Genomic DNA, 72089 nt, shown 5'->3' on the forward strand with positions numbered 1-72089 from the left:
GAATAAAATGTTGTGTTACCACGGTGCATTTCACTGCCAAGTCTTGAACCCAGGACCCTGTCCACTACAGTCAGAGCAATATGCCACTATGACAAATCAGCAGTTTCCTGAAAGATAGGAAGACTGAAACTTAAATGGCTATCATTTAGTGAATTCAGTTCTCTCCATAGCTCTCAACCTCTTAGCACAAGAAACCTGGACAAAGCCAATAATGGGGGAATATAACCCCAAAAATAGGGACAAATTTAAAATACTGATCTTATAAACTTAGAACATTGCTAGAATAAAAGGTATTTGTGTTACCATTTATTTTCTGAAGAATATGAAGTCTGAAATTCAAATGCCTGTCATTATTTAGTGAATTCAATCCTTCACTGATTTGCCACAAAAATCCAGAAAGCCACAGATTTTATGAGGAACAGAACAAAAATATGAGGCATAAATCTGGAATGTTTCCACAAGTGGTGGTGGGTAGGGACTTTAGGCTCTTGTTGCCTGTACCCAATGTACACGGTTTGAGCCTGAGTATCACAAACACACGTCAGCAACATCAAATTCATCATAGAAACTAAACCCATATGTCAGCGCAGCATAAGAAATACCTCTGCAGTCCTGTTAACAGCCTTGCAGCTTGTTTCCATTCACAGAACCACCATTCCTGTTTGTAGCTATCCATTAAACACTAAGGAACTACTATTATTCCATTCCCCCATGGCTTGGCTGGAGCAGCCGGAAATGCATGTATGTGATCCCTTGAGCTCAATTCCAACAGGCTGGCAGGCCATTTCATGAAGCTTATGTCATCATGCATGTGATGATGTCAGCTCAAAAAACTGAAAAACAAAATTAAAATAGAAAAGTCTGGAATTTCGGAAATTAAGGGGTGCCACTCGGGAATCGTGGTGCCCTATTATTTGGGGCCCAAAACTCAGTAAGAATTGAATAATTTGGTATGGTTGGGAGGTATGCATCCTCCCTACCCCCTCTACATCCTTTACCACTGTCAGTATCGCCACCCAGTTCAATACTTTCTTTATAAACTCTATGCTCTCACCAACTCACATAACTATACTCCTCCATTCATACCTACTTCATTTAGCAATTCCAATGACTCATTTTCCTTCCAACCTGCTGAGACATTCACCATAAAAACTTCTCTCCAAACTAAAACCTGCAACCTATGCAGCTGATAACCTACCTACTGAATTCTTAAAAATAGATGCCCCATGTATTACCTATCCTGTAGCAATCTTAATTAACCATTCCATCTCAGAACAGCATATCCCCACAAGCTGGAAAATATCCCATATTTTTCCCTTTCACAAAGATGGTAATTCCAATGTTTTTTAAAACTACAGGCCCATTGCTATCCTAACCCCCTTTTCACAATTTTCAAACAAATGCATCCACATGCAGCTCTTAAACTACCTGTTATCCAATAATCTTTTAGCCAGCACACAACACGGGTTCCTCCCTCATCATAGCACCACAACTGCCCTCCTAAGCCTTACAAACACCATTAACCACCACAGAAATAATGGACAATTTATTTCCCCTATCTCTTTAGATCTCTCTAAAGCCTTTGACACAGTTTCTCACCAAAAGCTCCTTAATGAGTTGGCATCTCAAACTCACTCCTTTGTACTGGACTGGCTTCACAACTACCTATCCAGCCATCAGCAAGCTGTTAAATGCAACAGAAACTCTCCACTTATACCTGTCATGCTAGGTGTTCCTCAAGGGTCTATACTTCTCCACCTTCTGTTCAGTTTGTCTTGAAGTTTATTAGTTTCATTTTGCTACTCTCTGTAGACCCTAACTATCCTAACTAAATTCCCCTCCCCTTCTCTTCACTCCCTCCTGTTACTTCCTTCATTTTCAGCTTATTTCCTCTTTGCTCCACAGCCCCTTCAATCCCCCATTTTTTTTCTTACTTGCTCAACATCTGACTACCTTCCACCCCCAACTAGCTTGTTTTCCCTTCCTTGAATCCTGTAGCTATAGGATCAGACTATGAACACATTACTCCTCTCAGGATCAACTTTCTTCATCTATTTAGTCCCTATCTACTATATGCCACAAAAAAATCAATCCTCTGTACACAAAGTGTACCTTGTCTTCTTATCAGTTCCTCTGGAAACTGCTCACTTACTAACATCTTTCTAGTTTTGTGTATTTGTAAAATATTCTAAATATAGTACTATGTTTTTTGTAAAAGCTTCTAAATACTTTTCTCTCTAAACATTTCTGTTTTGTAAATGTTGTACTTATTGTACAAACTTAAAATATTTTCACTGTATAATCTTTGTGCAACTAAATACACATGTTCCAGAGCTTTTCTCCCCAGGCCTCTGCTGAAAATGAGCTACCACCCAGTCAGACTATCCTAGTAAACAAAAGTAAATAAAATAAATATAAGGCGAGGGATCAGATGAGAAGGTAAGAAATGTGGAAATGCATAAATATAGTTGCAAGTATAGAAAACTCTTGGAACAACCTCATGTTAATCAGGATTGAATGCAGGAATGGTTGAAAAGAGGTGAATTTAAGTCAAACATCAAAAGGTTGATACTGGCTGCCCAAGACAGTGGACTGCGTACATGTTGGTTTACAAAGTTCATTGAACATGTGGGATGAAACAGACAGATGTAGGTTTTGTAAAACAGAATTGGAAACAGTTGCACATCTTGTTGCTGGTTGTGATTTACTAATGGCAGAAGGACTGTATACTGAAAGGCATAATAATGTGGCAAGACTGCTGCATTGGGGCTTGTGCAAACATTATAATATTGAAGTAGCTGAAAAGCACTGGAAAGGAGTCACAAAGCATCACAAAAATGATGAGGTTTATATCACCCAGGATCATCTATTACCAACAGTTCATAAAACAGAGGCAAAAAAACAGATATAGTAGTCTATGAAAAGAAGACAAAAGTAGCATTGATTATTGAAATTGCTACACCTAGTGACTACAGTATCGTACGTACAGAGAGAGAGAGAGAGTGAAAAAGTCATAAAATACCAGGATTTACAGGCAGAAACAAAGACAATGTGGAAGAAAGATAGCCAGACAGTTCCAGTGGGAGTAGTAGCAATGGGTCTTATAAAAAATAATTTGCAATCATACTTAGATATGTTACTGATACATGTAAGTCCATACAACTTGTAGAAGGAGTCATTACTGGGCACATTGCAGGTGGTACGAAGAGCAATTCTGGCTAACATCAAAGATGGAAACAATACTAATTTCATGAACTTTAATCATGATTTGACTTAGGAATGGGGTCCGTTCCTGTCATGGTATTAGAAACCCAAAAGACTTGGAGAAATTAAAAAGAGGAAAATAAGAAAAATGCTTCACATTTATCAAATGATATATAAAAATCAATGTATACCAATATTACGTATTCCTCATTCTGAAGGAAATATGGGTCTCCTTGAAGACGATTACAAGTATTAATCTGTAATCATAGGACTCCACGCATATCTGCTGACCTCACACAACCCAAAAATAATGAATGCTTTAAAACTCCTAGAACAACCTGTCAATCAAGATCTGATGCAGGAATGGTTAAGGAGAGGTGAATTTAATCCGAAAGATGAAAGGTTAATATTGGTGGCCCAGGATAGTGGACTACATACACACTGGTTTACAAAGTCCATTGAACATGTGGGAGAAATAGACAAGTGCCAGTTCTGTAAAACATAATGGGGAAACAGTTGCACATCTTGTTGCTGGATGTGATTCACAAATGGCAGTGGGCCTGTATACTGAAAGACATAATGATGTGGCAAGACTGTTGAATTGGGGATTGTGCAAACATTACAATACTGAAGTAGCTAAGAAGCACTGGAAACATGAGCCACAAAAAATGATGAAGTTTAGGAGTGTCCACTGATCTGAGAAATTATAGACCCATCAGCCTAACGAGCCTGATCTGCAAGGCCATGGAAAGGATTATCATGGACCTCATTAACTAGGACCTTGGCAACTTCCAAACACTTGATCCCACACAGTTTGGCTTCATCAAGGGGAGGTCATGTCTGTTAAATTTGTGCCATTTTTTTGAGACAGTCACCAAAGCCATGGACAAGGGAAAGAGTGCACACCACCTACCTTGACCTGGCCAAAGCCTTCAACATTATTCCTCACTCGGGCATAACAAATAAACTCTCTCAACTAGGCATCAATCCATATGTTATCAGATGGGTAGCTAACTGGCTCACTGATAGAACCCACCTAGTCAAAACAGGGGAAGCCACCTCAAGCAGTAAACACTTATCAAGTGGCATACCCCAGGATTCAGTCTCAAGGTCTCTGTTGTTTGGGATATACTTTTCTGAGCTGCAGGCCAAAACCAGTAGGCTATGGCTGACCAAGTTTGCAGATGACTGCAAGCTGGGCACTGTCATCAAGTTCCCTAGTGATGTGGACATCCACCAAGAGGGTCTCAGCCAAACAAATGACTGGTGCCAGAAACATGGCCTCAACCTGAATACAAATAAAATGCAGCATCATCCTCTTTGGTGAGATTGATGTCCCCACAAATTATCACATTAATAACAATGTCCTAAGCATGCAGTCAGACATGAGGGATTTGTGCACCCAGATTGATAGCAACCTGACTTTTGTCCACCATGTTGTTTCCATTGTATGGAAAGCTTTCTACATGGCCCACCTCATAAGTAAGGGTATCTCATCCAGGGACAAGGAGGTCATAACATCCCTGTATTCTTCTTATAAGGCCAATTATTGAGTACAATGCCCCACTCGGCAATTACCTCACAAAGCACATGCAGCAGCTGGAGAGACCACAGAGGTTCCTCACCAGGAGAATCCAAGGCCTCAAAAACATACCATACACAGATAGGCTAAAAGCACTATCTCTCTACTCAGTTTCATACAGACTCCTCAGAGGTGATGTCTATCTTGCATGCAAGGTGGTCTCAGACCCTACATTGATGGGACTGCTGCATATCCGCAAGTCAAGTTCCACTCGAGTAACCCACATGCGCAGCCTCAACCTGGTCTGTGATGTCAATAGGACTTGTTGGTGGGACAAATTTGTGTCCCAGAGACTACCCCATCTGTGGAATAGACTCCCTCTCCACATCAACTAGAGTACCTCTTTACCCCTTTTTAAGCACAACCCGGATAACTGGATAGGAAATAAAAAATACATTCCTGGGATTCTACCTGTGTCCCGGCTGGACAAGGGCATCACATGCTGATTTGTCTGTGCATAGGCTTAACTCTTGCCTAGGCTTATAAGTGCCTCAGGGCCAATAGCCTAGTAAATTCCTATGATCCTTTATCACATGGGATCACCTATTACCAGCAGTTCAAAAATAGTTTGTGAGAAAAGCACATATAGTAGGTCCATGAAAAGAAGACAAAAGTGGCATTGATCACTGACATTGCTACACCCAGTGATTACAGTGTCTTACGTACAGAGACACACAAAGTTAAAAATACCAGGATTTGCAGGAAGAAATGAGGGCAATGTAGAAGAAGGATACCCTGACAATTCCAGCAGGAGCAACGGGCCTCATAAAAAATAATTTACAGTTGTATTCATATACACTACTAATACATGTAACTCTCTATAAATTGCAGAAGGAGTCAGTTCTGGGAACAGTGTAGGTGTTGCAAAGAGCCCTTTTGGCTAACATCAAAGACTGAAACTATCCTAATTTCATACACTTTATACTTGCTGTGACTTATGAATGGGGTCCATTCCTGTCATGGTACTCGATACCCAAAAGCATTGGAGAAATTAAATTGGCAGATTAGTTGTGGGAACAAATTCTAGTCAGGTGTATGGCATGTGCATTCACAGTAAATTTATGCAATGTCACCCTGTTTAATGTTGAGATCATGGACATTTTCCTTATGTGGTTTTGTCAATCTAAGTAAATATCCTGTACACAGCTATTGCATTATTCTTTTAACTAGATTTTAACAAGGTTGCCCTTCAGAGCTTAATAATAGTGTCTGTTTTAGGCAGTATTGGAGTACAAGCACCCACATTACAAGCTCATGGACACAAAATTGAAAGTGATAGTAGCTGGGAGCAGATTAAGCTGACTGAATGCAACTGCAGCAAGGCAAAATTAAATTACTGTCTGTGGCAAGATTGCAGACATTGCGTGTATTGCATAGGGGTACTACTCAGGGATTAACATTAAAATAATAAACATACCTATGTATAAATATAATGTTATTATTTACTTTTATTTATTTATTTATATTCATGAACGGTGCAGTGGTGCAGCTGTAGCATTGTTACTTCACAGCAAGAGGTTCTCCGGTTTGATTCTCGGCTGGGGTGCCTTCTGTGTAGAGTCTGCATGTCCTCCCTGCATTCGTGTGGGTTTCCTCTGGGTACTCCGGTTTCCTCCCACATTACAAAGACATGCGTCTGGAACATTTCTCCCCGGGCCTCCACTGAAAATTAGCTTTGCTCCAAGTTGGACTTTCCCGGTTAACAAATGTTAAATAAATAAATCCTGTCATTATAAGACAATATGTTATTGGGTAGGATGGCATAATGTGATATCAATAAATACACATAAAGGACAATAAAAAAGTGAATGAACTCAGATGATGAAAAAAGTGATGAGATTTGGTCCTTACCAATATGGGATAGATTTGCTCCCCACCAACTGTAACTTCCTCTTCTGTCAAATTAGACCACAAATCATAACTCTCAACCTCTTAGCATAAGAAATCTGGACAAAGCCTGAAATAATGGGGGGACAAGGGCACAAAAATAGGGATATATTTTAAATATTGCTCTTATAAATTTAGAAAGTCATGACCAGTAAAAAGAAGTTATGTACTCACCATAATGTTCCATCTGAGTTGTCCATCTTGTTTTATCCTTGACCTTTGGCTTCGGTCCCGAGGATCGGAACTATCTCAGCCATCTCCACAGCTTGCACCATCCAAAAAATTTTTAGCCCTAGCTCTACTGACAATGCTTCACTCCCTTTTACCTCAGATAGAGTTTGACAGATAGAAAGAAAAGCAGATAGAGAAACAGAAAATCTAGTGAAACCATATCTGCTGCAATGTCCAGTCACGTTAGTTAATGTGTGTTACTTCCATACGTTCCACCAAAGGCTATCACAAGGTAGGGGGAAGGAGGAGGGTAGTCAAGGATAAATGAAGATGGACAACTCAGATGGAATGCTATGGTGAGTACATAGCTTCTTTATCTGTAGTTGTCAATCTTCATTTATCCTTGACCTTTGGGACAGAGTTGCCAGCTACCTTAGATCCTGGGCAGACTCAAGGAAGTATATTTCTGAGCACCATGAAAAGGAAGCTCTTCCCCTGGAGGCCAGATCCAATTTGTAATGAATGATAAATGTGTAAGGAGAAGCCCAAGTTGCTGCTGCACGGATGTCATTGATAGAGGCTCAGGATTGAAAAACTGATGAAGTGGCCATAGACCTTGTAGAATGTGCTTTTACTCTCTTAGGCAGATCAATCTTGTTTTTGTGATAAATAAATGAGATGCAGTCCCTAAGTCACCTGGTCAAGGTTACTTTGGTGACTGGATTGCCCAGTCTGGTACCTGAGAAGGAGACAAACAACTGATCTGATTTTCGAAAGTCCTTCATGCTGTGCAGATAAAAATGTAATTGCCTAGCATGTCTAGTAAGTGCAAAGAGTATTCTTCTTTATTGGAGAAATTGAGGAAAAACACTGGAAGTTGGATAGTCTGATTAATATTAGTGTCTGACGCTACCTTAGGGAGAAAGGAGGGGTTTGATACTACCTTAGGGAGAAAGGAGGGTTTTTTCCTTAAGGCAACTCTATCTTTATGAAAAATCAAATATGTCTGCTTGCAACATAAAGCTTGGATTTCAGAAATTTTCCTGGTGGAGGTCATGGCTATCAGGAACATGGTTTTCTAAGATAAAAATTTTTTAAGTCACATTAAGCAGAAGGTTCGAAAGGAGACTGAATAATGGACTGCAAAACCAGTGTAAGATCCCAAGGAGGGATATCATCTTTAAACGGGAGTTTTAACAAGAGAGTGACCCTCAGGAAAGCTTTACATAGTTTGTGAGAAGCTAAGGAACTGTCTTCAAATCCATTATGAAAATCTGAAATAACTGCCCTGTGAATCTTAACAGTAGAGGGAGAATATCCAGCATCCACAGGTACACCCTTTGGCCCAAACTAGTTGTCCTCTGAAGGGGATAAAATTTTGTCTGACCTCCTAGGGTTCGGTTCCACAGTGGCAGGGGCCTTCTATGTCCACTGACAAATTAACTGTGTAAGTTCATCAGTGGGCTGAGTCACCCAAGAAGTATACTGGTGAGTGCCAAATGCTTGCAGGTCTACCAATTCTTTAGGGCACAGTTTAGGGACTTCCACTCACCCCTCTGCTTAAGTATTTCCAGGATGTCTCCAAAGGAAACATCATCCTGAGGTGATCTAGAGGACCCTTCTCAAAATCAGTATCTTCAGTGATGGATTCCTGTGGAGAATCCAAATGCCTCCTCTTGCACTTTTTCTTCTAAGGGACCTCATCAGTGGGAGGTACTGGTGAGGTAACAGACGAGAAAAGAGCCTGAGTCTGATACTCCTGCAGCACTTGTACTCACTGTCCCAGTGGAGAGGTAGGATAAATGACTGGGATAGAGGAGGTGGTACACTTCATGGAGGAAGGCAACAGTCAATTGGCTGAAGTAGCCAGAGCCCTTTACATCACTTTGAAGGCAGTGTCCTCTGAAGAAGGAAGGGAGCCCAGAACAAAGACAGACTTCTTTGGAACCAAGGTCACTCCCTGCTCTGATGACAGCACCTCTGAGCTGGAAGCCTGAGCAGAGATAAACCTGACCAAAGTTCCAAGGTAAAAAGAAGGTTCCAAAAAATCTGGAGTGGATCCCCATCCCTTAGGGATGACCGGGAAGCCATAACTCAGTGAGGTCTCTGGTTCTGAGAGAACCAAAAGGCTCAGAGCAGATGTCATTGACAAAGTCACAGGGACTAACAGAACCAATGAGGCTGACACCAGGTGGCTTGAAGCGGGGATCTCTAAAGCTTCTAAAGCTTCTGATGAAGTCAGAGGAGGAGAAATAAAATGGGTAGTAGACTGCTAGCCACCCAAAAGAATCAGTGCCAAGGGGATATGAGAGATTCTCCTTACCCACAAAATGTTTTCAATGAGCCTCCCCACATTGGCTTCAGAAAGACTTTTAGTGGAATGAATGGAAGCAATGGAAGGGGACCTAGGCCTGGACAGAAATCCGTCTGGTAATTCTCCTATGAAGGGGTCAACAGAGGGAGAATATTGGCAGTGACATTCCATCGGTTTGGAAATACTTGGTACTGAGAGGCCTCGAGGAACAGAAGCAGTGGGAGAAGCGGTTATGTCAATAACATCCAGGGTGACCAGTGCTGAAGCAGATGGTGCCAACATGAGTACTGGAGCTGAAGTCATCAGGGCTGGACTCACGATGCTGGAAGATGGCATAAATTTAGGTGCCAAAGAAATCAGTGTCGACAAGGAGATAGTAGTCTTAGTCGGTGCTGGAAATGGTTTGGGCACCGATAATTTAATCTTCTTAGGAGTCGATGCTGAAGGGGAAGACTGCAACAACAAACTGCATTTTTTAGTCTTTTACAAGAAAGAAGAAGAGGATGGAGACGATATGTCAGTTTTGCTTTTGCCGGCAGATACGACCTCACCAAAGTCAGAAGGTAGCAAGCATTTTTAAATAAGCTTGTTTTTGCATTCTATGAAAGCTCTATGGCTGAACCTGTGGCAGATGCTATAGTCTTCATGTAAGTGAAGGGGCCCCAAACAATAAACATATAAAGTACTGCTGACATTTCTTAAAACCCAAAAGGTCCTTTGTGTTTTCCAGCTATATTCCAAATAAGGTAAACCACATAGATGTGTGCGCCCACACACACACACACACACACACACACACACACACACACACGCGCGCGCGCGCGCGTGCGCATGCGCTCAAACACTGACAGACTAAAGATCAAGAAAGTATAGTAAAGGTTGTTTTTCTAAAAAAAATAAAAACTACCAATATACTGGTTAGCAACAACATCATAATCTCCCCTAAAGAACATACCAAACTACTAGGTGTTTTGATTGACAACCAGCTCAAATTTGACACTCACATCTTTCTAACCATAAAAAAAAAAAAAATCCACAAAAAACTTGGTTCACTGTACAGAAATAAACATTTCCTCACCACTGCAGCTAGAATTTCAGTAGCAAACTCCCTCCTTATTTCAACCTTACTCTACAGCTCTCCTATACTTACCAATCTTAGACAAACTGAATTAAACAAACTAGAGACCTGCTACAACAAAGTAGCCAAATTTGCCACCGGGTCATCCAACCGCAGCCATCACTGTAACTCTGTTAGAGAACTCGATTGGCTCAAACTCCCACAACTTTTCCAACTCAATCAACTCTCCTTTGCCAACAAATTAGGAAACCATCCTCAAAATGTCCCCTCCCTTCAAAACTTTCTCCAGCCCTACTATACTACTACACCACTTTGCTCTAGCAACAAAAACCTACTCCAAGTTACCAAAGCCAAGAACTCAGGTGGAGAAGCTATATTCTCATGCATAATATCCAAATTATAGAATACTCTGCCCCTCCCTATTATCACCCTACCCTCTTCCCACCATTTTAAAGCCAAACTAAAAACCCACTTAAAAAGCCACTGGTTATGTCCTTGCTCCAATTCTAAGATTCTCTTCTCCTTTCCCCCTCCCCTCTTTTTTGCCACTCTTCCTGCCATAATCAGACCATTACTTGTCCCCCTTTCCCCTGTTTCCTCTCTCCCCTCCTGCTTATATGACATTTGTCAGCTATTTAGCTGTTAGTGTACTCAGCTAGAACTGACAAATTAAATTATTAGAATTTGTAATTGTTTATTCCTAACTTTTACCTAAACTACTGAACTGCATATTATAATACAGACCATTCTATGTCATCTTATCTTTACATAATCATTTCCAAATGTATTTGTACTCTTCCATGTGTTTTGCTACTTCTTGGTTCCTAATTGGATCCTCATACATTCCTGCCGTTCATGTGTGCTACATAATTTAGATTATTACTTGTTAATCATTTTTGCTTGTTTGGAGCTTTTCTCCCTGGGCCTCCACTGAATGTCCAGTCGGAATTTCCCGGTTAAAAATAAATAAATAAATATATATATATATATATATGGATTCACTTCATAACACTGAAACTTCAAAATACTGAAAATGACAAAACTTCATAATACTGAAGACCAAAATACTGAAAGCTCAAAATACTGAATACTCAAAACACTGAAACTCAAAATACTGAAATCACATATTATGCGTAAACTCAGCTTAAACAACATAAATCATAGCAATTTCTACCAAATATATGCAGGGGGGCAAGCCCCCCTGCACCCCCACACCCCCTGCTAATTATATATATCTACTCCAAGATTGCACTTAACTACACTATGTGCAATTTGGTAGAAATTGCTATGATTTATGTTGTTTAAGCTGAGTTTACGCATAATATGTGTTTTCAGTATTTTGGTTTCAGTATTTTGAGTTTCAGTATTTTGATATTTCAATGTTATGAAGTGAATCCATACATATATATATATATAAATAAGCAAACAGACAAACAATGGTAGGAAGAATATGCCAAGTGGATGAAGGAGAAAAAGGGAAGGGAACAACTACCAGCAATGGTAGGGGAAGTACACAAGTGTACGGGAAGGCAAACAACAGAGAAACATAACCAGAAGAGAGAGCTGGAGAGAGGTGAGTGAGATTGGGGAGCTAAGGGAACTTTTAAGAGATAAACAAAAGTTACTGGTAGAGCGAAAAGGCTAAGCAACAATATTTACCAATCCTAGGTTCGAGAGCTGGAAAAAAATGCATCTGCCATCAGAAGAACAACAAACAAGATCTGAGGTAAAAGGGAGTGAGGCATTGTGGGTAGAGCTAGGGTTTGAAAGTTGTTGGTTGGAGCAAGCTGTGGAAATGGCTGAGATGCTTCCGATTCTCAGAACCAAACCCAAAGGTCAAGGATAAATGAAGACTGACAACTTCAGTTCAGATTTTTTGCAGTAGGATGAATTTTTTTTGAAGGATATGAAGGCAGAAACTCAAATTTATATCATTAATTACTGACTTCAGTTCTCAGTGATTTGCCAGAAAATCACAAATTTTATGAGGAAAAGACCAAAAAATATGAGTTAAAGATCTGGACATCTGCAAAAATCTGAACAGTTCTGAGTTATGCCAGAAATTATTCACACTCTCCATAAGACTGAAGCCTAAAGCAACTTTGAATACATCAATATTCAAAAATTATGCAAAGGCTTATACACCAACTGAATGATGACCTGTATGTCGGTGGATTTCAGAAAATACTGTGGAAGAAGGATACCCTGACAATTCCAGCAGCTGTAGGAGCAATGGGCCTCATAAAAAATAATTTACAGTTGTATTCATATACACTACTAATACATGTAATTCTGTATAAGTTACAGGAGTCAGTTCTGTGAACATTACAAGTGTTGCAAAGAGCCCTTTTGGCTAACATCAAAGACTGAGACTATACTAATTTCATACACTTTATAGTTGCTGTGACTTATGAATGGGGTCCATTCCTGTCATGGTACTAGAAACCCAAAAGCATTGAAGAAATTAAATTGGCAGATTAGTTGGTCTAAACCATGCTTGGAACAAATTCTAGTCAGGTGTGTAAACAGGGTGACATTGCATAAATTTACTGTGAATGCACATGCCATTGTTGAGGTCAAGGACATTTTCCTTATGTGGTTTTGCCAGTCTAAGTAATTATCCTGTACACAGCTATTGCATTATTCTTTTAACTGGATTTTAACAAGGTTGCCCTTCAGAGCTTAATAATAGTGTCTGTTTTAGGCAGTCTTGGAGTACAAGCACCCACATGACAAGCTCATGGATACAAAATTGAAAGTGACAGTAGCTGGGAGCAGATTAAGCTGACTGAATCCAACTGCAGCAAGGCAAAATTAAATTACTGTCTGTGGCAAGATTGTTAGCCATTGAGTGTACTGCATAGGGGTACTACTCAGGAATTAGCCATTAAAATAATAAACATACCCATCTATAAATATAATGTTATTATTTATTTTTATTTTGTTTATTTATTTATTTATATTCATGGATGGCTCAGTGGTGCAGCAGTACCATTGTTACCTCACAGCGAGAGGTTTCTTCCCGGCTGCCGTTGAAAATTGGCTTTGTTCGAGTTAAACTTTCCCGGTTAACAAATAATAAATAAATCCTGTCATTATGGGATAATATGTTATTGGGTAGGATGGTATAATGGAATATCAATAAATACACATAAAGGACAATAAAAAAGTGAATGAACTCAGATGATGAAAAAAGTGATGAGATTTGGTCCTTACCAATATGGGATAGATTTGCTTCCCACCAACTGTAACTTCCTCTTCTGTCAAATCAGACCACAAATCATAACTATCAACCTCTTAGCATAAGAAATCTGGACAAAGCCTACAATAACGGGGGGAAGGGGCCCAAAAATAGGGATATATTTTAAATATTGCTCTTATAAATTTAGAAAGTTGTGACAGTAAAAAGAAGTTATGTACTCACCATAATGTTCCATCTGAGCTGTCCATCTTGATTTATCCTTGACCTTTGGGTTCAGTCCAAAGGAGCAGAACTGTCTCAGCCAATTCCACAGCTTGTACCATCCAAAAACTCTTTAGCCTAGCTCTACTTACAATGCCTCACTACCTTTTACCTCAGAGTTTGACAGATAGAAAGAAAAGAAGATACAGAAACAGAAAACCTGGGTGAAACCATATCTGCTGCAATGTCCAATAAAATTAGTTAATGTGTGTTACTTCCATACATTCCACCAAAGGGTATCACAAGATAGGGGGAAGGAGGTAGTCAAAATACTGAATACTCAAAACACTGAAACTCAAAATACTGAAAGCACATATTATGCGTAAACTCAGCTTAAACAACATAAATCATAGCAATTTCTACCAAATATATGCAGGGGGGCAAGCCCCCCTGCACCCCCACACCCCCTGCTAATTATATATATCTACTCCAAGATTGCACTTAACTACACTATGTGGAATTTGGTAGAAATTGTTATGATTTATGTTGTTTAAGCTGAGTTTACGCATAATATGTGTTTTCAGTATTTTGAGTTTCAGTATTTTGAGTTTTCAAGATTTTGAAGTTTCAGTATTTTGGTTTCAGTATTTTGAGTTTCAGTATTTTGATATTTCAATGTTATGAAGTGAATCCATATATATATATATATATAAATATATAAATAAGCAAACAGACAAACAATGGTAGGAAGAATATGCCAAGTGGATGAAGGAGAAAAAGGGAAGGGAACAACTACCAGCAATGGTAGGGGAAGTACACAAGTGTACGGGAAGGCAAACAACAGAGAAACATAGCCAGAAGAGAGAGCTGGAGAGAGGTGAGTGAGATTGGGGAGCTAAGGGAACTTTTAAGAGATAAACAAAAGTTACTGGTAGAGCGAAAAGGCTAAGCAACAATATTTACCAATCCTAGGTTCGAGAGCTGGAAAAAAATGCATCTGCCATCAGAAGAACAACAAACAAGATCTGAGGTAAAAGGGAGTGAGGCATTGTGGGTAGAGCTAGGGTTTCAAAGTTGTTGGTTGGAGCAAGCTGTGGAAATGGCTGAGATGCTTCCGATTCTCAGAACCAAACCCAAAGGTCAAGGATAAATGAAGACTGACAACTTCAGTTCAGATTTTTTGCAGTAGGATGAATTTTTTTTTGAAGGATATGAAGGCAGAAACTCAAATTTATATCATTAATTACTGACTTCAGTTCTCAGTGATTTACCAGAAAATCACAAATTTTATGAGGAAAAGACCAAAAAATATGAGTTAAAGATCTGGACATCTGCAAAAATCTGAACAGTTCTGAGTTATGCCAGAAATTATTCACACTCTCCATAAGACTGAAGCCTAAAGCAACTTTGAATACATCAATATTCAGAAATTATGCAAAGGCTTATACACCAACTGAATGATGACCTGTATGTGTGTATATCTATCTATATCTGTATATCTATCTGTATTTCTATCTTTTATATATATATATATATATATATATATATATATATATATATATATATAAACACAGTATAGTATCCCCCTCATTCTTCCACAAGACAAAAGAGAATATAAAAAAGAATGTAACATATTTATAAAAAAAGATAAGTCACAGATAGTAAATAAGTGCAAGAGTTGTTATACACACCATCATGTTTTTTGCACCGATGCAGCCTTACTCTTCACTTTTTATATGATTATGTGAATTGTAATGGATATGAACATCTGTTATATTAGTCAGAAAGAACGCCTGGTCCATCCTACTACATATAGTGGCTGGCAAATGGTAGTCCCCTTCTTAACAATTGCTGCAGGTGCTTCCTCAGAGAGGTAATTAGTTGAGTCCCTGAGGGATCCATGTCAAGACCTCTGCTCTTTAGAAAATAAAAAAATGGAACCAACCAATGTAGTCACCACTCATTTATTAAAATACATTAAAAACAGAGACTGAGCGCTTTCATCTTGACATCTAACAAGACTTCTTCAGAGTAAAGAACTGCCATAGTACAAGGAAAGGATATCCAGATAATTTATTTTATTAGTTCAAACTGAATATGCAAACTTAAAGAATGTGGTGGAATTCTGCCAATGGGAGTAATAAGTACTCCACTGTTCAATAGTGCCTTTCCATAAAATCAGGACATCATCTAAAAATCTATAATAACCATGCACCAATGATAAAAATTCAGGAATAAACACTACCATTTCTTCCCAAACTGCTAAAACAATACTCACATAAACAGGATCGCAAGCAGCACCCACAACCACATCTGATACCTGGTGAAAATATTCACCATCAAAATGGATAAAATTATTACTCAATTATTGTGTATTAATGAGAAAGGTCTACGATGTCCACTGTTATAATGTTTTCAGCAAACTGTAACCTATCGAGAGTCTCTAGGAGGTGCCAAGAATCTTTAGAATACAAGGCTTCAATTCCAGTAACCCTTTTGCACTTAAAATCAATAAACTTAGCCAAAGGTTCAGTCTTAGAGCCTTTGGCTGAAACTAGAATCCCAGGAGGATCATACCTACACTTCTCTATGACACCCATTCTCCGTCATTCCCCACAATATTGGAACTGAATGGTTCTTTAACTTTTTATCAGAACATACATCCCTGGCTAATCAAGACACACAGATGATCACCACCCTCTTGGAGTTAACTTTGAGTAATAATTTTATCCATTTTGAGGGTGAATATTTTCACCAGGTTTCAGGTGTGGCTAAGGGCACTTCTTGTACACATCTGTATGTCAATATGGTGGATTTGCAGTTACCCATCTAATCGTCCAGATTATGTTTGAAGAAGGCCAATGAGGTGCTCTGTTTGACATGAAGTGGGTCTGTTCCAAAGGTATCGTAACCTCTGGGAGACAAATCTGTCCCTCCAGCAGGCTTCTATTAGTGTTATGTACCACATTAAGGTCTTCAGAACGAGTAACCTGTGTACCATTTGACTTACAGAGATGCAGCATTTCTAATAAACTGGGGTCAACATATTGCCTTGTATGCAAGGCAGAGATCACTCCTGAGCAGTCTGTATGAAACAGAATTAAGTGACAATGATTTCAGATGATCCACATAGGACAGATGCTGAAGACCTTTAATTTTCCTTGTGAGGAACCTTTGCAGTTTCTTCAGTTACTGCAGGTGCTTGGAAAGGTACATACCAAAAGGGGCATTGTGCTCAGTTTTTGGCCTGATGAAGAAAGAGTACAGGGAGGTTATAACTTCTTTTTTTCCGGAGGCAGCGCCCTTACTTATCACATGAGCAACACAGAATGCTTACCACTGTGGAGACATGTTGGTCAAAGGTAAGCCTGCTGTCAACCTGTGTGCCCAAGTCTCTCACCACTAAGTGAGTACTTAAGCTGTTGCTATTGATGTGGTAGTTAGCAGGAACATTGCCATTACCAAAAGAGATAATAATATATTTTTTGCATTGAGTTTAAGGCCATGACTTTGGCACCATTTGTTTGTTTGTGTAAGATCCTCTTGTAGGAGGTTGACATCATTTGGAGATTCTATGACCGCTCCCAGTTTGCACTCATCAGTACAGTAAACTTTGTCAGCTACAGACCTTTAGTTTTTGCTTGTACTTCAGAGAAATAGATTCCAAATAGTAGAGGTCTCAGGACTAATCCCTGTGAAACACCAATGGTTACAGCTCTGCTGTTGGAGGTGGATTCCCCTATTTTGACTATATGGGTTGTATCACTGAGCAATTTAGCGATCCATCTAACAATGTAAGGGTTGATACCTAACTGCGTGAGTTTGTCAATGATGTCTGAATGGGGAATAGTGTCAAATACTTTGGCTATGTCTAGGTAGGCTGTATGCACAGATTTCCCCTCATCCAGGGCCTTGGTGACTATCTCAAGGAAGGATACCAGGTTTACCAGGCATGATCTCCCTTTTACAAATCCAAACTGAGTAGGGTCGAGTGTTTGGAGATTACCTATATCTTTGTTGATAAGATCCACGATGATTCACTCCATGGCCTTGCAGACAAGGATAGTCAGACTAACAGGTCTATAGTTCCTGAGGTCAGTGGACGCACTATCTTTGTGCAACAGAATAACAGTGTCCATCTTCCATTAAGCTATGATGATACTGTTGCTTAGACTATGATTGAAAAGAGTACCCAATGGTGTTCCTAATTCTTGTTGGAACTCATGATGGATGCAGCCTCAGATGTTATCATGTCCAATAGATGCTGTGTTTCTGGCCTTAGAGAGGGCATTTATGACCTTCTCTTTAGAGATACAAGGTAGAGGGCAGGTAGTAAGGATGTCATGGGGTACATGTGGTGGGAACAGGGGAGTGAAGTTTTCACATAATCTGTCAGCCAACAAATTAGCTATGTCCACAGGCTCAATATATGTGGCATCATTAACTATAAGTTTGCCCCAAATCTGGGCCTTTCCTTTTAGGGTACAGATGTAACTAAAGAATGTCTTATGGTTGTCTTTAGTTAAGGAAGCTAATTTGGATTCATAGTTTGCTTTGGAGGACTTCACAAGAAGTCTTATTTGCTTGTTTAAGCTGAGGAGGGAGACTTTCCAGTTTAGGGCTTGCTCCCTCTTATTCTTTGATAGCAATTTCTTCCTCTTATTGTAAAGCCTGTTAATGGCAGTTTTCCACCAGTCAGGTTTTCTCTTCCTTGAGGAGCTTATTTTTGGCCCTATCAGGTACACTCAACGCAGTTATACAGGTGTTTGTATAAGGCATTAGTGTAGAACTTGGCACAGTTGCCAGTTTTATCAGGGGGTGCAGTGAAGCTATTTATACCATCCAGTAAAAGGTTATAATCTGCTTTGGAGATTTTTTTTTTTAGTTTAGTTGCTGCTGGTGGGGTCAGATGTGATAGTTACTTCAAATGAGACTGATTTGTGATCAGATCTCACCAGGGAAGACCTCACAGTGGGGGTGCTACAGTAGTTCCCCATAATGGTAAGCACCAGATCCAGGTTGTTGACATCCCTTGTGGGGATGTCAACCAGCTGGTCCAGGGTATTGAAGTTAATGAAGTTGAGGAACCTCTGGGCAAGAGAGTTTGAGCATGAGTAAATTACCCAGTCAATGAATGGGTAGTTAAATTCACCCAAAACCATGGTGTTGGGATGTAAGTATCTCTAGGGAATCATGCTGTTTATCCAATCTGAAGGTGTAATTTATCTTTAATGAATACTGATACACACTATCCTTTAGTTTTCAAGCCTTCAGTTTGTGGTCTAAATGTGTGGAAGGAGGTGTAACCCAGTATGGCTCTGCTGGTCTCCACAGCCTTGAACCAGGTCTCCGTGACTGCACAAACATCTGTGTGGCAATGACATATGGGTGTTTCTTTAGTGTTTGTTTAACCAATGACTAGTATTGAATTGAGGTAATTTGATTCACTTATAATGTAGATGTTTCAGGAGCCTTTTACTGTTGACCTATGAGCTAAAACAAATTCTGTTTTTTATTCAGTTATGATGCAGTGTTATTCTTGCTGTTCATAGGTTGATCAAGTTTTGAATTTGTTTTTATGAATGAAAATGGTTTTATGGTGCAGTTTTATGTTCTGACGAAGTAGTACAAATATCATGAAAGCGCTTACCATTATATATGCTGTCATTAAAGTTCTTACAATATTACAGTCGTGTTGGCTGGATTATTTTGCTTATATTTATTGGGACTTTGTTGGAATCTCCTGACCTTTGTCCAGTTGTGTAGTTTTATTTATTCATTCGTACTATTTTAGGATGTCACAACTGAAACATGGCTGAGGGAATAACCTTGGAACTTGACTTTAATCCTGGCAATGCTATACGTACAAGGATTAACAGTCTACAATGGATTCTACAAGTGGATTTGAATCCCTTATTATGTCCTACCACTGATCTTACATTTAATGAGGGTACCACTTCTGACACTGCCACAATGGAACTTTTTGGTATGCATTTAAAAGAACTAGAGAATAACTGTATAAATATAAGCAGCTGCATTGGCAGTGACTCCATTTGGAAGCAGCAATTTATCACAAAGTAGTTATATCTGGCTTACAGATTCTAACAATGCTGACCTATGGTACACTTTATCCAGATCTTCTTAACAGGTGGCAAATGCTGAATTTACAAGAAAGTCTGGACTATATGTAGATATTGATAGATTTTTCCAACCAATTGAACTAACATCATTAAATAAGATAAGGGAATTATAGATAGGCATTATGAATAAGTTTAATATGGATGTTCTTTGACTGCATTTCAATAAATTATATGAACATTTTACCTTGTATGAAAAACGATTGCAGAAATTACAGCATGAATTAAAAGATTGTAAAAGTGGAAATGTTTTTTCATGGCCAAGAGACAATCCAGCTCATGACAATGTTAGTATATCTGTTCCTCTTGTAGAGGGCTCTAAAAAGGAAGCGACAGGTGCTCAGAATAGCAAAGCTACGAATAAAGAGACTGTTACACTAAGTGATCCTTCCACTTCATCTTCTACTATGAATTCAACAAATATGAATACTACATTTACACTTCCAACCCCTTTACCAATAGAGGACTACAGAAAGGGTCACTCCAAGATTAGAATAAGGTGGGGCCATATATGGCAGCTCAACCAATTGGACAAAACAGCTCTGATGACAACACAGAACAGGCAACACGAGGAAATGGATTGATTTTCAACATTTTCTCTTTTGAGCTGACAGATGAACAGACTTCCTGACTCAGTAAAGGTCTGTCATTTATTCCTACAAGACCATCAGATGTGACTGATATATTAACTGATATCAGATTGTTTGCCAGGAAAGTTTTGCTGTCTTTATTGTTTCCTGAACAGAATCTAGTTAATGACATATATAAGAAACCTGGCATTTTTTCACCTGTAATTCATCTTTATTTAGAAGCATCTGTTGGTCTCTGTGAAAGTGAAAGTTTAAAGTGTTTGAACAGTAGGCATAAATAATCTTTTTATAATTTAAACACTGAACAAAGAGCACTTGGTGAATTAGACTCAGCCCCCACCTTGAGATACGTCCAGGAGATAAAGGTGGGGGTATAGCTGTAATGGGCAAATAATTTTATCTTGATCGCATGAGACAACTACTTGCTGACAATTCAACCTATATGAGTATTACTAAACAGCAGACATTGGGGCTAATAGATAAAGTTCATTTCTTTGTGCATGATTTACTCATGACTGGTTTGATTAATCAGAATTTATTTCTAAATGTTACCATTGAATATCCCATTATACCTACAGTATACTATATGGTTTGCATAAAGTCCATAAATGTCTGCATGAACCACCAATGTGACCTAGAGTATCTAGTAAAGGTTGGGTCACTGAACCACTCTCTATATTTGTAGAAACAACTTGGAGACCACTATTAGAAAAAATAGAGTCAGTTCTTATAGATACTCATAATATTTTCGAGGATCTGTATAAATGGTCTAATGGTATAGACAGCAGTAAAGAGATTTTTTTGTGACCCTTGATGTGGTATCTCTATTTACTGTAATACCAAATACAACTGGTATAGAATATGCTATATCTTATTTATTTAAAGGCACAGAGTTTACACTAAGGTTGAGTTGATATGTATATTGAACTTATATTGTAGAACAATGTTTTTATATTTGAATAAAATTTCTTTTTGCAAAAAGTAGGCATAGCTATGGGCACAGCTTGTGCTAATAGGTATGCCAGCTTGGTATTAGCTTACTGGTAAACAGAACAGGTACTGAGGAATAATCCTTACAGTGAATATATTAGTTTCTATAGGCAATTTGTAGATGGTGTGTTCCTCTTGTGAACAGGGACATCTGAGATGTTTGCTGAATTTGTAGAATTTTTACATAGAACAACAGACTGTTTAAAGTTTAGTGAATATATTTCAAGTACGTCCAAGGAATTCTTAGATGTTATAGTCAGTAAGGATATGTTGGGCTCCTTCAATACTAGAATTTACAGGTGTGTGTGTGTGTGTAAATCAAATCTCAAAGAGTGTGCGTGTGTCATCTACTTGGGCAGGGACACAAAGCACTTTTTGGACAGAGAGGTTGCTGGAGGTCTAAGCTTGGCCACTGAGATCTCAACTCTGTAGCTATGCCAGTGGGGAGTCTCACTGGGGATCTGGAGAAAAAGAGAGAAATCAGTCCCAGACTGACTGTGATCTATCTGTGCTCTTAATGGAAACTGTACTTTACTGTGTGTGTACTTGTTATCTTCCCAGTGTGCACATCCCTAACTGGTGTTAGTGGTGAGGATTGAGGCTCCTTGTTTACTGGTCCAGTGGTGGGTCATCACAAAGCTACAAGATCGTAAGCTTTCATCATGTCAGAAACACACATGCAGATTGGATTGGTGATCTTTCCAATTTGTACAATGCCCCCCAGATCATGTTTTTGCTCCACTGCCATCAGTTCTACTCCCCTAGCAGATATTTAACAAGGATTACTGTGGTCCAGACATTGTGCTTTACATTTGTATGTTGTGAGTCATGACCTTTGGACTCTTCTATCCTCAGCTGCCACTATGTTGACGCTGTTCTCTATCCTCATTGTTTGACATCAACATACTTATGAATACTAGACTCAAGAAGGACCCCTGCGGTACTCCATTAGTCCATTTCCTTATTCTTGACATCATCATTTTCACCATAAAACTTGTGTCTTGCCAACTGACCGTGCAGCACTGCCATTCATTAGTTGTATTCCCACCCCTAATCAGTGCAGTTTTTTAGCAGCCACCAGTATGAGACCAGGCCATAGACTTTGGTGAAGTCTTGATACATAGCATCTACCAGTAGTTCTTTGCTAAATTGTCGTGTAAGCCAGGCATAACACTGGATCAGATTTCACTCAAAGCTGATGTTGTTCATTTATTTATTTATAGTATGTTAACAAGGATAGTGAGCTGGTACAAGATCCTTTTCTGACACTTTCCATATCATAAAGCTACATGAGACATAAAATAGCACATGTATAAGATGAGTAAATGTTCAATTTTGCATCAGAAAACAGTTCAGAGAAAGAACAGCAAACATATTATGTGTGCATTTTTGTGTATGTGTGTGTGTGTGTGTGTGTGTGTGTGTGTGTGTGTGTGTGTGTGTGTGTGTGTGTGTGTGTGTGTGTGCATATGTGAGAGAGAGAGAAACAAATTGAGAAATACACTTGGCAGCAAAGTAGTATTAGAGTCATTTTTAAATAATTGCATGGAATGATGTGATAAAAATGCATTGATTTTTTATAGATTTTTATCCAATATCTCAAAAATATGTCAGTTTATTGTCATTCATTCAGTGAGCTTTTAACTGTTTTCTAACTACTGGCTTAACCTGTTGTTCAACAAACTGGCCAGGAAGACTTTTCCAGGAAGCAGAAGCTTTAGGAAAGATCATTCCAAGACAGCTAGGGTAAAAAGTTAACCTAATCAACTTAATAGTAAAGTGAGATCACCAACCATGTATAAGATGAGTTTTGAAATGTAATCATTTAGCCAAAGGATGGTAGTATCTGTATAGGAATAGTCTGAACCCAAGTTTGTTGATCAAGAGAGATGCTTTAGTGGAGTCAAACAGGAGTAGCACTGTAAACTAACTTCTTACATGTCGTAAAATGTGACTGAGGATTTCAAAGTATTGACAGCAAATTTATTTATTTATTCATTTATTTATTTATTGACCAGGAAAGTCCACTGGGTCAGAGACCTATTTTCAATGGAGGCCTGGGGAGAAAAGCTCCAGGAACATACAAAATATTAACATCGTTGTCACAAATAGAATAGTACAAAGCAGATAATATTCAGTTTTGGTAGACTGACATTATAATTTTATGTAGACAAACATTACAACAAATGATAAAAAAATGGTCTTAGTAAATATATGAAAAAATTATACAATAATTCTGAAAATCAGGAAAGTTCAGGAAGGGAAAAATTGCTTCATCTGTTAGTAGGCAGATTAAGAGTCAGTAGTAAGAAAAGTTAGTAAGGGAAATAAACGTTGAGGCTTTGAAACTGCTATTGCAAGGGTTAGTAAACAAGGTTCTAGGAAGAAACAAGTTGTAGGTTTGTAAATGTATAAAAAGTGGAGAGGATGGTTTGTTTTAAGCAAGCCAGCTCCAAAGCAATGATAAGTCACTGTGCTGAGAGAAGGTGATTTGTCTGACACATTCCTTAGAAGTACTGAAGACTATATCATCTGCATAAAGCATTATGTTCAGCAATGGCAAGTCTATTCACATACACACAGGTTTTTCATATAGCAATGGCAAGTCTCGAGGAAAACTTTTTGTATATACTGGATACAGCACAGAGACTTGAAGCACCCCAGAGATCCAGTGGAGAAGTGACCCCTTTGTCTGTAATGAGAACTGTTTTATCTGTAAGATAGCTACTATACCAAGTAGCTACAGCTGATTAAAAATGTAATCAGCAAATGTGTTAAGCAGCAGACTGTAACAGACAGTTTTGAATATTATTTTTAGGCCAAGGAAATGGCCCCAGCTGGGAAACTTTCTTCCATATTTGAGAAATTGCCAGAGGTGAGTTTGTTTTTGTTATTTGCTTGTTATAAATTTGTAAGAGCAATGCTGTCTTCTAACAGTGTAGCTCACCTTCTTTCAGGGTTTTCTTCATGATCTGTCCTGCCACTGCTGTTAGGCTAACAAGACAATAGCTCCCTGTACTGTTATTTTGAACAACCATGTAAGTACTGAAATGTACAAAAACAAGAAAAACATGTGAACATATTATTCCATAGACCAGCTCAGATAATATTTTCACATAACTTTATCATGAGTTACAAGCAGAATAAATGCAAGAGTATGTGGTAAAGAGGGCACATTAACATATACTATCAATAACAACAAACAGTTAACAAAAAGAAGACATAGATGTTATGGTCTAGTCAGAAGTAAAATTATGTGCAGTTCCCTGCTCCACCCTTACTTAAGGCCACCCCACTTGATGTCATCCATTCCTCAGGCACTTCCCCATTAGCCAATGATATACTGACAGCCACTGTGAAGGGATGTGCCAGCACTCTGGCCACATTTCCAAGGTCCCTGGGAGGCAGTCAGTTTCATCCCATTGCTTTATTCTCTTATAGTGAAGGCAGTTGTTTCTTATCCTCCTTCATGACAGTTGTGGTGTCTGATCACTGGTCTCTCCACTCTGCTATATCTTCCATTCAGAATGATGTCTTCCTTACGTTCCACTTTAAGGACTGAATTGGAACATTCATGAAAACCTCAGCTTGGTCACATTGTTCTATGCTTTGCCTCCCACTTTTGCTCACTCTGGCAAGGTCTGACCCTCCATATCTTCTTCACGATATACACCTAATGAAGCATTGGTTCTCTCCTTGATCTCTTCTGCAAAGTCCAGTTCAGCTTCTATCTCTGCTGCCCATCCTCCTTTCATTAGTTTGTGTTGACTTTTTTGAAATTTGCCTTGTCCACCCCTTCCTTCTATCTATTCAATGCCATTTTTAACTCATAACTAAGCTTTGCCACAATGCATATCCACATTTACATTCTTTCTGCCTACTCCCTCTTCATCTAGTACTTATCCACAGCCATATGTATCCCACCTTATTGCAATGCACTTCTCTAAACTCCAAAATCATTGTCTTTCTTCTTAATGTTCTAAACCTTCCTCCTTTTCTGAGTCACCCTACGCCATGATCATTTGTGGCTAATGACACCTCCTCCTGGACTCGCTCATCCCCTCCACCTTGCTCAGGACCACATTCAGGATTCTTTCCTTTCTCAAGGTTTAGGAAGAAGTTGTAGTCATCTGTTATCCTGAGTATAAAAGCAATACATAAAGAAACTCAAGTGGTTCACTATAAGAAAGCACATAAAGCACATAGAGCACATAGATTAGTACTAGGCTAACTGCCCTTGTAAGCCATTTTAAGCCTAGACAATTCTCCCTTGTGAGACTCAAACCCTGCTTCTGGTGTTTGCAAGGCAAACACCTCAACCATTAGGCCACCCTCCCAAAACAGGTAGAATACATTGATGTAGTTATAAAGAAATATTCTTTAAGGGATAAGGTAGTTAGATTATCTCAGACTGCATAAAAGTTCCAAAAATGAGCCACTGATTGCAGATATGATACAGTTAATTAATGAGATGTAGATGCTGCCAGAGAGACTACTATACACAGAAATGCATGGCTGTATAGAAAAAATAGGCAACACAATAAAATTGATCAGAAAGCATTTTCATTCCTATTACCTAGGTGTGCCAGGAAGTACCCCCAAAGATCCTGGACTTTGCATGAGGCAATTGAAACAAGAACATTACAGCAATTTGAAAGAAAAAGAAACAGCCCATACAGAGAGAATGGAAGTAATCTTAAGCAAATGTGATGAAGGCCAAAGAGTGGCCACCTTCAAACATAAACAAGGTAACATCTCAGCTGTGACTACCCCATCCTGTTATTTGTATCCCCAAACATTCCGAGTAGGATAGTCTCCTTCTTCCAGTAGCAGTGGTCCTTCTGGATCTTCAACAGATAGGTAAGTGATGATGGTTAAACCATAACATTTGCTCAGTTCCCTTTCTTTCTTCCTTTAAATGTCACCTATTTCAAAGAATCTGTTGCTCTATACTATATTTGTTCTTCAAAAGCTTTTTGACCACAAAGTAATGGAAGTTCTTCCATTCTCAGAAAAAGGGAAAGTATTCTCCTAAAGACTGCTCCTGTGATCCAAGACAGAGGGCAATTGGAGGTATGTTCTGGATGAACTCTCCCTCAAAAAGTACGTGACAGGACCTGCCCAGTGGTGCATTTACCTGTGTCTCCTCTGCTTATTTGTTTTCATCCTAGGTTGGAGACAGACATCCTCAGATTAGCAGAGAGACCTCTGGCCATTAGTTCCTTTGTAGGGTGCTGTATCAGCTTATTCAATCCCCTGAAGGTGAGAGTCAAACATTAGAGAATGGACCAGACTGCCACTCCAGTAGAGTTCCCCCAGCATAACTCTCATAAGCAGTCCCACAAATGCTGCTACTTAAAGAGGAGCATGATTCCCTGGCATGAAAGCACTCTGCCCTGCCAGAAGGACAAGCTAAGCCCATTGTTGAATGTAGTCATGGTAGGGAGTTAGCCCCGCTCCGTTCACCCTCGCTGCACTTGGGCTCATTCTGCTCCCCTACCCTACCCCCATTCTCACCCACCCAAATACAGTTTGCTTTATACTATCCACTCCCTCCCCTTCCTGTCCCAACATCCTATCACTATCACTTCCTGCCAAGACCACTCCTACCTAAATATCTGTCACACTTACATCTCATCACTTCTTGACATTCACTATTTCTACTTTACTTTCCCCCTCCTCTACACATTCCCTTATAATGCAATACCTTCTCATTCTCACCACACTCCTCCTAATTCTCTGTACTGCAACCTCCTATCACTCTCACCTTGCCAACCCACCCCTTCTCTCTCCTACCTCTTATACACATAATATCTTTCAAAATACTGCCTCATTTATTATCTCCCCAACACTATTTAATTTCTCCACCACTTGTCTACACAAACTGTCTATACTACATATCCTTAAACCTACTGACAAATCTAAACCAAAGCTTTACAAACTCCACTTTCCTATCCCTATACTCTCTCGTCTTCCAAAAACTTACTCTGTTCTGGTGACATCCATCCCAACCCAGGACCCCTTACCTCTATCCACACCCAAGCCTCCCTTAACACCAATCCCACCCCCCTCCTCATAAACTTCTGTCCACCTACATCCTCACTCACAAAGTACATCCTTATCTAAAGATCTAATTAATAACTCACTAAATATTCAGAGCCTAACAAACAAAATCTCTGACTTGCACACATGGATAGCTCATACTACTCCTCACATTCTCTCCTTATCTGAAACCTGGCTCAAGCCACATATTAAAAATAGTGAAATACTCCCACCAGGCTATAACATCTTTCTCTCTGATAGAGTCCCCAAAAAAAGGAGGTGGCATAGCCATCATGTACTCCAACACCTTAAAACTTGCACCCTACCCTTCCCTATCCCTAACTTCCTCCCAGCTGAACTTATCATATTAAATTTCCACAATAAAAGAACGCAAAAGAGTGATTATACACACAAACCAACTTAAACAACTAATATAAAGCTCTCAATTAGCACCAGGTTTCCCAAGACATGATCCAGGCAACTCAAAGTTAAAAATAAACACTTTTAATAAACTAAAATAAGTATAAATAGTATAGCAGATTTTAAACACGTGTTGTTCTTCCCAGTCTAGAAGTACTAGATTAGCAAAGATGGGGGTGCAAGCAGCCCCCATTGCTACTCCCTTGATCTGCCTGTAATACTTACCCTCATAACAGATGTAATTGTGCTCCAATACTATGGACATGCATTCTACTATAAGGTTGACCCGATCCCATTCAAATCTAGCATATTTTCTAATGCTGTTGGAAAAACTCTCAAGTCCTTCTTCTTTAGGAATACATGAAAAAAGGTTGACTACATCAATGGTGTTGAATACAAGTTCTTTATTCCATATATTAGGTTTAAACCTGCTAAGAAGATCCCAAGAGTCTTTAATAAGATGTGGGACCTTGTCATATACATGTTTAAACCATCTATCCATGGCAACTCCTATGGGAAATGTTTTTGATTTGCTACCCAATACTATTGGTCAGAACGGGGGGTCCAATAAATTCTTGAGTACTTTAGGGATACCTACTATGGTGGCTAATACAGGGAACTCTGCTCTTAAATAATTGTATGTGTCTGTTGTAATTCTATTGTCAAGGTGAAATTCCTCCAAATACAAATCAATGCATCTGTACGCAATATGACTTTCATTTAAGGAAACTGTCTCATAGTTCCCTGACTGTTGTAGTATCTCATACATTTTATTGATGTATTCCAAAGAGTCATAAATCATTGCCCCCCTTTATCAGGTTCCATGACTCTTATGTTGTGGTCAGACCTAGCCTACCTCAAAATCTCATTCTCCTTGACAGACATTTTATTTCTAACTTTGACCTCCTTAATGTTTTGTTGTAACTAATGCAATTCCTTTGTAACCACCTTTTCATATGTGGCAATAGTAGGATGCATAGGTGGAATGAATGTATTTTTCTTTTTAAGGACTCCTGTTTGACTATTAGATGTTTTGTTGTGGAGGTGTATTGCTAGATTTAACTTCCTTAAAGATAATTTGAATTCTATCAAATTATCTACTGTATTAAACCCGGTCCTCGGTACATATTTCATCCCTTTTGATAATACGCTAAAATGCTCTTCCTCTAAATTCACCTTTTTGTAATTGTATATGTTGAAATTACCCAAACTTAAACTACATTGTTCGTTACCTTAATACTGGATAAATTATCCCCATCTAACCATGTAGTTTCTTCTGTCATTATTTATTTTTCCATCTTTGTTGTCCCCTGTTCCAGTTTGTCCTGTTACAATCCTGCTGGTCTCCTTCCCAGCCTTTTCTCCACATTCAGTATTGTTGCTGTCTTCATCCCCCCCTGAAAATTTCATGTTTTCTGTATTGGTATGTTAAATTGTTGTTGACCTCTATATGGGGCCCTACCCCCTTTCCCTTCTGGGGATGTTATTGGCCTCCCTTCCTCTTTTTCCTTCCAGGGGTATACTGCACATTTCTTATAGTGCTCTAAATCCCTCTCCAACTTTTTACGTTTCTTTTTATATATCTTTTCAGAGTTTGCTTCATTTTTTGGTAACAAGTCCAGAGTAACCATTTCTTGCTTCAGCTTGCTTTGTCATCATATGTTCTTACTGCTTAATTGTCTTATCATAATATTTCTAATGAGAAAGAGTATTTATTGTTGTTACAGCTGCAAATAATATTTACAATATTACTATTGTTGAATAATTCAGAATTAATGAAAATTTGCAACTTACAAAGTAGTACAAACCAAAAGCTTAATAAAAACTTCATATAAAGGCTTCAGCTTTGCAGCATTTATATGCAAGGCACAACATCTGCTCCTGTCATTCATTCTGTATTTAATGTATGGAATAGGACAATATACATTTCCTGATTCTTTGATGTTTCTGGCATACATGTGCATTTTACAAATCATGTATTTTACATTATTTGCATTCTTTACACATATAGTTTAGGAATGTTTGATAGAAATAGAAAAGTATTGATTAATACATGTTTTATACAACTTCTAATAGAAGAGCCATTCCTGCTGTTACAATACAACAGTGTGTGACCCTTGTTTCAGGATGCTGTGACCTTTTCATTCTATCTTTATCCTAATAGCTGGCTGAGCTGAGAATTCTAAAAAACCTCTGTGAAGTCTTATAGCTAATTTGCATCTATCTGACATTTGTTTATTAGAGGAATTATTTTCAACATAAATATATTAGTAATTATGCCTTGATAAAGAGAGGAAGAGGGATTGTTTATAAGCACTATCTTGTCTTGGCTGATGTTCTTTTAGCCAGGCATTGTATTTACATGCAGCTTTGTAGTCATTCTTTCAGTCACTGGCATTCACATAAGATTGTTCACACATGTTGCTCAGGGAAGATTTCTATAAGCTCATGTCTCAACATTGCTTGAGATCCCAATTCTATAACAGAGTTCCCCCTGAACAGACATGAGAACTCATGTGTGTTGATTTTATTCAGTGAATACTATCAAGCTTCATTGGTTCAGAGCACTTTATAAATCGTACAATGTCTTGGACCTGATGTACTTGATCCACTGTTAAAACCTGTACTGCTTGTCATCTTACACATTTGATTCCACACTTGATGACAGCAGTTATTAGGCTTGCACATCCTAAAATGCCAAGTATAAGCTGCATTATGTTTACTTTCCAGCTACTGACAGAACCACTCAGCCAAGAGAACCATCTTTTTTATTTGTGCTTTTTGAGCATTTTTCTCAATTATTTTGAGGTAACTTCCTGATTTTAGGTTCACTATCAGGAATATAAGTATAATATTCCTCTCCTACCAATGCATAAAATGTAATGCCATGTGGTTCTGTAAGACCATATTTCTTATGGCAGTTATTTCTATGGTAACTTTTAATTCTTCTGATAGACCTGTCAGTTTTTTAATTTCCCAGATAGCTTTTCCTGAACAATAGAATGAAAATATTGATGCTTCTGCAAGGACATTATTTCATACATTCATTTTTTTTACTATGTCAATATGTCTTTTTAATCTAACATTTAATATTAGAATTAGGCAATGTAGCAGTATGTCTAATGAATGGAATTACATGTCCCAAGTAACACAATCCATTTTAAATCTCAGGAAGCCATTTGTAGGCTTTTTTACCACATATGTAATATATGCCTGCTTAAAATGGAATTATTTATGTAATATAGTGTTTAGTTTTAGCATCTATAAATGTCCAGCAAGTTAAAAATGTTCAAAACATTGTCCACTGGTATTTAAGGTAGCATAAAAAATACTGCAAGAACTTTTCCCAATAAATGGGTGATTACTTGTTTCTTCTCCTCATAAACAAACATCAGCAGTCACATTTGTATGGACAAGCCTCAATAAAGGGTGTGTCTTTGTGGGAGAGTTATTTCTTGGAACCCAGTCTTGATTTGTGAGGTTCAACACTTCCAGAAGGGTAAATGGAATAGGTTGTAATGGAATTCCACTGTTTGCATCTTGTGGTATCTCGGCACAAATCCAACATTGTTTAGCATTCAAAGTTTGAGTACATTTGCAGTGATTTGGTATGGATGAGTAAAAATTCATCAGGATCACAATTGATATCAGGATTTTCATGGTTCAATATTTACTGGAAGAAAAAAGAATCATGTTCTTATTAGTTGTATCTGATACTATGTCCCTTTATATCAATTGTTAAATTCAAAATCATTCAGTTTCCCCCCTCCATTTTAATCTTTTAACATGATCTTTATGAATCCAACCATTTTTGGTGGCTGATTTTTATATGGCTGGATTTGTACAGCCACTAACCCCACTTTGGTAACAATGTAGGGTACTATCCATTTTGAATCCCATTTACTTGTGTTTCCAAACTGGCGGACCATTATAAGATCTCCTTGTTCCAACTGTACCTCCCTCAATTCCCAAATCTCATTTTGTTTACACAGTTCTAGATTATGGGCTTGTCCAGCTTCCCAGACTTTCCCTTTTGCCCAACTGATTTGGTCTTAGAGCTGGTCCCACAATTTTGTTTCTTCTAATGGTATCCCATAAGGGATTTCTCCTGCTTGTAAATTCATAGGTCGACCCGTCATTAGTCCATGTGGAGTTAACCCACATCCCTGAGGTATATTTTGCATCTTAATCAAAATGTTGGGTAACTGTTTTACCCAATGATTCCCAAACTCAGAAATCATTTTCATTAATCCTTTCTTCAGAGTTCTATTAGCTCTTTTGACTTTTCCAGAACTCTGAGGATGGTAAGGAGTATGAAACCTTTGCTTGATCCCCCAAGTTTTACACATTTATTTTGTCACTTTTCCAGTAACGTGAGTCCCTTGATCACTATGCATTTCTCGGGGCACTCCCCATGTTGGAATGATCCTTTCACTTATTATTCTAACTACTGAATTTGCATCTTCCTTTTTAGTTGGATGAGCTTCCACCCATCCAGTATATTTATCTAAAAAATGAAACCCTCCTCGTGCTGTTTGAAGAGGTCCTACAAAATCCATTTGTACCCTTTCCCAGGGTCCCAATGCTTGTGGGAGCCTATATTGTTTTCTCCTATTTCATTTTCCCACATTGTGCATGGCACATGTGACACATCTATCTACATAATTTTGGATGTCTGTTGTCATTCCTTCCCATTTAAATCTACAAATAACAATTTGTTGTAGTCTTTCCCTTCCTGGATGACCTAGGAAATTATGATAATAAGTTAACAACATTTTTCCTCTTTCAGGCTCAATTGTTTTTACTCTATGTAAAGGACCTTTTTTGAATTCTCCTGGTAGCGACCAAGGTTCTGGAAATCTCACCCATTTCCATTCACATCTTTGTATTATTTCAAATTCTTCTATTTGCTCTTTTTTAATGATGTCTGGCTGTTCTCTTGGGATTTTTACTAAGCTTCCTAACTGCTGATTATCCTTGTTTTTGCATTTAAGGTCATATGAGCACCTTGTTCAAATTCAGGACCCCAAAACGGCTTCATTTCATCCGTTCCTGTCACTGTTAATCCACATACAGTAGGTGTTATGATGATCCCATCACACTGGATTTGGGTAATTTTACCTACCTCACTTTCCACTATTTGTTCATACTCTGTACACTTATCTCTACAAAAGTAAGCTGTACAATGTAAAGGTAAAGGATTTAGAGATAAGTCCATTTGTCATCATCATCATCATCCTCTTTCGGCTGTTCCCATTAGGGGACGCCATAGTGGATCATCTGTTTCCATTTCTTCCTGTCCTCTGCAACTTGCTCTGTCACACCAACCACCTGCATGTCCTCTCTCACCACATCCATAAACCTTATCTTAGGTCTTCCTCTTTTCCTGTTACCTGGTAGCTTCATCTTTAGCATTTTTTTCCCAATATACTCAGCATCCCTCTTCAGCACATTTATTTATTTTAGTTATTTATTTTACATTTGTTGACCGGGCTAGTCTAGCTGGATACATGTCCATTTTCAGTAGAGGCCCGCATGTCCAAACCAATGTAATCTTGCCTTTCTGGCTTTGTCTCCAAACCTTCCAACCTGAGATGACCCTCTAATATACTTATTCCTAATCCTGTCCACCCTCATCACACCCACCCAGTGCAAATCTTAACATCTTTAACTCTGCCACATCCAGCTCTAACTCCTGCCTTTTTGTCAGTGCCACTGTCTCCAACCCATATAACATAGCTGGCCTCACTACCCTCTTGTAGACCTTCCCTTTCACTCTTACTGGTACTCGTCTGTCACAAATCACTCTTGACACTCTTCTCCACCTACTCCATCCTGTCTGTACTTTCTTCACCTCTCTTGCACACTCACCATTACTCTGAACTATTGATTCCAAGTATTTAAACTCATCCACCTTCGCCACCTCTACTCCTTGCATCCTCACCATTCCTCTATCCTCCCTCTCATTCACACACATATATTCTGTCTTAGTCCTGCTGACCTTCATTCCTCTTCTCTCCAGAGCATATCTCCGTCACTCCAGGGTCTCCTCCACCTGTTCCCTACTCTCACTACAGATCACTATGTCATCTGCAAACATCATAGTCCACGGGGACTCCTGTCTGATCTCGTCTGTCAACCTGTCCATCACCACTGCAAATAAGAAAGGGCTCAGAGCTGATCCTTGATGTAATCCCACCTCCACCTTAAATGCATCCATCACTCCCACCACAGACCTCACTGCTCTCACACTACCCTCGTACATATCCTGTGCCACTCTTACATACTTCTCTGGCACTCCCAACTAACTCATACAATACCACAACTCCTCTCTAGGTACCCTATCATATGCTTTCTCTAAGTCTACAAAAACACAATGCAACTCCTTCTGACCTTCTCTGTATTTCTCCATCAACACTCTAAGAGTAAACATCACATCTGTAGTGCTCTTTCCTGGCATGAAACCATACTGCTGATCACTAACCATCACCTCCCTTCTTAACCTAGCTTCCACTACTCTTTCCCATAACTTCATACTATGACTGATCAATTTAATCCCTCTGTAGTTACTACAGCTCTGCACATCACCCTTATTCTTAAAAATCGGTACCAAAACACTTTTTCTCCATTCCTCAGGCATCCTCTCACTTTCAAAGATTTCATTAAACAATCTGGTTAAAAACTCCACAGCCATTTCAACTAAACACCTCCATGCTTCCACAGGTATGTTATCTGGACCAACAGCCTTTCCATTCTTCAGCCTCTTCACAGCTATCCTTACTTCCGCCTTGATAATCCATTGCACTTCATGATTCACTACCCGCACATCATCCAACCTTCTCTCCCTCTCATTCTCTTAGCTCATCAACCCCTCAAAGTACTCCTTCCATCTGCTCAACACACTCTCCTCACTTGTATGTTTCCCTCATTATCCTTTATCACCTTTACCTGCTGCACATCTTTCCTAGCTCGGTCCCTCCGTCTAGCCAATTGGTACAGGTCCTTTTCTCCCTCCTTAGTGTCCAATCTTTCATACAACTCTTCATATGCCTTATCTTTAGACTTTGCCACCTCTTTCTTTGCCATGCACCTCATCTCCTTATACGCCTGTCTATTTTCTTCATCTCTCTGACAATCCCACTTCTTCTTTGCCAACCTCTTTCTCTGTATACTCTCCTGTACTTCCTCATTCCACCACCATGTCTCCTTGTCATCCTTCCTCTGTCCAGATGTCATACCAAGCACCATTCTAGCTGTCTCCCTTACTAGCTCTGCTGTAGTTACCCAGCTATTTGGTAAGTCTTCACTGCCACCCATTCATAGGTTCATAGGTAGATACTAGGCTATCTGCCCTAGGGCATTTATAAGCCTAGCCAGAGTGTATTTGGCTTCTGCCTCCCTATTAGATTAGCCTACTGTGCCTCTGTAAAGTAGGTCACAGAAGGTATCCTTTTAAGATTAGTTTACTGTTTCTCTGTCCAGCAGGGACACAGGGGAGATCCCAGGGGTGAATTTGCGATTTCCCATCCACGCGTCCAAATTTCGCTTGAAGAGGGTCAGCGAGGGGCTATGTCTAGATATTGCCTATCTTAACTCTTCCCTGAACTCCACCTCACAATTACCCTTTTTCATTTTCCACCATTTGATCCTTGGTGCTGCCCTGACACTCCTTCTCCTCTTCTTGATCACCAACGTCATCCTATAAACCACCATCCTATGCTGCCTAACTACACTTTCCCCGGTCACCAGTTTACAGTCTCCAATCTCCTTCAAACAGGCCCTCCTACATAAGATATAATCCAACTGTGTGCATCTTCCTCCACTCTTGTATGTCACCCTATGCTCCTCCCTCTTGTTAAAATACATATTCACCACAGCCATGTTCATCCTTTTCATGAAATCCACTACCATCTGACCTTCTGCATTCCTTTGCTTAACACCATACCTACTCATCACTTCCTCATCCCCTCTGTTCCCTTCACCAACATGACCATTGAAATCTGCTCCAATCACCACTCTCTCACCCTTGGGTACAGTCATCACCACTTCATCCAACTCACTCCAAAATGTTTCTTTCTCATCCATCGCACACCCAACTTGTGGAGCATATGCACTAACAACATTCATCATTACACCATCAATTTCCAGTTTCATAAACATCACTCTATCTGACACTCATTTCACCTCCAAAACACTCTTAGCATACTGTTCCTTCAGGATAACTCCTACACCATTTCTCCTCCCATCCATACCATGATAAAACAATTTGAACCCACCTCCGCTACACCTAGCCTTACTCCCCTTCCATTTGTTCTCTTGCACACACAATATACCAACCTTCCTTCTGTCCATCACATTGGCTAGCTCTCTCCCTATACCAGTCATACTGCCAACATTCAAAGTTCCGACCCTCACTACCACAGTCCTAGCATTTCTCCTCTCTTCCTGCCTTCAGGCATGCCTTCCCCCTCTTCTCCTCCTTCGGCCAACAGTAGCCCAATTTCTGCCAGCACCCTGTTGGCTGACAATACTGGTGGCGATCGGTGTTAACCCAGGCCTCGACCGATCTGGTATGTAAATATTTACTGCTGTCTACAGGAATGATTTGGTGAAGTTTTACACTGGATGCTCTTCCTGATACCCTCCCAATTTATCCGGGCTTGGGACTGGCACAAAGAAATGCACTTGCTTGTGCATCCGTAAGTCCATTTGTATTTGGCACCTATTCAAAATATTTTGTACCACTTCCCTTATTTGTTTTTCTTCCATGTCATTTGTTTCCCATGCCCAGTATTGAGGAACATTTTGTACTGGATACGTTTCTTTGGAGTCAAGGGCCCCTTCTTTTGCTAGCTGATCTACTATTTTATTAGCCTGACTGTGTACCTCATTTTTGGTGTGAGCTTTGACCTCATTTATACTCACTGTAGAAGGATTGTCATCTTTTATCAAATGCCAAATTTCTGTCAACACTTCCTGATGACTGATTGGTTTAGCATCAGCTGTAATCAAACCTCTCCTTGCCCAAATGGGAAGAGATGATGTTAAGACTCGGACTACATATTCACTGTTGGTATAAATGTTTACAGGTCTGGGCAATAACAAGGCTTGTTTAACTGCTTCTAATTCAGCTCTTTGTGCTGAGCATCCCCCTGGGAGACCACCCTTCTTGTGTTCTTTGGGGTCTGCATCGTATATTGCCCGTTTAGTTATAAAACACCTTCTTTCAGAGCTCCAGTATCTGGATCCATTTATGTAAAATTCTGGCACTCCTTCAAGAAGTGTTTCTCTTCATGTTCCAAGTCAGGACACTCATGAGATTCCCCTTGGTAATTAAGCAGTTCTGGTAAAAATTTATCCGAGGGATTCCTACTCTGATTCTTCCTTCCTGACTTGCAAGACTTGCAGTGATTCTACCAAGTCATGCATTATTCATGCCCTTTGGATTTCCTTTTAATATGTATTTCACTGGAGTATGTTTGGTCTGCAGCACAATTGGAGAGCCCTGAATCATATGGCATGTTACTTCAGTACACCATTCTGCTATGATGGCTTGCTTCTCACATTCTCTCATTTCTTTCTCAACTGGACTCATAGCTTGGGAATAATAACCCAAAGCCTGATACTGAAATCCCCTTTTTTGCAACACTATGGCCATCATAGTTAGACTATTGTCTCCAAACTGTATGATGAACTCTTTATCTCTTTCTGGGACACCCAGAAATGAATTCTTCCTTGACCTTAAAGAAAGCTGCTAGTGACTCATCATTCCAATTGAGAAGTTCATCTCCCTTTTTGTTTCCTTTAAGCATATTAGTCAAGGGTTTTGTTTTTTCTGTATTATCTGGTATCCATTCCCTTGAGAATCCAAAGATTCCTAGGGCTTGCCTTAAACCTATGACAGTAACTGGAATTGGTAACTGTCTGATTAGTTGCTTTTTTGTCTTCATTAATGTTTCTTTGTCCTGCTGATACTGTGACACCCAAGAAGGTAACAGAATCTTTCATAAACTGATTTTTTTAGGGTTCAGTTTAATCCTGTTTGTCTTATTGCTTGGAAAATTTCTGCTAGTGCATTTAAGTGCTGCTTTTCAGTTTCTGTTCCTAAAAGTATGCCATCCATGTATTTAATAATAGGAAGTCTGCATTCTAATGGTTTTAGTATTTGGTGCTGCGGTAGAGTTGTCACCTCACAGTAAGACGCTGTCTGGTTCGATTCTCAGCTAGAGCGTCTTCTGTGTGGAGACATGAGTGAATGAGGCGTCCTGCTGAAGGTTGTACATCAGGGAAGGTAACTTGGCACGTAAAAATCAACTACCAATCGTTAGCGGACCGGAGTTCCGCTGTGGCGACCCCTAACTGGAAAAAGCCGAAAGACACAACAACAACAACATGATAAAAATCTGTTGGAGCATTATGAAAGCCCTGAGGCATTCTTGTCCAAGTATATTGCTGGCCTTCTACAGTAAAAGCAAATTTCCATTGTGAGTCTTTATCTAAGTAATACTCCAGAAACCATTACTCGCATCTAATGTGGAGACAATTTTCATTTTCTCCTGAATATGAGCAATAAGATCAGGCATGCTTCCTACTATTGGTAAAGAATGAGGTATCACCTTATTAAGTTCTCTGTAATCAACAGTAAGATGATAACTTTTGTCTGGCGTCTGTACAGACCAGTATGGACTGTTAGCTAGTGAATTAACTTTTCTCACTACCCCTTGAGCTTCTAAAGCTTTCACAGTATTCAGTATTGCCTGTTTTCCCCCCTTTTTTTTTTTTTGTTTTTTTCCCCTTTTTTTTTTAAAAAAAAAAACCCCAAAATTTTTTAAAAAAAAAAAAAATTAAATTGGGGTTTTTTTGGTTTTTAAAAAAAAAATTTTTTTTTTTTAAAAATTTTTTAAATTTAAAATTTCAAATTTTTTAAGGCCCTTTAAATTTTTTTTTAAAAAAATTTAATTTTTTTTTTTTTTTTAAAAGTTTTTGGGTCAGGACCTGATACCCAAAAATTTTTTCTTTTTTTTTTAAAAAAACTTTTTTTTTTTCCCCCGGTTTTTTTGCCTTTTTTTTTTTTTTTTGGGGGGGGGGGGTTTATTTTTAAAACAATTTTCCCCCTTTTTTTTAAATTTTTTTTTTTTTTTTTTTTAAAAAAAATTATTTTTTTTTTTAAATTTTTAAAAAAATTTTTTTAAAGAAAAAAAATTTTTAAAAAATTTTTAAAAATTTTTTTAAAAAATTTTTTTTTTTGGGTTTTAAAAAAAATTTTAAAAAAAGGGGGGGAAAAAAATTTTTTTTTTAAAAAAATTTTTTTTTTTAAATTTAAAAAAAAAAATTTTTTTTTTTGGGGTTCCCAAAAAATTTTTGCTTTTAAAAAAAAACCAAAAAAAAATAAAAAACCCCTTTTTGGGGGGTTTTTTAAAAAAACCCCCCAGAAAAAAAAACCCAAAAACCCCGAAATTTAAAAAATTTTAAAAAAAATTTTAAAAAAAAAAATTTTTTAAATTTTTTTTTTTTTGGAAAAAATTTTTGGGGAAAAAATTTTTTTTTTTTTTTTAAATTTTGGGAAAAAAATTGGGGGGAAAAAAATTTTTTTGGGGGGGGGGCAAAAAAAAAAAAAAAATTTGTTAAAAAAAAAAAAAAAAAAAAAATTTTTTTTTTTTTTTGGGGGGGTTTTTTTTTTTTTAAAAAAAAAAAAAAAAAAAAAAATTTTTTTTTTTTTTAAAATTTTTAAAAAAATTATTTTTTTATTTTTTTTTTAAAAAAAATTTTGCCCTTTTTTCCCTTTTTAAATTTAAAAACCCCCCGGGGGGGGAAAAAAAAAAGGGGTAAAAAAATTTTTTTTCCCCCGGGGAAAAAAACCCTTTTAAATTTGGGGTTTTTGGAAAAAAGGGGGGCCCCCCCAAAAGGAAATTGTTTATAAGCACTATCTTATCTTGGCTGATGCTCTTTTAGCCAGGCATTGTATTTACATGCAACTTTGTAGTCATTCTTTCAGTCACTGGCATTCACATAGGATTGTTCACACATGTTGCTCAGGGAAGGTTTCTGTAAGCTTATTTCTCAACGTTGCTTGAGATACCAATTCTATCACAGAGTTCCCCCTGAACAGACATGAGAACTCATGATGTTAGGTAGTCCAATCTCACCATTTTTGCATATGGGTTCGGAGCTGATCCTCGGCTCTGAATCAGATGATTTTCAAGCTCAAAGACTTCTGATTGGCTCATGGCTAAACAAGTATCCCATGGTGCACTAGTGCAATCCCCTGTTCTCATTTGCTGCATTGATGAGTCCGGATGTGCTTCTCTTGGCTTTGGCTAAGTTTTTGCAAATTTTCATTATTCTAGTATCTTTTACATCGTTATTGAATATATACGTTATAAGACTTATATCTTTATTGTCTTGTGGTTGTTGTAGTGGTATCCTGTGTACCAGTAGTTAGGCGTAATTGCACTTTACCTAAACTGTTAGCTTTGGTGGTTTCGCCTTTTTTCCTGTTATTTACAGTTAGGATTTACCTAAGTTGCCTTGTGGCCTTGTGTGACTAGTATAGTAGTCTCCTGTATTTCAGTAATTAGACACACTTGCTTTTTTTCTTGTCTAGAGAATTAGTTTAGCGACTTCACCTTTTTTAATCAATAGGGGCTCCTATTGATTATTCCCTGTCAAGCGATTATTGTTGACTAGTGGTCTTTAGCGGGGACCCGCTAAAGTCTTAATTTCTTACAGTTGTCAATTTGCTACCCTTGAGTGTGTGTGTGTGTGTGTGTGTGTGTGTGTGTGTGTGTGTGTGTGTGTGTGTGTGTGTGTGTGTGTGTGTGTGTGTGTTTGTGTGTGTGTGTGTTGTGTCTTCTTGGTCTGTTTGAATTAGAAGACCTGGTTCTTCACAGGGCTAGGCCCATTTAACTTAGAGGACCTAGTCCTCGTGTTGCTTCCACTGTATTTTATTTAAAATATTCTCCTGTGTGACTGAATCTGTCTAGTATTTAGTGGAAAATCTAGGTTTCTATCTTACACCAGGCTAGGCCCGTTTAACTTAGAGGACCTAGTCCTCATGTAATTCGTCTGCAGGGCTAGGCCCATTTTAGTTACAGGACCTAGTCCTCAGTCATTTTTCTTTCTCTTTCTTTTTCCCTCTGATTGCTTGTGGGTTGCAATGTCTAAGGATAGCAAGGAGCACAAACCCTCTGGGTTTAAAAAATGTATGAAGTGTTCCCAGAAAATGTCTTTGACAGATGGCCACAGTAGCTGTGTCTACTGTTTGGGAGCCATCCATTTGCAAGAATCATGTTTGTTCTGTCATGCTTTCTCTCCTAGAGTGTTTCAGGAGAGAAAGAACAAACTGATACTCAGGGGTCTTTTGATGCCAATCTTTGAGGAAGCTTTGTCTGGTTCTTTGGCTTCTTTGTCTAAGTCGCCTAAGTCAAGATCTGACTCAATGTCTAAAGGTCCAAAAAGGCCTTCTCTGGCACCAACTAGTGTTTTGGAGCCACCTGCTAAATTAATAAAACCTGCCTCCTTGACTACTCAGTCTTTGGAGCTGAAGGAGAGCACTGTGGTTTCGGAGTCGGTCACAGATACTTCAATGCTGACTGCTGAATTCTTGCAAATAGTTGACTCTGCTTCTCGGAGCCAGTCTGTAGAGTCCCTACCAGTCTCTTTGATGGTCAAATCTCCAGTGCCTGCTAGGTCGAGATCCCCAACCTTATCTTCCAGGTCTTCCAGGAGTTTTTTGGAAGAAGATGTGGAGAGGGTAGTACTGAGACTCCTCAAGTTGTCTGCCCTGCCTAATTTTTTGTTGGCTCTGACCCAATTGGCTCTGGAGCCACTCGAACCAGTCTTGTCTCCATCCGTGATTCTTCCTTTGAGCCATGTTAGTTTTTCGGAGTTGGAGTGCTTGTCACCAATGGAGGAACCCTCGGTTCCGGCTCCCCTTGCTGTTGCATTGGAGCCTAGTTCGGCTCCGACACGTTTGGCTCCGTCCATCATGTCCAGGGACCGAAGCTCTTCTGTTGGCGCCGAGGGGGAGGTTTTGAATCGATCTTCATCGGTTCCAAGCCTTCCTCTTGGTGCGTCCGCCAGGGTGAGCTTGGACCCTGCATCTATCTCGGAGCAGATGGCTCTGGGTCCAGCACCGTCCTTTGTCTCTTCAGAGTGGGGATGGTCTTCAGAGCTGGAGAGATCTGCTTTTCAGGTGATAAGAAGTGCGCTGTCACAATCTACAGCCCCTGCCAGTGGTACAAGTACTCTTCACCCCAGGGCTCCCACTTCAGTCTCAGTCCCTACTCTCTCCGGAGACAGCAGAGACCCACAGCCTCAGGAGCCACTGGCTGGTGGCCCCCACTCTTCCTGGGCATCCCCAGAATATCCTTTTGAGGAGCCGCCATGGAAGAGAGTATGCAAGAGGAAGCATATTGACTCCCAGGATGAGTCTCTGACAACAGACACTGATCTTGATGAGTCGGAGGGGTCCCCTAAGTCGTCCTCTGATGATGTCTCCTTTGTGCACATTCTAGAGATCCTTAAACAGAGGTGCGACTGGCCTGCTGTCAACCCTTCTGATGAGGAGTCAGTGTAGCTGAAGGATTTCGGGTCTCAACGCTCTGCCTCTTGGGTGTCTCCACCTTTCGACAAGCTAATGGATCTGGTTAGTCGGAAGGTGTGGGATACTCCCAATGCCATGGAGCCAGTACCTAGAAGACCAAATAAGTTCCTGTCTGCCCCTCCTGGAAAAGAATTCTTGTCTAAGGGCATTCCCATAGATGCCATGGTTGTGGCAGCAGCCACGAAGAAGGAGTTGGTGGAGACGTCTTCTTCTGTACATCCGCCAAACAAGGAGTCTCAACAGATTGACAGATTTGGGAAGCACGTATTTAGTTCAGCGGCCTTTACACTTCGATCCCTGAACTATCTTACCCATTTCACGACGTTGCAGAGGGATCTCCCCAAGGAGTTAGGAGATTCCATACAGGGTGCTTGTCCTGAGGGAGTCCCAGATAGGATCTCTGCTCAGTTGTCCACCCTAAATTCCATAGTTAACTCCTCCATGTGGCTCATATCTCATGCAGCTGATGGAGCGAGCAGAGCAGCGGGTTTAGGAGTTGCCCTTAGGCGCCACTCCTGGATGCGCTTGTGTAATTTTGTGGAGCCGTTTAAGTCCACCTTTACCAATACCCCATTTGATGGTTCCTCCTTGTTTGGTTCCAAGGTGAAAGATACACTCACTCGGTGTGAACAGGAAGGAAAGACTCTCTCTGCTGTGGGAGTCCGTTTTACCATCCCCTCTCGAGCATACCCAAAGGTCAAAGGGGAGGTAAGATTTTATGTCTTTCAGCTTTTCCCAGTTAGGGGTCGCCACAGCGGAACTCTGGTCCGCTAATGATTGGCAGTTGATTTTTACATACTGGCTTGCCAGGCCTGATGCACAACCTTCAACGAAGGTACGCCCATTCACGCATGTCTCGACGCAGAAGACACTCTAGCTGAGAATCGAACCGGACAGCGTCTTACTGCGAGGCGACAACACTACCATAGCACCACCACCGCGGGTAAAGGGGGAGGTAAGATGTGGTTCCAAAAGTCCCAGAGGGCCTTTCCAGACACACAGAGTGAATCCTCCTTCAGAGGCAGAGGAGGAGGAAATGGTAGACATCGCCCTAGAGGCAGGGGCGGTCTGCAATATCAGCAAGGCCGTGGTTCCTTTTGGGGGCGGCCTTATCAGCGCTCCTGATGTGGGATCTGACTGCATTTCTCTGGGGCCACTCGGGGGTCATATCTCTTTGTATCCAGAAGCCTGGCTAAATTTAACCCAAGACAAGTGGGTACAAAGAGTTGTTACCAGAGGATATATCATACCCTTTTCCCTTCCACCGTTTGCTCCCAAGAAGATCCCAGATGTTCCACCCAATCACAGGGATCAGGCAACTGTGGAGATCAACAAGTTGCTCTCAAAAAGAGTCATCCAGCCCATGCCAGCAGACCAGATAGGATCCGGAACTTACTCCAGGTTCTTTTTAGTCCCAAAATGAACTGGAGACTGGAGGCCAATATTGGACCTCAGCAGATTAAATGACTCCGTGAAAAAGGACAAGTTTCAGATGGTAACATTGCAGTTGATACTCCCATTGTTAGGGAAAGACTATTGGATGTGCTCTCTAGATCTCCAAGACGCCTACTACCATATAAAAATGGACAAGGCATCAAGGAGGTTTCTGCGCTTCTGGCTGGGAGCCAGCCATTATCAGTTTCGTGCTCTGCCCTTTGGTCTCACCACAGCCCCCAGGGTGTTCACCAAATGCATGGCAGTAGTGACAGCTCACCTGAGACGTCAGGGATTCCAAGTGTTTCCGTATTTGGACGACTGGCTCCTGACCACCCCCACCAGGCATGTACTTCTCCAAAACAGGGACATCACCATCCAGCTTTGGGCTGAACTAGGGATCTCCATAAATTGGGAAAAATCTGCATTACTGCCCTCGCAATCTGTGATTTTTATAGGCATAGAGGTAGACACAGTGGATATGACAGTTTGTCTTCCCGCCGAAAGAGCACAAAACCTCATCTCACAAGTTCAGTGACTTCTCCCCCTTCAGAAGGTCAAAGCAAAGTGGATTCTTCAACTTCTTGGAATGATGGCCTCAACCATTCTGTTAATACCTCTAGCCAGGTTGCATATGAGAATCCTTCAATGGCTCCTGTTCTCCCAGTGGTCGTTCCAATATCTACTGCTGAATCACTCTATTCTGCTGACAGAATCATGCAAAAAGGACCTTCACTGGTGGATAGCCCCCAACAATTTTTTCACTGGAGCTCCCTTTGTGCCTGCCCAACCTGTTGCCACTGTGACCACGGATGCCTCCCAAGTCGGGTGGGGGGGGCATTATCTGGGCAGGACGGTCCACGGCAGATGGCAAGAACATGAGGCTCATCTGCATATCAATGTTCTGGAGATGAGAGCGGTGCTTCTGGCATTGCAAGCACTTCAGGACCTTCTTCCTCCAGGGATGATTGCGATACAATCGGACAACATGTCAGTTGTGTGGTATATCAACAAACAGGGCGGTACCAGATCTTACCCACTCTATCGAGAGGCCATGCGAGTTTGGGAATGGGTGATTTCTTTCCAGCGCTTTCTGGTGGCAAGAAACATTCGGGGGACAACCAACATGATAGCCGTCAAGCTGAGCCGGGCAATCCTGCTGCCCCACGAATGGTCTCTGAAATGGGAAATAGTGGAACAGATTTTCCTAAAAATGGGGACAACCTTGCTGCGACCTTTTTGCCAGTCGAGCCAATGCCAAGTGCAGCAGTCATTTTTCCCTAATTCCCCATCTGGGGGAAGCACCCAGAGATGATCTTGTACACGACTAGCCCACGGCACTTCTCTATGCCTTCCCTCCTTTTCCTCTTATCCCCAAAGTGATACAGAAAGCCAACTGACTGAGAAGCAAGTTGATCCTCATTGCTCCTTACTGGCCTCGTCAGGTCTGGTTTCCCTTCCTCGAGCCTCTTCTCCTGGATGATCCTTGGATCCTGGACCCAGTTCCAGATCTATTGACCCACATGTTGGGTTCGCTACACCCCTCTCTCCACACCCTCAAATTGACAGCTTGGTTGATCCAGTTCCATCTTTAGTCAGGCTTCATGATGTTTCATCATCAGTGTTCCATATTCTTTTATCCTCACACAAACCATCAACCAGAAGACTGTATGACAGTAAGTGGAAAAGGTTTTCTATTTGGGCACAGAAAATGAATGTGGATCCTTACACCGCTCCCATTCCCATAATTCTGGAATTCCTTTCTGAGCTTTTTCAGCAGGGATCTGCCACAGCCACCATCAAAGTACAATTGGTGGCTATTTCACATTTTTATTTGGGATCTCCAAATGTTAACCTTATGTCGCATAAGTTATGTAAAACCTTCTTGAGAGGAGCCACCTTGCTGAGACCACCTTTACAGGAACCTGTGGCTTCTTGGGACTTAAATTTTGTGTTGTCCAAACTAACATCCCCTTCTTTTGAACCATCTCATTCAGTTTACTTAAAGTACTTGTCGTGGAAGACTGTGCTTTTAGTAGCTATTACATCTACAAGACATGTTTCTGAGCTACATGCCCTGTCTATTAAACCACCTTATTTAGTTTTTCATAAAGACAGGGTTTCTTTACGTACCAATCCTTCATTTGTCCCCAAAGTTTGTTCTTCTGCCACATTGAACCAGTCCATTGAACTCAAAGTCTTTTTTCCCAATCATAGCAATGCAGTGGAATACCGTTTTCACCAGATGGATGTTCACAGACAGCTGAATTTCTATTTGCAACGGACCAAAGAATTTCGGAAGTCAGACCAGTTGTTAGTTTCCTTTTCTGATTCCAGATTGGCTTTGCCAGTTTCTAAGGTGACATTGTCTAACTGGATTTCGAGTTGCATAGCTTTCATCTACAGCTTGGAGGGCAGACCCTTACCCCACAGGATCTGTCTACCTCTGCAGCCTTCCAAGCCAGGGTACAATTGATCATATCTGCAGCAGCTATGTGGGCTACCCCTCACACCTTTATTACTCATTATAAGTTGGATTTGACTTCTAGGGGTAGAGCATCCTTTGGCTCCACAGTGCTCAGGAGTATCTCTCAATGAGCCACCCAAGAATAAGGCACTAGGGACACTGTTCCATATGTAAAAATGAAGGTGAGATTGGACTACCTAACATAAAGAAGTTATGTACTCACCATAACGTTCCATGTTGGTAGTCCATATCACCCTTCATTTTTACCAACCCTCCCTCCTGCCCCATCCTGGGAGATCTGGAGGTAATATTATAAATGTCTTGGTTGGTGACCTTTTAGAATTGGTTTGTTGGTTAAGGGTTTCTTTCTATCTCTTTCTATTGCTAGTGAGCAGCAAACAAGATCTGGGGATTGCACTGGTGCACCATGGGATACCTGCTTAGCCACGAGCCAACCAGAAGTCTTCGAGCTTGAAAATCGGCTGAGTCAGAGCTGAGGATTGGCTCTGAACCCATATGTAAAAATGAAGGGTGAGATGGACTACCAACATGGAACGTTATGGTGAGTACATAACTTCTTTTTTTACAATTGAGCCATTTGGACACCCGTCTGGTAATACAGGGGTTAATTCTCAACTAAAAAGAGTTTCTTTATAATACCCGAGTGGCAGATTGTGTCATATGCCTTGGCTAGGTCAAGACAGATAGTATGCAGTGTCTTTCCCTCATCCAGTAGCTTGAAAATCGTCCGTGTCGGGGCCGAGGATCGGCTCCAAATCCATATGTAAAAATGAAGGTGAGATTAGACTACCAACATGCTACGTTATGGTGAGTACATAACTTCTTTATTGTTGATTTTATTCAGTGAATATTATCAGGCTTCATTGGTTCAGAGCACTTTATAAATCGTACGATGTTTCGGACCTGATGTACTTGGTCCACTGTTAAAACCTGTACTGCTTGTCATCTTACACATTTGATTCCACACTTGATGACAGCAATTATTAGGCTTGCACATCCTAAAATGCCAAGCATAAGCTGCATTATTTTTCCTTTCCAGCTACTGACAGAACCACTCAGCCAAGAGAACCATGTTTTTTTTATTTGTGCTTTTTGAGAATTTTTCTCAATTATTTTGAGGTAATTTCCTGATTTTAGGTTCACTATCAGGAATATAAGTATAATATTCCTCTCCTACCAATGCATAAAATGTAATGCCATGTGGTTCTGTAAGACCATATTTCTTATGGCAATTATTTCTATGGTAATTTTTAATTCTTTCAGTAGACCTGTCAGTTTTTTAATTTCCCAAATAGCTTTTCCTGCACCATAGAATGGAAAGATTGATGCTTCTGCAAGGACATTATTTCAGACATTCATTTTTTTACTATGTCAATATGTCTTTTTAATCTAACATTTAATATTAGAATTAGGCAATGTAGCAGTATGTCCCAAATAACACAATTCATTTTAATTCTCAGGAAGCCATTTGTAGGCTTTTTTACCACATATGTAATATATGCCTGCTTAAAATGGAATTATTTATGTAATACAGTGTTTAGTTTTAGCATTTATAAATGTCCAGCAAGTTAAAAATGTTCAAAACATTGTTCACTGGTATTTAAGGTAGCATAAAAAATAGTGCAAGAACTTTTCCCAATAAATGGGTGATTACTTGTTTCTTCTCCTCATAAACAAACATCAGCAGTCACATTTGTATGGACAAGCCTCAAGAAATGGTGTGTCTTTGGCAGAAAGTTATTTCTTGGAACCCAGTCTTGATTTGTGAGGTTCAACACTTCCAGAAGGGTAAATGGAATAGGTCGTAATGGAATTCCACTGTTTGCATCTTGTGGTATCTCGGCACAAATCCAACATTGTTTAGCATTCAAAGTTTGAGTACATTTGCAGTGATTTGGTAAAGGTACTGAAGTCCACCTTTCCTTGTATGAATGAGTAAAAATTTGTCAGGATCACAATTAATATCAGGACTTTCATGGTTCGATATTCACTGGAAGAAAAAAGAATCATGTGCTTATTAGTTGTATCTGATACTATGTCCCTTTATATCAATTGTTAAATTCAAAATCATTCAGTTTTACCCCTTCCATTTTAATCTTTTAACATGATCTTTATGAATTCAACCATTTTTTGGTGGCTGATTTTTATATCGCTGGACTTGTACAGCCACTAACCCTACTTTGGTAACAATGTAGGATCCTATCCATTTTGAATCCCATTTACTTGTGTTTCCAAACTGGTGAACCATTACAAGATCTTCTTGTTCCAATTGTACCTCCCTCAATTCCCAAATCTCATTTTGTTTACACATTTATAGATTATGGGCTTTCCCAGCTTCCCAGACTCTCCCTTTCACCCAACTGATTTGGTCTTGGAGCTGGTCCCACAATTTTGTTTCTTCTAATGGTATTCCATAAGGGATTTCTCCTGCTTGTAAATTCATAGGTCGACCCGTCATTAGTCCATGTGGAGTTAACCCACATCCCTGAGGAATATTTTGCATCTTAATCAAAATGTTGGGTAAATGTTTTACCCAATGATTCCCAAACTCAGAAATCATTTTCATTAATCCTTCCTTCAGGGTTCTATTAGCTCTTTTGACTTTTCCAGACCTCAGAGGATGGTAAGGAGTATGAAACCTTTGCTTGATCCCCCAAGTTTTACACATTTATTTTGTCACTTTTCCAGTAACGTGAGTCCCTTGATCACTATGCATTTCTCGGGGCACTCCCCATGTTGGAATGATCCTTTCACTTATTATTCTAACTACTGAATTTGCATCTTCCTTTTTTGTTGGATGAGCTTCCACCCATCCAGTATATTTATCTAAAAAATGAAACCCTCCTCGTGCTGTTTGAAGAGGTCCTACAAAATCCATTTGTACCCTTTCCCAGGGTCCCAATGCTTGTGGGAGCCTATAGTGTTTTCTCCTATTTCATTTTCCCACATAGTGCATGGCACATGTGACACATCTATCTACATGATTTTGGATGTCTGTTGTCATTCCTTCCCATTTAAATCTAGAACTAACAATTTGTTTTAGTCTTTCCCTTCCTGGATGACCTAGGAAATTATGATAATAAGTTAACAACATTTTTCCTCTTTCAGGCTCAATTGTTTTTACTCTGTGTAAAGGACCTTTTTTGAATTCTCCTGGCACCGACCAAGGTTCTGGAAATCTCACCCATTTCCATTCACGTCTTTGTATTATTTCAAATTCTTCTATTTTCTCTTTCTTAATGATGTCTGGCTGTTCTCTTGGGATTTTTACTAAGCTTCCTAACTCCTGATTATCTTTGTTTTTGCATTTAAGGTCACATGAGCACCTTGTTCAAATTCAGGACCCCATAATGGCTTCATTTCATCCATTCCTGTCACTGTTAATCCACATACAGTAGGTGTTATGATGATCCCATCACACTGGATTTGGGTAATTTTACCTACCTCACTTTCCACTATTTGTTCATACTCTGTACACTGAGCTTTACAAAAGTATGCGGTACAATGTAAAGGTAAAGGATTTAGAGATAAGTCCATTTGTCATCATCATCATCATCTTCTTTTGGCTGTTCCCATTAGGGGTCGCCATAGTTGATCATCTGTTTCCATTTCTTCCTGTCCTCTGCAACTTGCTCTGTCACACCAGCCACCTGCATGTCCTCTCTCACCACATCCATAAACCTTATCTTAGGCCTTCCTCTTTTCCTGTTACCTGGTAGCTTCATCCTTAGCATCTTTATCCCAATATACTCAGCATCCCTCTTCAGCATATTTATTTATTTTATTTATTTATTTTACATTTGTTGACCGGGCTAGTCTAGCTGGATACATGTCCATTTTCAGTAGAGGTCCGCATGTCCAAACCAACGTAATCTTGCCTTTCTGGCTTTGTCTCCAAACCTTCCAACCTGGGATGACCCTCTAATATTCCTAATCCTGTCCACCCTTGTCACACCCACCCAGTGCAAATCTTAACATCTTTAACTCTGCCACATCCAGCTCTAACTCCTGCCTTTTTGTCAGTGCCACTGTCTCCAACCCATATAACATAGCTGGTCTCACTACCCTCTTGTAGACCTTCTCTTTCACTCTTACTGGTACTCATCTGTCACAAATCACTCCTGACACTCTTCTCCACCTACTCCATCCTGCCTGTACTTTCTTCACCTCTCTTGCACACTCACCATTACTCTGAACTATTGATTCCAAGTATTTAAACTCACCCACCTTCGCCACCTCTACTCCTTGCATCCTCACCATTTCTCTATCCTCCCTCTCATTCACACACATATATTCTGTCTTAGTCCTGCTGACCTTCATTCCTCTTCTCTCTAAAGCATATCTCCATCACTCCAGGGTCTCCTCCACCTGTTCCCTACTCACACTACAGATCACAATGTCATCTGCAAACATCATAGTCCACGGGGACTCCTGTCTGATCTCGTCTGTCAACCTGCCCATCACCATTGCAAATAAGAAAGGGCTCAGAGCTGAGCCTTGATGTAATCCCACCTCCACCTTAAACGCATCCGTCACTCCCACCACAGACCTCACCGCTCTCACACTACCCTCGTACATATCCTGTGCCACTCTTACATACTTCTCTGACACTCCCAACTTCCTCATACAATACCACAACTCCTCTCTAGGTACCCTATCATATGCTTTCTCTAAGTCTACAAAAACACAATGCAACTCCTTCTGACCTTCTCTGTACTTCTCCATCAACACTCTCAGAATAAACATCACATCTGTAGTGCTCTTTCCTGGCATGAAACCATACTGCTGATCACTAACCATCACCTCCCTTCTTAACCTAGCTTCCACTACTCTTTTCCATAACTTCATGCTGTGACTGATCAATTTAATCCCTCTGTAGTTACTACAGCTCTGCACATCACCCTTATTCTTAAAAATTGGTACCAAAACACTTTTTCTTCATTCCTAAGGCATCCTCTCACTTTCCAATATTTCATTAAACAATCTGGTTAAAAACTCCACAGCCATTTCAAATAAACACCTCCATGCTTCCACAGGTATGTCATCTGGACCAACAGCCTTTCCATTCTTCAGCCTCTTCACAGCTATCCTTACTTCCTCCTTGATAATCCATTGCACTTCATGATTCACTACTCCCACATCATCTAACATTCTCTCCCTCTCATTCTCTTCATTCATCAACCCCTCAAAGTACTCTTTCCATCTGCTCAACACACTCTCCTCACTTGTATATTTCCCACATCATCCTTTATTACCTTTACCTGCTGCACATCTTTCCTAGCTCGGTTCCTCTGTCTAGCCAATTGGTACAGGTCCTTTTCTCCCTCCTTAGTGTCCAATCTTTCATACAACTCTTCATATGCCTTATCTTTAGCCTTTGCCACCTCTTTCTTTGCCATGCACCTCATCTCCTTATACGCCTGTCTATTTTCTTCATCTCTCTGACAATCCCACTTCTTCTTTGCCAACCTCTTTCTCTGTATATTCTCCTGTACTTCCTCATTCCACCACCATGTCTCCTTGTCATCCTTCCTCTGTCCAGATGTCATACCAAGCACCTTTCTAGCTGTCTCCCTTACTAGCTCTGCTGTAGTTACCCAGCTATTTGGTAAGTCTTCACTGCCACCCACTCATAGGTTCATAGGTAAATACTAGGCTATCTGCCCTAGGGCATTTATAAGCCTAGCCAGAGTGTATTTGGCTTCTGCCTCCCTATTAGATTAGCCTACTGTGCCTCTGTAAAGTAGGTCACAGAAGGTACCCTTTTAAGATTAGTTTACTGTGCCTCTGTCTAGTAGGGATACAGGGGATATCCCAGGGGTGAATTTGCGATTTCCCATCCACACGTCCAAATTTCGCTTGAAGAGGGTCAGGAGGGGCTATGTCTAGATATTGCCTATCTTAACTCTTCCCTGAACTCCACCTCACAATTACCCTTTTTCATTTTCCACCATTTGATCCTTGGCGCTGCCCTGACACTCCTTCTCCTCTTCTTGATCACCAACGTCATCCTACAAACCACCATCCTATGCTGCCTAACTACACTTTCCCTGGTCACCAGTTTACAGTCTCCAATCTCCTTCAAACAGGCCCTCCTACATAAGATATAATCCAACTGTGTGCATCTTCCTCCACTCTTGTATGTCACCCTATGCTCCTCCCTCTTGTTAAAATACATATTCACCACAGCCATGTCCATCCTTTTCATGAAATCCACTACCATCTGACCTTCTGCATTCCTTTGCTTAACACCATACCTACTCATCACTTCCTCATCCCTTCTGTTCCCTTCACCAACATGCCCATTGAAATCTGCTCCAATCACCACTCTCTCACCCTTGGGTACAGTCATCACCACTTCATCCAACTCACTCCAAAATGTTTCTTTCTCATCCATCGCACACCCAACCTGTGGAGCATATGCACTAACAACATTCATCATTACACCATCAATTTCCAGCTTCATAAACATCACTCTATCTGACACTCATTTCACCTCCAAAACACTCTTAGCATACTGTTCCTTCAGGATAACTCCTACGCCATTTCTCCTCTCATCCATACCATGATAAAACAATTTGAAGCCACCTCCGATACACCTAGCCTTACTCCCCTTCCATTTGTTCTCTTGCACACACAATATACCAACCTTCCTTCTGTCCATCACATCGGCTAGCTCTCTCCCTATACCAGTCATACTACCAACATTCAAAGTTCCGACCCTCACTACCACAGTCCTAGCCTTTCTCCTCTCTTCCTGCCTTCAGGCATGCCTTCCCCCTCTTCTCCTCCTTCGGCCAACAGTAGCCCAATTTCTGCCAGCACCCTGTTGGCTGACAATACTGGTGGCGATCGGTGTTAACCCAGGCCTCGACCGATCTGGTATGTAAATATTTACTGCTGTCTACAGGAATGATTTGGCGAAGTTTTACACCGGATGCCCGTCCTGATACCCTCCCAATTTATCCGGGCTTGAGACCGACACAAAGAAATGCACTTGCTTGTGCATCCGTAAGTCCATTTGTATTTGGCACCTATTCAAAATATTTTGTACCATTTCCCTTATTTGTTTTTCTTCCATGTCATTTGTTTTCCATGCCCAGTATTGAGGAACATTTTGTATTAGATATGTTTCTTTGGAGTCAAAGGCCCCTTTTTTTGCTAGCTGATCTACTATTTTATTAGCCTGACTGTGTACCTCATTTTTGGTGTGAGCTTTGACCTCATTTATACTCACTGTAGAAGGATTGTCATCTTTTATCAAATGCCAAATTTCTGTCAACACTTCCTGATGACTGATTGGTTTAGCATCAGCTGTAATCAAACCTCTCCTTGCCCAAATAGGAAGAGATGATGTTAAGACTCGGACTACATATTCACTGTCTGTATAAATGTTTACATGTCTGGGCAATAACAAGGCTTGTTTAACTGCTTCTAATTCAGCTCTTTGTGCTGAGCATCCCCCTGGGAGACCACTCTTCTTGTGTTTCTTTGGTGTCTGCATTGTATATTGCCCATTTAGTTATAAAACACCTTCTTTCAGAGCTCCAGTATCTGGATCCATTTATGTACAATTCTGGCACTCCTTCAAGAAGTGTTTCTCTTCATTTTCCAAGTCAGGACACTCATGAGATTCCCCTTGGTAATTAAACAGTTCTGGTAAAAAATTATCCGAGGGATTCCTACTCTGATTCTTCCTTCCTGACTTGTAAGACTTGCAGTGATTCTACCAAGTCGTGCATTATTCATGCCCTTTGGATTTCCTTCTAACATGTATTTCACTGGAGTATGTTTGGTCTGCAGCACAATTGGAGAGCCCTGAATCATATGGCATGTTACTTCACTACACCATTCTGCTATGATGGCTTGCTTCTCACATTCTTTCATTCCTTTCTCAACTGGACTCATAGCTTGGGAATAATAACCCAAAACCTGATACTGAGAGCCTCTTTTTTGCAACACTATGGCCATCATAGTTAGAGAATTGTGTCCAAACTGTATGATTAACTTTTTATCTCTTTCTGGGACACCCAAAGCAGGTGCAGAAATTAGTTCTTTCTTGACCTTAGAGAAAGCTGCTAGCAACTCATCATTCCAATTGAGAAGTTAATCTCCCTTTTTTGTTTCCTTTAAGCATATCAATCAAGGGGTTTTGCTTTTCCTGTATAATCTGGTATCCATTCCCTTGAGAATCCAAAGATTCCTAGGGCTTGCCTTAAACCTACGACAGTAACTGGAATTGGTAACTGTCTGATTAGTTGCTTTTTTGTCTTTATTAATGTTTCTTTGTCCTGCTGATACTGTGACACCCAAGAAGGTAACAGAATCTTTCATAAACTGATTTTTTTAGGGTTCAGTTTAATCTTGTTTGTCTTATTGCTTGGAAAATTTCTGCTAGTGCATTTAAGTGCTGCTTTTCAGTTTCTGTTCCTACAAGTATGCCATTCATGTATTTAATAATAGGAAGTCTGCATTCTAATGGTTTTAGTATTTAGTGCTGCGGTAGTGTTGTCACCTCACAGTAAGACGCTGTCCGGTTCGATTCTCAGCTAGAGCGTCTTCTGCGTGGAGACATGCGTGAATGGGTGTACCTTCATTGAAGGTTGTGCATCAGGGCTGGTAACTCGACATGTAAAAATCAACTACCAATCGTTAGAGGACCGGAGTTCCGCTGTGGCGACCCCTAACCGGGAAAAGCCGAAAGACACAACAACAACAACATGATAAAAAACTGTTAGAGCATTATGAAAGCCCTGAGGCATTCTTGTCCAAGTATATTGCTGGCCTTCTACAGTAAAAGCAAATTTCCATTGTGAGTCTTTAAGTAATACTCCAGAAACCATTACTCGCATCTAATGTGGAGACAATTTTCATTTTCTCCTGAATATGAGCAATAAGATCAGGCATGCTTCCTACTATTGGTAAAGAACGAGGTATCACCTGATTAAGTTCTCTGTAATCAACAGTAAGATGATAACTTCCATCTGGCTTCTGTACAGACCAGTGTGGACTGTTAGCTGGTGAATTAACTTTTCTCACTACCCCTTGAGCTTCTAAACCTTTCACAGTATTCAGTATTGCCTGTTCTGCCTCTTTCTTTACTGGATATTGTTTTATAGGTTTCTTGGGACTGCCTCTTACTTTAAGAATAAAGTCAGGGACTTGTCCACAATCATTCCTATGTTTGAAAAAAAATATCCTGATAGCAATAAATTAGCTGAGCCAACTCTTGCTTTGGTGTTTTTAATAACTCAACTAAATCATACTGTCCTGGGTCTTTGACACTGTATTTGCATAATGCTTCAGAGATTACTAATACTTCATTTAATGGTCCCTTAATTAATTCTCTGTTACACAAATCTATAATGTAACCTCTTTGTTTTAAGACATCATTTCCAATGATGTTTTGTAGATCAGGACCTGATACCCATGCATGCTGGAAGGTGTCTTCCCCTATCTTTGTTTCTACAGAAAGACTTACTTGAGCTTGAGAGATTTTTCCTCCCAACCCTTGCAAGTTTATAGTTCTTGTTCCTGGGAATGTTCTTGTAGTAATGCTAACTGCAGTTTCTGTATCTATTAAATACATATCTAAGTGGCTTCTTACCCAAATCTGATTTACTTGTCTGTTTGATCCTTTTACACTTTCCTGTAAGCGGAAACACACACATACATATATATATATATATATATATATATATATATATATATATATATATAGTCCTGTGTTGTTCTAATGTACACAAAAAACTGGTGTAAGAGAGCTGGAATGAATGTTTTCTTAATAAAATCTCTTTTATTCTGATTTGGTTTTCCCCACTCTGTAAATTCATAAATCAAAGAAGGCAGTTTATAAATAGGGCTTCTTTTTTTTCCTTAACATTTGTTGTTTCTGACTGACCCATTCATGAAAAATGTCTAATATAAATTGTGCATCTCCTGTTTGTAAATTCTCACTACCTTCACTATCTGCTTGGTTTATAACTTCTTCAAATCTGGGAAAATTAGGAGATAAAATTAACTCTGATGTCTTAGCCTTATCTGGGGTATTCTTTTTAGAATCTGACATCTTTATTCCTTCAGAGAATGAAACAAAACTGTCAGATTTTCCTTGAGACCTTTCCTCAGTAACACTTTCAGATTTCTCATGAGATTTTTTTTTCTTGATATGGTTTAGTAAATCTTAATAAATATCTGTTTCTAGATCTGGTTACATATACTTTTTCTGGTATAAAATCTTGGTTTAAATCTCTAATACTGTTACTTTTAAAATTCAGTTTCTCAGGTCTAATAGTTTCTGGTTGCAGTAACAACTGTGATGCCCTGTCTTTCTGCATTTAAAAATCTTATTACCATGCAAATTCCTCTAACTGCATGCCTCACAAATTACAGATTACACATGTAACTCTAGGAGAACAAAGTTTTAGTGCATTCTATAAGCAACAGAAAGACTAGAGTCTCACCCTTTTTCAGCAGTGTGGAAATCCTGTCTTTGGAGTTAGCTGGCCAGCCTTTATTTTCCACCTTCCTTTTCCTGCGGATGAGACTCCACTGAGGAAAAACGATCCAACCTTGATGATTCTTGTTCTTCCTTCAGCCGCTGATTTTTTTTTAATAAATCAAGACCTTTCTGCAATATTTCAACTTTACTTCAACCTTCCAACCTCTGCACTTTCTGCTTTGCTTCCTCCCAGGTTTCGGCACCAAAACTGTAAAAGTATCTGCAAGCAGCTGTAAGCACTGCACCTATGAGGAAAAAATACAGGCAGTCAGAAGAAGAAGAGAAATAAATGATCAGCAAATCAAGGCATCCCAGGGTCAGTACAGTTTTTATTATTCCTTGACTAGCTAATTTGGCTGATTAACTGATTGACCGAATAAACCATGAGTACAAAACTTTTATACAGTTCTTGACAAATGCAGCCAGTCCTGCCTCTTTAGATATACATTGTGTCCTAAGTTGGTCTTGTCATGCAATGTCTCCTAAGTGTCAAGCAACTATTTTAAAAGTTATTTTGCAAGTTATTTTAAAAGTGCTGCTACAGCAGACTAACAGGTTTTCCTTTTTTGGTAACAAGTCCAGAGTAATCATTTCTTATTTCAGCTTGTTTTGTCATTATATGTTCTTACTGCTTAATTGTCTTATATTTCTAATGAGAAAACATATTTATTATAGTTACAGCTGCAAATAATATTTACAGTATTACTATTGTTGAATAATTCAGAATTAATTAAAGTTTGCAACTTACAAAGTAGTACAATACAAAAGCTTAATAAAAACTTCATATAAAATCTGCAGCTTTGCAGCATGTATATGCAAGGCACAACATCTGCTCCTGTCATTCATTCTGTAGATAATGTATGGAATAGGACAATATACATTTCCTGATTCTTTGATGTTTATGGCATACATGTACATTTTACAAATCATGTATTTTACATTATTTGGTATTCTTTTACATATAGTTTAGGAATGTTTGATAGAAATAGAAAAGTACTGATTAATACATGTTTTATACAACTTCTAATAGAAGAGCCATTCCTGCTGTTACAATACATCAGTGTGTGTAAGTGTGTGACCCTTGTTTCAGGCTGCTGTGACCTTTTCATTCTATCTTTATCCTAATAGCAGGCTGAGCTGACAAGTCTAAAAAAGCACTGCAAAGTCTTATAGTTAGTTTGCTTCTGTTGTCTGTCATTTGATTATTAGAGGAATTATTTTCAACATAAATATTTGCTTATATTAATAATTATGCCTTGATAAAGAGAGGAAGAGGAATTGTTTATAAGCACTATCTTATCTTGGCTGATGCTCTTTTAACCAGGCACTGAATTTACATGCAGCTTTTGTAGTCATTCTTTCAGTCACTGGCATTCACATAAGATTGTTCACACATGTTGCTCAGGGAAGATTTCTGTAAGCTCATGTCTCAACATTGCTTGAGATCCCAATTCTATAACAGGTCTCATCCTTAGTGTTTTTCAGATTGTGGGAGCAATACTACAGTTATTTGTTACATCATTGAGCAGGTCCAGTCTTTTCTACCCCCATCTCCCCCACACACAAATCACCTAGGAATGTTTGCAACATGACAGTGTCAGTCTACTTCTTCTATCAGTCCATCAAAGCTGCTTAACAGATCATAGGAACAGGGACCTCAACATTGTTTTCTTAAATGTAGACTAAATGGGGAGGCCATTATTTACAAGTGAAAGAGACTGTCAGCCCAGGCATAAATCTAATTGAATTTCAGAAAAAATAAAAAAATAAAAGATACCAGCTCTAGAGGTTCTGCTCAAAGTATCCTTGCTCAAAGGCATTTGCCGCCAGTGCCTGCTATACACTTTTCCTCCTTTTCCAGTCACACACAAAGTACTCCTGAAAGCAAGCAGAGAAAAGCAAGTCTCATCTTGATAGCTCTGTGTCAGCCAAAGCAAGGATGATTTTCTCTGGTAATACATATGTCCAAAGGAATCCATGCTGTAAGACTTGACTCCTCAAGAAGGGAACCAAGTTCACCTCAGCTTCAAAAGACTTGAGCTACTACTCCACATTCACCTTTTTTTTCTCATTTGATTCCTAATCTAAATGAAGCAAGAAGATCCAACACTGGAAGTCTTACATATCTGCTCACTAGTATGGAAAAATCTATTTAAATAAAATAACTGCAGTTTCTGTCTGATTTTACAGCACATCTCAGAGTTGTGTGATATACCTTGTCTACTTATATTCAATGTATGTATGTATGTATGTATGTATGTATGTATGTATGTATTTATTTATTTATTTATTTTTTGCCTTGCATGTCCGCTGGACATATGACCCTTTTCTTTGCTGACCTGAGAGCACTGTCCGTTTAAGTGACATGTCCAGAGTCACATAGTAGGTAAGGGGTATGAATGGAGAGATGATAAAATCGGGTCTATATCAATTCCATGAAAATCCATTTCAGCGAATACCAAAAGAGCGACACATATTAAATGAACTGCAAATAAACTGAACGCACTAAACAGCAAAATTTAAAATATTGAACGGTCATAGTTGGCCAACCCCACCACGCGCTACATACCTACCCAAACAAAATAAATAAAACACATACATACACTAACCAAACCCTACTCCTAACCCTAAAGAAAAGCACCAAAACCCAACTTCTAACCCTACACTAAACCCCACATACAGAACTATCTATGCACTATCCCTAACCCTAAGGTCCATAACTACCGCATACTTCCCCTACGGAGATATACCCTAACAAAATAAATGTTGTTGTTGTTGTTGTATCTTTTGGCTTTTCCTGGTTAGGGGTCGCCACAGCGGAACTCTGGTCCGCTAATGATTGGCAGCAGATTTTTACGTGCCTATTGAAAGAGTTGCTTATCTTCTGATGCACACAACCTTCAACTAAGGTACGCCTCTTATTCATGCATTACGTCTCCACACAGAAGACGGCTCTTCTTAGCTGAGAATCTAACAGGACAATGTCCATACTGTGGAGGTGACACAGCGCTACCGCCAGCGCACCACCACCGCAGTACCCAAACAAAATAAATAATACACATAAATACATTTAACAAAACCCTACTTCTAACACTACACTAAATTTTACATACATTACCTATCTATACACTTATCTTAACCCGCACCCTACCCTAAGGTCCGTAACTATCAAAGACACTCCTTTGCCACCTTACGGAGCTATACCGCAGACGGGCCAACCAAAACACTTTGACATTTCTAATTTCTCTGTTTTGGATGTTCGGCATTTACATAGTTCGCGCAATATGTGTCGATCATTTCATATTCATGGAAATGGCATTTCAATTGTCTGATAGGAACCCGATAAAATCAGCAAGCAAAAGAGAGTAATATTGCTGAAATAGAATTTATCCTCATGTCTTGGTCAGTACCTTCATAAGGTGGTCCTTGTTTTTTTACAAAATCTCACCAAGATAACACTGATATATAGACTGCAGTTTATATAGCGTATATCATGAACAGAAGTAGGTTAAAAAATAAAAAGATAGCTTTGTGCACAAGACCCAGGAGAATAAAAGTGCCCAATACTGGTTGGCACACTGGCACGAGGACTGGAAAAAATGACAGTGTAGAATCCTCGGGACATAGAAACATTCCTACTAAAAGGCTAAGCCAGACCCAGCAGGAGGATGCCCCCCCACAATTGTAGAAGGAAGTAGCAGTTGACCAAAACCACAAAAACTGACAGGTGAAAAAAGAGCCATAAAGACGATAGAATGAACTATTGAGAAAGAATAAGAAAGAAATTATGTAGCCCAGAATTTCCAAACAGAAGATATACAAAAAGATTAAGAGAGAAATCAGAGGAAAGAAAAATACTCCCACAAGAAAAACTATCAGATGCTTCAAATAAAAAATTGGGTTCATTATTACAACAGATTTATGAGCAACAGTATATAGATCAAGAAACCTTGGTCCATTTGGAAAAATAAGTAACTGAGGAAGCATTAAAATATAAGGAGTAAAATCTAATACAGACATGAAAAAGAAAGAAAGTTCTGATATGTACAGTATTTATGCAAAGGAAAAAGCTAAATTAATCAACACAAAAAGGTAGCCCCAAAGATATTCAAAGAAAAATAAAGGCAAAGGCATCCACTATGGAAATAAAAATTCAAAAGAAAAAAAAAAAAATAATTACATTACAAAAGCATGTTCTGTATGAACTATCCTTAAGTCTCCTATACTTCACTTATTGCACTACATCTTTTTGCCACATCTCACTGTATCATCTTACAATTTTGTTTAAAATATCATATAATACTAGGATTATTCATAACTGCATTTTATTGTACTTTTTATCATATTTTTATTGTATTTTTATTGTATCTTTGTAATTTTGGAGCTTTTCTCCCCGGGCCTCCAATGAAAACAGGCTCCTTGAGCCCAGTGGACCACCCCAGTTATCAAACTGGAAATAAATAAAATAAATAAATGTTAGCATTTTGAATACTTATTCTAAGGATGATGGTATTTTCCAGATTACATCCATAAAAATCTGCATTATATAGAAACTAGTCCCATATGACAGTAGTGGAATATTATCCATCAGATTTGAATAATGGACTGATTGAGGCAAACCCTCAACTTTTAGGTGCCCCATGCCACAAAATGGGGAATACAGTCTCCATACTAGTCAACCAGAGTAGGTAATAAGTGTCTTAACTGTAAGCTCAACTTATAAGAGACTTGCTTGGCTATAATCACCTGCATTAGAAGCTGAAGTTAAGTACAAACTTGCAGTTTTAAAAGTACTGTTTTTCATTTTTTCTGTGCCTAATTGTGTATATACTGCAAATTCAAATTGTAGCTTGCTACAGATCACCCACCATGTCCCAGGATCCCCATTCTGCATTTCTGGAAACATTAGGAAACATAAAGGTCCTACCAAACACCCTAATATTGGGTGATTTTTACTATCCAAACATTAACTGGGAGAACTACTCAAGTACTAACTCCCTTGCTCAACATTTCCTAGAATTTATAAACTCAAATGCCCTTGGTGAACTGGTCAACACTCCCACCAGAGGTGACAACATACTGGTCCTGGTCTTCACCAACATGGGCGACTGGTGTTCCACACTGGAGGTCAACCCCTTGCTGGTTAGATCTGGACCATAAACAAATCACTTTGGATATCCAAGATTCTGCCTGTAATCCCTGGACAAGGAAACCACCATGAAAACTTTTCAAAAGTAAACTCATGTTACTTAAGACCGTGGAACTTTCAAAGCTCCCAGTATGCTAAAGGATAATGCTGTCCAAGCTGCAAAATCCTTTACTAATGCATCTCTTATGCACCTACAAGAATGCATGATCGTATATCCCAAGCAAAACCAAGACTCACTGCTCCAAGAAAAGAAACCAGTCTGGTGGACCCCTGCCATAAACAAGCTATAAGGCCAATAGGAAGGGAAGAAACTAGTACAGAAAAGAGTAAAATCCCAAGAAGGGAAGACATCCCTGATCAGTATCAGCAAAAAACTATGATCCCTCATAAAATTGTCCAAGGCGAGCTTCGAAAGAAAAATTGACAAGGACTCCAAAGATAACCACAAGGCATTATTTAGCTATGTCACGAATCTAAGTGGCAATGCTCAGATCTGCTCGGAGTTAATGCAGAATGGCACAAAATACACTGAACCAACTGATATTGCCAACATCCTGACAGACAGGTTCAGTGCAAACTTCACCCCCCCTCTCACCCCCAAAAGCGCTCATAACCATACCAGAAAAATGTAGAGCCCCTGAAATCACAGACACTCAGGTTAAAACAGCTCTCTCCAAAGCCAAAAACACAACATCAATGGGGACCAGATGGTGTCCCAGGCTGTGTCCTATTTGAGCTCAAAGACAAACTAACCCCCTCACCTAAACACACTGTTAAAACTCAGCCTCTCCACAGGCTATGTACCCATAGAGTGGCACACAGCAATGATTATTCCACTCCACAAAGGTGGAGCCACAACAGACCCCAGGAACTATCGCCCTATAAGCCTGACTAGCTTGGTCTGCAAGGCTATGCAGGGCATCATCATGGAACTCATTAACAGAGACATTGGGAACCTCCAAACACTGGACCCTACCCAGTTCGGCTTTGTTAAGGGCAGATCATGCCTCCTAAACCTGGTGGACTTCTTTGAGACAGTTACCAAGGCTATAGACAAGGGAAAGGTGGCACACACAGCATACCTAGACCTTGCAAAGACCTTCAACACCCTTCCCCATTCTGGTATTATAGACAAGCTCACCAGCCTGAACATAAACCCCTATGTCACAAGATGGGTTGCCAATTGGCTCATGGACAGAACCCACATGGTGAGAGTTGCGGGAGACAGGTCTGACTCTAAACCGGTTACAAGTGGAATACCCCAGGGCTCATTTCTAGGACCCCTCCTTTTCAGCATATACTTCTCAGAGGTACAGGCAAGCACAGGAGGACTATGGCTGACCAAGTTCGCAGACGACTGCAATCTAGGGGCTATAATTGACTCTTTGGCTGACACAGACATCCTCCAAAAGGGTCTCACTGAGACGGATACCTGGTGTCAAAATCATGGCCTCAAGCTAAATGCCAAAAAGTGCATAGTCATCCCCTTTGGATAAAACGAAGTACACAATAAACTATCAAGCTATAGGTGGCAGCCCCTAAATATGGAAAAAACGTAATAAGGGATCTGGGGACACAAGTAGATAGTAATCTCTCCTTTGATAATCACATTGCCAAAGTGGTTAGAAAATCCTTCTATGTGACCCACCTAATCACAAAAGGGTTTGTAGACCAGATCAAAAGCAGGTCATTGTGCCCTCTACTCATCACTCATCAGACCTATCATAGACTACAATGTCCCATTTGGGATGTATCTTACAAGACACCTGCAACAGCTGGTAAGACCACAGAAGTACCTCACCAAGAGGATCACTAGCCTCAAACAGATGCCCTATGCAGCTCAACTAAAGAAACTCCAGCTGTACTCGGTTGCATTCCGCCTACTCAGAAGTGATCTCTGCCTGACATACAAGGCCATGTCCAACCCAGAATTGATGGACATGCTCCACCTAAAGAAAACCTTATCCCCTCGAGCCACACAATCTAGGGATCAAAAGCTCATCATAACAATAAATAGGATGTGCTGGAGGGATAGATTTCGTCCCAGAGACTTCCCATGCTTTGGAACAAGATTCCAATCTACATTAGGCAGAGGTCCTCGCTAACACTCTTTAAGAGAAACTTTGACGAGTGGATGGGAAACAGAAAGTTTACCCCAGGATCACTTCAGTGGCTCTGCTGGGAAGATGCACAGGGAACTAATCTAAGGGGGTGGCGAAAGCCAACACATTCTGGATAGGCTTATAAATGCCTTCGGGCAGATAGCCTAGTACCTACCTATGAACCTATGAACCTAAGCTCAAGCTGCAAACCTACAGCCTATCCTTTGATACACTGCCTGTGACACTTGCCTCCTCAGCTTATGTACAATCACTAAGTATGTCTCACTTTTCTGCTTTATTCTCCCAGCATCCACTACCACATTGCACTAATACTCATACAAAAAAATCATAATAAAATGACTTAACCACAAATATATGGTCTATAACCAGGAAGCATTTCCATCCCCTCTAACACGAAATGTTCATACAAAGGAAGAGTTTTATAAAATGTAAATTATTTGATGTCATCTTACTGACTTATAGCTCAATGGTCCAGATGATGACTGCAGTGCCTTAGCAGAAGCTGTAGAAGAATGAATAGAGCATGGAGCAGCAGATTATCTGGTGCAATGCACACCCAGCAAGAAAGTGACCAGTTGGTTCCATCTTTCACTGTAGGGAGAAAAAATGAAGAGAAACAAAGACCAATAGGTGAAAGCAATGTAGTGCAAGCAGGTCATAAACCAGAAAAAATGGATTAGCTTCCAAAAAGTCATGGTAGTATGACTACAGGCATGAAAGAATCGGCAACCAGTATTCACCACTATTCATAAGGACAAGCTGTACCACAGGCACAATCAATTACAAAATTTATTTTCTGTTGACATCTGTTACTATTGTACCACAGGCAGACAAACTGCAGAGTGACAGTGACCAGTAGGCAAAAAGAACTGTAATGCAGACAATAGGCACAACTGAAGTGTATTACAAAATGATGCACTCTACATTACTGCATAATGGCTTTTGTGACATCAGTTACTATTGTACTGCAGATAGAAAGACTGAAGAATAACAGTGATCAGCAGGCAAAATGAACTCAAGGAAAAAGGCCCAAATCCCAGAGTTTTAACTCAAACATCAAACAATAGAGGCAAACCTCAGGATATTCTATAAAATTCTCCACTTTCCATCCCCTTCTTCACCAATCATGCGAAGATGACCAAAAAAAAAGACTTAAAAATATTGTTTTTATAAGCTAACTAGAGCCGTTGACTAAAGTTTGAAAGAAAAAATGGTTAGGCAGAAAACTACACATTAAGGGGAACGTAACAAACTATGAGGCAATAAACAAATAATTATGGGGGGAAAAACAAGACTATTCACACTTTCATAATGCAAACCAGCCAAAAGTCATGAATGCAGTAACACAATGAGGCACTACATAACTTGTACAATATTTTTATGTACTGACCCAATACCTACCAATCTCTTAGCACAGAATTCTGAATGAAACCAAACTTGTTGCTAGAATAATGCATGTAGATTCTGCAACATTCTCAAAGTACCTACCTTCCTCCTAATGTCTCAGCACACCAGCTGCAGACAAAGCCAAAAATAATTGAAGAACAAAGGTATAACATCTGGGATAGTTTTAAATATCGCTATTATAAACTTAAAACAACATCTCTACACCCTGCCACATTCTCACAGCCACTATCCTCACACCCAACCTTTCAGTACAATTCTTTACAAAGCAAACAAAAAATAAAAGCAAGACAAATGTGTAACAGTAGTGATTTGAAACACTATAGATGCTACAATAAGAGATTTTACAGCAGCATGCATTGCATGAGCCCATATTTTCTGAAGAACAGACAAAAAATATGAAGCAAAAATCTGGGCATTGTGCAACATTCCCACATCCCCTAAACCCCTCCTAACATCTCAGCTCAACAATTCGATACAAATCAAAAAATTGCAGAACAAAGGCATAATATCAGGGTTAGTTCCAAACATTGCTATTTTAAACAGGGTTGACATTAGTATGCAGTAAAACAACTTCAGTACATTCTGCAGAATTCTCATAGCAACTGCCCCCAAAATGTCTCAGCACAATAAATTTAGATAAAGCAAAAATAATTGCAGAGCAAAGACATAACAACATCAGTGCTACATTTAACATTTTTGTTTTAAATACTGGTATAAACTTATAAAGACAATAGAACAAGTTTTTGCATTAGCATGCATTACAATAATGGCTGTGGATTCTGCAAAATTCTCATCCACTACCCCCAACCTTTCAGCACACGAACTGTGGACAAAGCAAGAAAGCACAGGACAAATGCTAAACATCGGGGAAAACTTAAAAAAAATATTTTTATAAAGCTGTAAAAATGACTGAATGACTTTCCCTATAATTTGGTAATAGTTTACTTCAGTCTGCAAAGTTTTGTTATAAAACCAATTGCTTTGAGGGACAGCCCACAACTATCAAGCTAACAGACTACAGCACTCTGAAAGCCCATACCCCCATCACCAACATCTCAGCACAATTCTGGAGAAAGCAAAAAAATAAATAAATAAATAAAAAACAAGACAAAGGCGTAACCTAAGGGATATAAAACATTGGGCTTATGAACTAACTTTCTAGAATAACAGATTTTGCAGTAGCATGTATTGAGTGAACCCAAATTTTTTATGAGGAACAGACCAAAAGTACCAGTCAGACATTTGAACATTGTGCACCATTCCCAAAGCTCCTACCTTGCTCTTATTCTGGGCACAAGTCTAGACAAAACCAACAATAATTGCAAAATAAAGGCATAATATCAGGGAAAGTTTTGTTATGGAATAAGATCAGCTTATTAAAATGTATATTAATTTCAGTTTCATTAACAGTTCTGTAATATGGATGTTAAAAACTGAAAGGTATAATTTGCATGAAGGGCTGTGGAAAAAATACGAAACAGCTCATGCTGATGTTACTGCTGTGTTTTGACTGCATTCTTTTAATATGTAACAAGGAAAATTCAGTGTTGTAGGAGCACAGGCATGTTAACTGGTATAAAAGGAATTTGTTTGCCTGACTCTCCAAGCTAGGAATGTGTTGTTGCTAGTGAAGGTTTGAAACATCCAAGGTCAGAAAACAAGACCCCTTGGTGCAAGTGGGTAATGTAAAGGAAGGTGTTTATGTGAAGTCCAAGGCGAGAATCATGAGGAGTGAGAACATTTTTTAAAGTCACTGAGTTGCTGAAATTATTGTAAATGTAAAACTCTGCATGGTTGACTTGATAAGAAAGTGTATAAAAGATGCAGTTTTCTTTGTTCACTGAGACTGGTTTACCAACTGCTGTGAAGATTGTCTCCCAGCTCTGTAAGTAAAACTTCTGTTTGCATATCCTGAAGTGTTGTTCCTGACTGAAGGCAAATAAGGTAAATTCTTAATGTTATTTATTTATTACTATAACATTTTGTTGCCATTCTCCAGATCTGAACTTTGGTATTGCTGCAAGGCAGTTCTGGAATAGAGCTCATCACAGGTTTTCTGTGAACTCCACACTGCTTTGTATGAAATAATCAGAGACCCAGATGTGCACTATTCAGGGTATGCAAAGATACTAGCCTTGGCAGGGAAATTGTTTTGTAAGGGGAAAGGGGTTGGTTTGTGTTTGTATCCTCTCTCTCTTTTAGATAATTTTAGCAAAACATAGAATAAGTGGATGCCAGTGTTTTTGTTTGACTGAGTTGTTTGTAAGGTATACAAAGTAACAGAGAGAGGACCCCACAGGAAAGTTGTTGCTAGTAGGGGGACCCCACAGCAAATGAGAATAATAAATGCATGTGCACATACAGTAAAGGACAAATTACCATAAGGAGGCAAGTAACCAGTATAAACAACAAACCTCGATTTGGAAAGCAAGATGTAGGCGATGCCAATGAGGAGATGAAAAAGCAGAAACCAAAATAAACTTCAAGAATCACAGCAAGGCAAACTATAACCAAACGAAATGCCACCACACATTCCACTAAGAAAAGTTCTTTATTGACCTAGGTTTCGTTCATTCAAACTTCTTCAGAATACATACAACTGTTTCAACACCAGGTTTAAATATTATTTAGTATATTGATTAATTATTTAATTGATGTCATCAATTATGTCTGATTGTTTCTTAAAAGAGAAACATCCCATTTTCAAACAATTCATGTATATGAAAAACTAATGCAACTATATTTCTATGAAATTCTATGAAATATACTTTGTATTAGATACACATAAAAAATATATCCTATTCTATGACCACAAAAAATATCACTATACTAAAATACACTAATAAAAACTAATTCAACATAACTGAAATATATATATATATAATCAAACATCATTTTGTACAAAATGTCATAAAAACATACCTTACAATCCAATATCACTGTATTACAGACATAAAATATGCCCTACTAGAATTATAAAAACTTACAATGAGTTCAAATAGCAAATGCCATACCTAGAATAATGATAATATATAATAAACTAACTCAAAATGTCAACTTATCTGATATAATAATACATGTATATTTTGATGTATAAATATATTGTCATATCATAAAAAATGTATTATATGCAAAATGTACATGTTTTTCATGTGCAAATGACTAGTAACTTACCTAGAGATATAAATATATATATAAATGTATGTATATTCCATGTATGTAACCCACTGTTGTATCCAAAAAGCACTAATATGAGATTTGATGTTTCCATAAATCAGATGTAATTATATGTAAATAAAATATGTATGTAATGTTTAAAATTAAACCACACATATTTTATTTCCCATTAATTCTATTCAATCTCAATAATGGCATGATAGTTAAATATTCATTCATACCAGGTGGAATGTATGAATTCAAACGTATTTGCCATTTTAATTCTTCCATAAATAAATGATATGTGACTGTTTTCCCTTGTAAATCATATTTGATTTGATTAATAATGAAAAATTTGAATTTATGATCTATATTCTCAATAACATGCCTAGCTAAAGCATTAGTGCTCTTGTGATGTTGTATATCTAAAAGATGTTCCTTAATGCGTTCTCTAAATTGCCTTTTCGTTTTCCCTACATAGAAGGCTTTACATTGTTGGCACAAAGCCATATATACTACATTTGATGTTATACAATTATAATGTCCGTATATCTTAATTTTACAACCATTGATCATTATTTCAGTACCAGAACAATGTATATAACTACATATAGTACATGTCCCACATTTAAAATTTCCTTTAGTCCTGTTACTATAACTATTAATGGCTCCCTTATTCTCAAATATGTTTTTAAATGATGGACTTTTCCTATACACAAATTTTATTGGACCCTGAAAAAGTTGCCTCCAAATTTTTTCATTCATGAAGAAATTCCAATTTTTTCTAATTATTACTTCAATATCCTTAAAAGAATCATTATAAGTGGTAATATATAATGGAACATTGTTACAAAAGTTTTCAACCCTTGCTGTACTATTAAATTTGGTTTGATGTAAAAAAACAGATTTTAATATTGCAGTATATATTCCATTTTTTCTCTTATTTTTTACTTCATTGTATACATTTACACAAAATTGTTCTGGATATCCTCTATTCATAAAAAGTTGCATAATATATTCAAGCTCATCTATGAAATCTTGCTCTTCACTTACCATTCTGGCCGCCCTGACCATCTGCCCTTTAATAATCGCTTTTTTCTGATGGTCAGGGTGCCAACTATTAAAATGCAAGTATGCGTTTGAGAAAGTTGACTTTCTATGAATTTGTGTTTTTAAGGTATTTATTTCTCTATTATATACAATATCTACATCCAAATAAGTAATTTTTTCATTATGAACGCGATAAGTAAATTTTAAAAATTTCACTGTAGTATTTATATACTCCAAAAAAGTTTTTAATATATCTTTTTCATGATCCCAAATGATGAAAATATCGTCTAGGTATCTGGTATACATCTTAATATGTTTGAAAAATTCCGATTGAAACAAGTAATTATGTTCCCAATAGCTCATTATAAGGTTTAGATACATGGGGCATTATGAGTTGCCCCCATGGCTACTCTCCCCATTAATTTTAGTTGATAATAACTTCCTTCAAAATATATAAAATTATTATTTAAGACAATATCCATCAAATTAATTAATGTATTAATTTGTTCTTGTTCATATAAATGTGTCTCAAACAATTGTTCTTCAAGCCATATAAGACCAATGTCATGAGGAATGGTTGTAAAAAGATTAAATCTTACATCAACTGTTACAAAGGTATATTCCTTTTCCATTTCAATTTCTTTTAGTTTACATAAAAAATCCCATGAGTCTTTTGTAATATAGGTGAAGCATTTCATACTTTCCTTAAAGAAATAATCTAAATAATGACTTATATAACATGTTTTACTTCTATTTCCATCTACTATAGGTCGAAACTGTAGATTATTGAGGGGTTCCTTTATGTATCTTTTGGTATTCCAAAGATACCACTTATTACTGGATGTTCATTGTTTAAATATTCATATTCACTCTCAGTGATTTCCCCTTGATATAACATGTCATCTAGTAATATTTCTATTCTCTTAAAGGCTATATTCACTTGGGATTCTTTACTTATTTCAACATATGTATCACTTAATACATGTTAGTCATGTAAGAGCTATAGTCACTATTGTCTAATATGACAATACCATTGCCTCTTATCTGGCCTCTTCATGATTCTTGGCATTCAAATTGTCACTAATTTCTTTAAGTAGCATTTGTTCTTCTTGTGTCATATTAGAATGTATTTTGTTCTTATATTTCTTATGAAACATTCTGACATCATATTCACTTCTTTTTTCAAAATTAGCTATATCATCATTCATGGGTGGATTAAATAAACTAGGTTTTGTAAAAGGCTTACAATGTTGACTTTGGCCATCTATTCTATTATGAAGAAATGCTTTTAAATTTAATTTTCGTGAATACAACTTTAAATCCAATATGGATTCCACTAAATTGCCCTTTTTACAAGGAACAAAATTAAACCCTTTAGAGAATAAATTGGCATGTTCCACATTAATATTAAATAAGGAATAATTATATACTTTAAAGTCTTGCTTCTCATTTGTCACTATAGTAGGGTTACTTAAAAAAAACATGATTATTAATATCAGTCACTATATCTTCATTGGAATATATATTTGTTTCTATAACTTGCATTTCCATACACTTATTATTGTTAACAAAGTAGTGATCTGGATTACAATCTATATAGAAATTAACTTCATTACATTGTTCATGATAACATTTTCCATTTTCATGTGTTTGCTTTATCAGTATTTTGAAAATGCACATTTTCTATTATATCATTAACCTTAATATCATTGTATTGATATATGCTCAAATTCAAAAGTACATCGTCAACCACATTGTCACAAACATCTTGTTTCCCTTCAGAAACGTAAGGGCAATTACTATAACACATGTCACATATATCAGTATCATGGTCAATAAATGAACCAACTGCATAAGATAAGCTGTTAATCTCTTCAGGTGTTAAACATGTGCAATATTTTTCATGTTTAGAAAAAACTGAAGCAGTGAATCAAGCGCTCCAGCTGCATCTCACATTCAAACCTAAATTGTCAACTTCTCGCGACTTATGGAAGTAAGAGAAATCAGAAAAATCACTGTTTGTTCCATTACTAACCACCTGTGCTGCTGCCTCTGTATGTACATTTATTTCCTCGCTTCTGCCTGTTTTGTAATGTCCCAAAAGTCTTCGCTTGGGTTTCTATGCCTTTTTTATTGAATTCCTGCTGGTTGTTGTACTCACTTTGGTTTCTTAAACGGTTAGATCTCCTGATACCTTCTTCCATATAATCCTCGCCACCATTGCGTAATATCTGCCCCTACATCACCCTCATATCGGGCGGATTGATCGCCATCTGTAACTGGCCAGTGGAACTCTCATATATGTTGGTTGCCATGGTGTTTGTCCTTCAACCCTCCGGATTTTGGATACACTTGATT

This window comes from Protopterus annectens, chromosome 3.part1 (assembly GCF_019279795.1).
Source record: "Protopterus annectens isolate FY-2018-M chromosome 3.part1, PAN1.0, whole genome shotgun sequence".
Taxonomy (NCBI): domain Eukaryota; kingdom Metazoa; phylum Chordata; order Ceratodontiformes; family Protopteridae; genus Protopterus; species Protopterus annectens.